We start from the raw sequence: 72,089 nt of genomic DNA, 5'->3' as shown, positions 1-72,089 counted from the left end.
CCCACACCTCGCATTGAGGTCACCACCCAGAAGGATACAATCAGAGTATATTCCCCACACCTCGCATTGAGGCTACTACCCAGCAGGATACAATCAGAGTATATTCCCCACACCTCGCATTGAGGCCACCACCTGAAGTATACAATCAGAGTATATTCCCCACACCTCGCATTGAGGTCACCACTCGGAAGGATACAATCAGAGTATATTCCCCACACCTCGCATTGAGGTCACCACCCGGAAGTATACAATCAGAGTATATTCCCCACACCTCGCATTGAGGTCACCACCCAGAAGTATACAATCAGAGTATATTCCCCACACCTCGCATTGAGGTCACCACCCGGAAGTATACAATCAGAGTATATTCTCCACACCTCGCATTGAGGACACTACCCGGAAGTATACAATCAGAGTATATTCCTCACACCTCGAATTGAGGTCACCACCCGGAAGTGTACAGAATATATTTCCCACACCTCGCATTGAGGCCACTACCCAGAAGGATACAATCAGAATATATTCTCCACACCTCGCATTGAGGTCACCACCCGGAAGTATAGAATCAGAGTATATTCCCCACACCTTGCATTGAGGTCACCACCTGGAAGTATACAATCAGAGTATATTCCCCACACCTCGCATTGAGGTCACCACCCGGAAGTGTACAGAGTATATTCCCCACACCTCGCATTGAGGTCACCACCCAGAAGTATACAATCAGAGTATATTCACCACACCTCGCATTGAGGTCACCACCCAGAAGTATAGAATCAGAGTATATTCCCCACACCTCGCATTGAGGTCACCACCCGGAAGTATACAATCAGAGTATATTCCCCACACCTCGCATTGAGGTCACCACCCAGAAGTATACAATCAGAGTATATTCTCCACACCTCGCATTGAGGTCACCACCCGGAAGTATAGAATCAGAGTATGTTCCGCACACCTCGCATTGAGGACACCACCCAGAAGTATACAGAGTATATTCCCCACACCTCGCATTGAGGTCACCACCCAGAAGGATCCAATCAGAGTATATTCCCCACACCTCGCATTGAAGCCACTACCCAGAAGGATACAATCAGAGTATATTCCCGACACCTCGCATTGAGGTAACCACCCGGAAGTATACATTCAGAGTATATTACCCACACCTCGCATTGAGGCCACCACCCAGAAGGATACAATCAGAGTATATTCACCACACCTCGCATTGAGTCCACCACCCAGAAGGATACAATCAGAGTATATTCCCCAAACCTCGCATTGAGGTCACCACCCAGAAGAATACAATCAGAGTATATTCCCCACACCTCGCATTGAGGCCATCACCCAGAAGGATACAATCAGAGTATATTCACCACTCCTCGCATTGAGGCCACCACCCAGAAGGATACAATCAGAGTATATTCACCAAACCTCACATTGAGGTCACCACCCAGAAGTATACAATCAGAGTATATTCCCCACACCTCGCATTGAGGCCACCACCCAGAAGGATACAATCATAGTATATTCACCACACCTCGTATTGAGGCCAGTACCCAGAAGGATACAATCAGAGTATATTCCCCACTCATCGCAATGAGGCCACTACCCAGAAGTATACAATCAGAGTATATTCCCCACACGTCGCATTGAGGCCACCACCCAGAAGGATACAATCCGAGTATATTCACCACACCTCGCATTGAGGCCACTACCCAGAAGTATACAATCAGAGTATATTCCCCACAACTCGCATTGAAGCCACTACCCAGAAGGTTACAATCAGAGTATATTCCTGACACCTCGCATTGAGGTCACCACCCGGAAGTATACATTCAGAGTAAATTCCCCACACCTCGCATTGAGGCCACTACCCAGAAGGATACAATCAGAGTATATTCCCCACACCTCGCATTGAGGTCACCACCCAGAAGTATACAATCAGAGTATATTCCCCACACCTCGCATTGAAGCAACTACCCAGAAGGATACAATCAGAGTATATTCCCCACACCTCGCATTGAGGTCACCACCCGGCAGTATACAATCAGAGTATATTCCCGACACCTCGCATTGAGGTCACTACCCAGAAGGATACAATCAGAGTATATTCCTGACACCTCGCATTGAAGCCTCTACCCAGAAGGATACAATCAGAGTATATTCCCGACACCTCGCATTGAGGCCACCACCCAGAAGGATACAATCAGAGTATATTCCCCACACCTCGCATTGAGGTCACCACCCAGAAGTATAGAATCAGAGTATATTCCCCACACCTCGCATTGAGGTCACCACCCAGAAGTATACAATCAGAGTATATTCCCGACACCTCGCATTGAAGCCACTACCCAGAAGGATACAATCAGAGTATATTCCCCACACCTCGCCTTAAGGTCACCACCCGGCAGTATACAATCAGAGTATATTCCCGACACCTCGCATTGAGGTCACCACCCAGAAGTATACATTCAGAGTATATTCCCCACACCTCGCATTGAGGCCACCACCCAGAAGGATACAATAAGAGTATATTCCCCACACCTCGCATTGAGGTCACCACCCAGAAGTATACAATCAGAGTATATTCCCGACACCTCGCATTGAAGCCAATACCCAGAAGGATACAATCAGAGTATATTCCCCACACCTCGCATTGAGGTCACCACCCGGCAGTATACAATCAGAGTATATTCCCGACACCTCGCATTGAGGTCACTACCCAGAAGGATACAATCAGAGTATATTCCTGACACCTCGCATTGAAGCCACTACCCAGAAGGATACAATCAGAGTATATTCCCGACACTTCGCATTGAGGCCACCGCCCAGAAGGATACAATCAGAGTATATTCCCCACACATCGCATTGAGGTCACTATCCAGAAGGATACAATCAGAGTATATTCCCCACACCTCGCATTGAGGCTACTACCCAGAAGGATACAATCAGAGTATATTCCCCACACCTCGCATTGATTTTCACCACCCAGAAGTATAGAATCAGAGTATATTCCCCACACCTCGCATTGAGGTCACCACCCAGAAGTATACAATCAGAGTATATTCCCGACACCTCGCATTGAAGCCACTACCCAGAAGGATACAATCAGAGTATATTCCCCACACCTCGCCTTGAGGTCACCACCCGGCAGTATACAATCAGAGTATATTCCCAACACCTCGCATTGAGGTCACCACCCGAAGTATACATTCAGAGTATATTCCCCACACCTCGCATTGAGGCCACCACCCAGAAGGATACAATAAGAGTATATTCCCCACACCTCGCATTGAGGTCACCACCCAGAAGAATACAATCAGAGTATATTCCCGACACCTCGCATTGAAGCCAATACCCAGAAGGATACAATCAGAGTATATTCCCCACACCTTGCATTGAGGCTACTACCCGGAAGGATACAATCAGAGTATATTCCCCACACCTCGCATTGAGGCCACCATCCGGAGTATACAATCAGAGTATATTCCCCACACCTCGCATTGAGGCCACTACCCAGAAGGATACAATCAGAGTATATTCCCCACACCTCGCATTGAGGTCACCACCCAGAAGTATACAGAGTATATTCCCCACACCTCGCATTGAGGTCACCACCCGGAAGTATAAAATCAGAGTATATTCCCCACACCTCGCATTGAGGTCACCACCCGGAAGTATACAATCAGAGTATATTCTCCACACCTCGCATTGAGATCACCACCCGGAAGTATAGAATCAGAGTATATTCCCCACACCTCGCATTGAGGTCACCACCCGGAAGTATACAATCAGAGTATATTCCCCACACCTCGCATTGAGGTCATCACCCAGAAGTATACAATCAGAGTATATTCCCCACACCTCGCACTGAGGTCACCACCCGGAAGTATACAATCAGAGTATATTCTCCACACCTCGCATTGAGGTCACCACCTGGAAGTATAGAATCAGAGTATATTCCCCACACCTCGCATTGAGGTCACCACCCGGAAGTATACAATCAGAGTATATTCCCCACACCTCGCATTGAGGTCACCACCCGGAAGTGTACAGAGTATATTCCCCACACCTCGCATTGAGGCCACTACCCAGAAGGATACAATCAGAGTATATTCTCCACACCTCGCATTGAGGTCACCACCCAGAAGTATAGAATCAGAGTATATTCCCCACACCTCGCATTGAGGTCACCACCCGGAAGTATACAATGAGAGTATATTCCCCACACCTCGCATTGAGGTCACCACCCGGAAGTGTAGAATCAGAGTATATTCCCCACACCTCGCATTGAGGTCACCACCCGGAAGTATACAGTCAGAGTATATTCCCCACACCTCGCATTGAGGTCACCACCCTGAAGTATACAATCAGAGTATATTCCCCACACCTCGCATTGAGGTCACCACCCGGAAGTATACAATCAGAGTATATTCCCTACACCTCGCATTGAGGTCACCACCCGGAAGTATACAATCAGAGTATATTCCCCACACCTTGCACTGAGGTCACCACCCAGAAGGATACAATCAGAGTATATTCCCCACACCTCGCATTGCGGTCACCACCCGGAAGTATACAATCAGAGTATATTCCCCACACCTCACATTGAGGCCACTACCCGGAAGGATACAATCAGAGTATATTCCCCACACCTCGAATTGAGGTCACCACCCGGAAGTATACAATCAGAGTATATTCCCCACACCTCGCATTGAGGCCACCACCCGGAAGGATACAATCAGAGTATATTCCCCCCACCTCGCATTGAGGTCACCACCCGGAAGTATACAATCAGAGTATATTCCCCACACCTCGCATTGAGGTCACCACCCAGAAGTATACAATCAGAGTATATTCCCCAGACCTCGCATTGAGGTCACCACCCAGAAGGATACAATCAGAGTATATTCCCCGCACTTCGCATTTAGGTCACCACCCAGAAGTATACAGAGTATATTCACCACACCTCGCATTGAAGCCACTACCCAGAAGGATACAATCAGAGGATATTCCCCACACCTCGCATTGAGGTCACCATCCAGAAGGATACAATCAGAGTATATTTCCCACACCTCGCATTGAGGCCACCACCCAGAAGGATACAATCAGAGTATATTCCCCACACCTCGAATTGAGGCCACCACCCAGAAGGATACAATCAGAGTATATTCACCACACCTCGCATTGAGGACACCACCCAGAAGGATACAATCAGAGTATATTCACCACACCTCACATTTAGGTCACCACCCAGAAGTATACAGAGTATATTCCCCACACCTCGCATTGAAGCCACTACCCAGAAGGATACAATCAGAGTATATTCCCACACCTCGCATTGAGGCCACCACCCAGAAGTATACAATCAGAGTATATTCCCCACACCTCGCATTGAAGCCACTACCCAGAAGGATACAATCAGAGTATATTCCCCACACCTCGCATTGAGGTCACCACCCAGAAGTATACAATCAGAGTATATTCCCGACACCTCGCATTGAAGCCAATACCCAGAAGGATACAATCAGAGTATATTCCCGACACCTCGCATTGAGGTCACCACCCGGCAGTATACAATCAGAGTATATTCCCGACACCTCGCATTGAGGTCACTACCCAGAAGGATACAATCAGAGTATATTCCTGACACCTCGCATTGAAGCCACTACCCAGAAGGATACAATCAGAGTATATTCCCGACACCTCGCATTGAGGCCACCACCCAGAAGGATACAATCAGAGTATATTCCCCACACATCGCATTGAGGTCACTATCCAGAAGGATACAATCAGAGTATATTCCCCACACCAAGCATTGAGGTCACCACCCAGAAGTATAGAATCAGAGTATATTCCCCACACCTCGCATTGAGGTCACCACCCAGAAGTATACAATCAGAGTATATTCCCGACACCTCGCATTGAAGCCACTACCCAGAAGGATACAATCAGAGTATATTCCCCACACCTCGCCTTGATGTCACCACCCGGCAGTATACAATCAGAGTATATTCCCAACACCTCGCATTGAGGTCATCACCCGAAGTATACATTCAGAGTATATTCCCCACACCTCGCATTGAGGCCACCACCCAGAAGGATACAATAAGAGTATATTCCCCACACCTCGCATTGAGGTCACCACCCAGAAGAATACAATCAGAGTATATTCCCGACACCTCGCATTGAAGCCAATACCCAGAAGGATACAATCAGAGTATATTCCCCACACCTTGCATTGAGGCTACTACCCGGAAGGATACAATCAGAGTATATTCCCCACACCTCGCATTGAGGCCACCATCCGGAGTATACAATCAGAGTATATTCCCCACACCTCGCATTGAGGCCACTACCCAGAAGTATACAATCAGAGTATATTCCCCACACCTCGCATTGAGGTCACCACCCAGAAGTATACAGAGTATATTCCCCACACCTCGCATTGAGGTCACCACCCGGAAGTATAAAATCAGAGTATATTCCCCACACCTCGCATTGAGGTAACCACCCGGAAGTATACAATCAGAGTATATTCTCCACACCTCGCATTGAGATCACCACGCGGAAGTATAGAATCAGAGTATATTCCCCACACCTCGCATTGAGGTCACCACCCGGAAGTATACAATCAGAGTATATTCCCCACACCTCGCATTGAGGTCATCACCCAGAAGTATACAATCAGAGTATATTCCCCACACCCCGCACTGAGGTCACCACCCGGAAGTATACAATCAGAGTATATTCTCCACACCTCGCATTGAGGTCACCACCCGGAAGTATAGAATCAGAGTATATTCCCCACACCTCGCATTGAGGTCACCACCCGGAAGTATACAATCAGAGTATATTCCCCACACCTCGCATTGAGGTCACCACCCGGAAGTGTACAGAGTATATTCCCCACACCTCGCATTGAGGCCACTACCCAGAAGGATACAATCAGAGTATATTCTCCACACCTCGCATTGAGGTCACCACCCGGAAGTATAGAATCAGAGTATATTCCCCACACCTCGCATTGAGGTCACCAACCGGAAGTATACAATGAGAGTATATTCCCCACACCTCGCATTGAGGTCACCACCCGGAAGTGTAGAATCAGAGTATATTCCCCACACCTCGCATTGAGGTCACCACCCGGAAGTATACAGTCAGAGTATATTCCCCACACCTCGCATTGAGGTCACCACCCGGAAGTATACAATCAGAGTATATTCCCCACACCTCGCATTGAGGTCACCACCCGGAAGTATACAATCAGAGTATATTCCCTACACCTCGCATTGAGGTCACCACCCGGAAGTATACAATCAGAGTATATTCCCCACACCTTGCACTGAGGTCACCACCCAGAAGGATACAATCAGAGTATATTCCCCACACCTCGCATTGCGGTCACCACCCGGAAGTATACAATCAGAGTATATTCCCCACACCTCACATTGAGGCCACTACCCGGAAGGATACAATCAGAGTATATTCCCCACACCTCGAATTGAGGTCACCACCCGGAAGTATACAATCAGAGTATATTCCCCACACCTCGCATTGAGGCCACCACCCGGAAGGATACAATCAGAGTATATTCCCCACACCTCGCATTGAGGTCACCACCCGGAAGTATACAATCAGAGTATATTCCCCACACCTCGCATTGAGGTCACCACCCAGAAGTATACAATCAGAGTATATTCCCCACACCTCGCATTGAGGTCACCACCCAGAAGGATACAATCAGAGTATATTGCCCGCACTTCGCATTTAGGTCACCACCCAGAAGTATACAGAGTATATTCACCACACCTCGCATTGAAGCCACTACCCAGAAGGATACAATCAGAGGATATTCCCCACACCTCGCATTGAGGTCACCATCCAGAAGGATACAATCAGAGTATATTTCCCACACCTCGCATTGAGGCCACCACCCAGAAGGATACAATCAGAGTATATTCCCCACACCTCGAATTGAGGCCACCACCCAGAAGGATACAATCAGAGTATATTCACCACACCTCGCATTGAGGACACCACCCAGAAGGATACAATCAGAGTATATTCACCACACCTCACATTTAGGTCACCACCCAGAAGTATACAGAGTATATTCCCCACACCTCGCATTGAAGCCACTACCCAGAAGGATACAATCAGAGTATATTCCCACACCTCGCATTGAGGCCACCACCCAGAAGTATACAATCAGAGTATATTCCCCACACCTCGCATTGAAGCCACTACCCAGAAGGATACAATCAGAGTATATTCCCCACACCTCGCATTGAGGTCACCACCCAGAAGTATACAATCAGAGTATATTCCCCACACCTCGCATTGAGGTCACCACCTAGAAGTATACAATCAGAGTATATTGACCACACCTCGCATTTAGGTCACCACCCAGAAGTATACAGAGTATATTCACCACACCTCGCATTGAGGTCACCACCCAGAAGGATACAATCAGAGTATATTCCCCACACCTTGCATTGAGGTCACCACCCAGAAGGATACAATCAGAGTATATTCCCCACACCTCGCATTGAAGCCACTACCCAGAAGGATACAATCAGAGTATATTCCCGACACCTCACATTGAGGTCACCACCCAGAAGGATACAATCAGAGTATATTCACCACACCTCGCATTAAGGTCACCACCCAGAAGGATACAATCAGAGTATATTCTACACACCTCGCATTGAGGTCACCACCCGGAAGTATACAATCAGAGTATATTCCCCACACCTCGCATTGAGGCCACCACCCAGAAGTATACAATCAGAGTATATTCCCCATACCTCGCATTGAGGTCACCACCCAGAAGTATACAATCAGAGTATATTCCCCACACCTCGCATTGAGGTCACCACCCAGAAGTATACAATCAGAGTATATTCCCCACACCTCGCATTGAGGTCACCACCCAGAAGGATACAATCAGAGTATATTCACCACACCTCGCATAGAGGCCACCACCCAGAAGGATACAATCAGAGTATATTCCCCACACCTCGCATTGAGGTCACCACCCAGAAGTATACAGAATATATTCCCCACACCTTGCATTGAGGTCACCACCCAGAAGTATACAGAGTATATTGACCACACCTGGCATTGAGGTCACCACCCAGAAATATACAGAGTATATTCCCCACTCCTCGCATTGAAGTCACCGCCGAGAAGTATAGAATCAGAGTATATTCCCACACCTCGCATTGAGGCCACCACCCAGAAGTATACATTCAGAGTATATTCTCCACACCTCGCATTGAGGTCACCGCCGAGAAGTATAGAATCAAAGAATATTCCCACACCTCGCATTTAGGTCACCACCCAGAAGTATACAGAGTATATTCACCACACCTCGCATTGAGGTCACCACCCAGAAGGATACAATCAGAGTATATTCCCCACACCTCGCATTGAGGTCACCACCCAGAAGGATACAATCAGAGTATATTCTCCACACCTCGCATTGAGGTCACCACCCGGAAGTATAGAATCAGAGTATATTCCCCACACCTCGCATTGAGGCCACCACCCAGAAGTATACAATCAGAGGATATTCCCCATACCTCGCATTGAGGTCACCACCCAGAAGTATACAGAATATATTCCCCACACCTTGCATTGAGGTCACCACCCAGAAGTATACAGAGTATATTCACCACACCTGGCATTGAGGTCACCACCCAGAAATATACAGAGTATATTCCCCACACCTCGCATTGAAGTCACCGCCGAGAAGTATAGAATCAGAGTATATTCCCAGACCTCGCATTGAGGCCACCACCCAGAAGTATACATTCAGAGTATATTCCCCACACCTTGCATTGAGGTCACCACCCAGAAGTATACAATCAGAGTATATTCCCGACACCTCGCATTGAAGCCACTACCCAGAAGGATACAATCAGAGTATATTCCCCACACCTCGCCTTGAGGTCACCACCCGGCAGTATACAATCAGAGTATATTCCCGACACCTCGCATTGAGGTCACCACCCGGAAGTATACATTCAGAGTATATTCCCCACACCTCGCATTGAGGCCACCACCCAGAAGGATACAATAAGAGTATATTCCCCACACCTCGCATTGAGGTCACCACCCAGAAGTATACAATCAGAGTATATTTCCGACACCTCGCATTGAAGCCAATACCCAGAAGGATACAATCAGAGTATATTCCCCACACCTTGCATTGAGGCTACTACCCGGAAGGATACAATCAGAGTATATTCCCCACACCTTGCATTGAGGCCACCATCCGGAGTATACAATCAGAGTATATTCCCCACACCTCGCATTGAGGCCACTACCCAGAAGGATACAATCAGAGTATATTCCCCACACCTCGCATTGAGGTCACCACCCAGAAGTATACAGAGTATATTCCCCACACCTCGCATTGAGGTCACCACCCGGAAGTATAAAATCAGAGTATATTCCCCACACCTCGCATTGAGGTCACCACCCGTAAGTATACAATCAGAGTATATTCCCCACACCTCGCATTGAGGTCACCACCCGGAAGTATACAATCAGAGTATATTCCCCACACCTCGCATTGAGGTCATCACCCGGAAGTATACAATCAGAGTATATTCCCCACACCTCGCATTGAGGTCACCACCCGGAAGTATACAATCAGAGTATATTCTCCACACCTCGCATTGAGATCACCACCCGGAAGTATAGAATCAGAGTATATTCCCCACACCTCGCATTGAGGTCACCACCCGGAAGTATACAATCAGAGTATATTCCCCACACCTCGCATTGAGGTCATCACCCAGAAGTATACAATCAGAGTATATTTCCCACACCTCGCATTGAGGTCACCACCCAGAAGTATACAATCAGAGTATATTCCCCACACCTCGCATTGAGGTCACCACCCGGAAGTATACAATCAGAGTATATTCTCCACACCTCGCATTGAGGACACTACCCGGAAGTATACAATCAGAGTATATTCCTCACACCTCGAATTGAGGTCACCACCCGGAAGTGTACAGAGTATATTTCCCACACCTCGCATTGAGGCCACTACCCAGAAGGATACAATCAGAATATATTCTCCACACCTCGCATTGAGGTCACCACCCGGAAGTATAGAATCAGAGTATATTCCCCACACCTTGCATTGAGGTCACCACCTGGAAGTATACAATCAGAGTATATTCCCCACACCTCGCATTGAGGTCACCACCCGGAAGTGTACAGAGTATATTCCCTACACCTCGCATTGAGGTCACCACCCAGAAGTATACAATCAGAGTATATTCACCACACCTCGCATTGAGGTCACCACCCAGAAGTATAGAATCAGAGTATATTCCCCACACCTCGCATTGAGGTCACCACCCGGAAGTATACAATCAGAGTATATTCCCCACACCTCGCATTGAGGTCACCACCCAGAAGTATACAATCAGAGTATATTCTCCACACCTCGCATTGAGGTCACCACCCGTAAGTATAGAATCAGAGTATGTTCCGCACACCTCGCATTGAGGACACCACCCAGAAGTATACAGAGTATATTCACCACACCTCGCATTGAGGTCACCACCCAGAAGGATCCAATCAGAGTATATTCCCCACACCTCGCATTGAAGCCACTACCCAGAAGGATACAATCAGAGTATATTCCCGACACCTCGCATTGAGGTAACCACCCGGAAGTATACATTCAGAGTATATTACCCACACCTCGCATTGAGGCCACCACCCAGAAGGATACAATCAGAGTATATTCACCACACCTCGCATTGAGTCCACCACCCAGAAGGATACAATCAGAGTATATTCCCCAAACCTCGCATTGAGGTCACCACCCAGAAGAATACAATCAGAGTATATTCCCCACACCTCGCATTGAGGCCATCACCCAGAAGGATACAATCAGAGTATATTCACCACTCCTCGCATTGAGGCCACCACCCAGAAGGATACAATCAGAGTATATTCACCAAACCTCACATTGAGGTCACCACCCAGAAGTATACAATCAGAGTATATTCCCCACACCTCGCATTGAGGCCACCACCCAGAAGGATACAATCATAGTATATTCACCACACCTCGTATTGAGGCCAGTACCCAGAAGGATACAATCAGAGTATATTCCCCACTCATCGCAATGAGGCCACTACCCAGAAGTATACAATCAGAGTATATTCCCCACACGTCGCATTGAGGCCACCACCCAGAAGGATACAATCCGAGTATATTCACCACACCTCGCATTGAGGCCACTACCCAGAAGTATACAATCAGAGTATATTCCCCACACCTCGCATTGAAGCCACTACCCAGAAGGTTACAATCAGAGTATATTCCTGACACCTCGCATTGAGGTCACCACCCGGAAGTATACATTCAGAGTAAATTCCCCACACCTCGCATTGAGGCCACTACCCAGAAGGATACAATCAGAGTATATTCCCCACACCTCGCATTGAGGTCACCACCCAGAAGTATACAATCAGAGTATATTCCCCACACCTCGCATTGAAGCAACTACCCAGAAGGATACAATCAGAGTATATTCCCCACACCTCGCATTGAGGTCACCACCCGGCAGTATACAATCAGAGTATATTCCCGACACCTCGCATTGAGGTCACTACCCAGAAGGATACAATCAGAGTATATTCCTGACACCTCGCATTGAAGCCTCTACCCAGAAGAATACAATCAGAGTATATTCCCGACACCTCGCATTGAGGCCACCACCCAGAAGGATACAATCAGAGTATATTCCCCACACCTCGCATTGAGGTCACCACCCAGAAGTATAGAATCAGAGTATATTCCCCACACCTCGCATTGAGGTCACCACCCAGAAGTATACAATCAGAGTATATTCCCGACACCTCGCATTGAAGCCACTACCCAGAAGGATACAATCAGAGTATATTCCCCACACCTCGCCTTAAGGTCACCACCCGGCAGTATACAATCAGAGTATATTCCCGACACCTCGCATTGAGGTCACCACCCAGAAGTATACATTCAGAGTATATTCCCCACACCTCGCATTGAGGCCACCACCCAGAAGGATACAATAAGAGTATGTTCCGCACACCTCGCATTGAGGACACCACCCAGAAGTATACAGAGTATATTCACCACACCTCGCATTGAGGTCACCACCCAGAAGGATCCAATCAGAGTATATTCCCCACACCTCGCATTGAAGCCACTACCCAGAAGGATACAATCAGAGTATATTCCCGACACCTCGCATTGAGGTAACCACCCGGAAGTATACATTCAGAGTATATTACCCACACCTCGCATTGAGGCCACCACCCAGAAGGATACAATCAGAGTATATTCACCACACCTCGCATTGAGTCCACCACCCAGAAGGATACAATCAGAGTATATTCCCCAAACCTCGCATTGAGGTCACCACCCAGAAGAATACAATCAGAGTATATTCCCCACACCTCGCATTGAGGCCATCACCCAGAAGGATACAATCAGAGTATATTCACCACTCCTCGCATTGAGGCCACCACCCAGAAGGATACAATCAGAGTATATTCACCAAACCTCACATTGAGGTCACCACCCAGAAGTATACAATCAGAGTATATTCCCCACACCTCGCATTGAGGCCACCACCCAGAAGGATACAATCATAGTATATTCACCACACCTCGTATTGAGGCCAGTACCCAGAAGGATACAATCAGAGTATATTCCCCACTCATCGCAATGAGGCCACTACCCAGAAGTATACAATCAGAGTATATTCCCCACACGTCGCATTGAGGCCACCACCCAGAAGGATACAATCCGAGTATATTCACCACACCTCGCATTGAGGCCACTACCCAGAAGTATACAATCAGAGTATATTCCCCACACCTCGCATTGAAGCCACTACCCAGAAGGTTACAATCAGAGTATATTCCTGACACCTCGCATTGAGGTCACCACCCGGAAGTATACATTCAGAGTAAATTCCCCACACCTCGCATTGAGGCCACTACCCAGAAGGATACAATCAGAGTATATTCCCCACACCTCGCATTGAGGTCACCACCCAGAAGTATACAATCAGAGTATATTCCCCACACCTCGCATTGAAGCAACTACCCAGAAGGATACAATCAGAGTATATTCCCCACACCTCGCATTGAGGTCACCACCCGGCAGTATACAATCAGAGTATATTCCCGACACCTCGCATTGAGGTCACTACCCAGAAGGATACAATCAGAGTATATTCCTGACACCTCGCATTGAAGCCTCTACCCAGAAGAATACAATCAGAGTATATTCCCGACACCTCGCATTGAGGCCACCACCCAGAAGGATACAATCAGAGTATATTCCCCACACCTCGCATTGAGGTCACCACCCAGAAGTATAGAATCAGAGTATATTCCCCACACCTCGCATTGAGGTCACCACCCAGAAGTATACAATCAGAGTATATTCCCGACACCTCGCATTGAAGCCACTACCCAGAAGGATACAATCAGAGTATATTCCCCACACCTCGCCTTAAGGTCACCACCCGGCAGTATACAATCAGAGTATATTCCCGACACCTCGCATTGAGGTCACCACCCAGAAGTATACATTCAGAGTATATTCCCCACACCTCGCATTGAGGCCACCACCCAGAAGGATACAATAAGAGTATATTCCCCACACCTCGCATTGAGGTCACCACCCAGAAGTATACAATCAGAGTATATTCCCGACACCTCGCATTGAAGCCAATACCCAGAAGGATACAATCAGAGTATATTCCCCACACCTCGCATTGAGGTCACCACCCGGCAGTATACAATCAGAGTATATTCCCGACACCTCGCATTGAGGTCACTACCCAGAAGGATACAATCAGAGTATATTCCTGACACCTCGCATTGAGGCTACTACCCAGAAGGATACAATCAGAGTATATTCCCCACACCTCGCATTGAGGTCACCACCCAGAAGTATAGAATCAGAGTATATTCCCCACACCTCGCATTGAGGTCACCACCCAGAAGTATACAATCAGAGTATATTCCCGACACCTCGCATTGAAGCCACTACCCAGAAGGATACAATCAGAGTATATTCCCCACACCTCGCCTTGAGGTCACCACCCGGCAGTATACAATCAGAGTATATTCCCAACACCTCGCATTGAGGTCACCACCCTAAGTATACATTCAGAGTATATTCCCCACACCTCGCATTGAGGCCACCACCCAGAAGGATACAATAAGAGTATATTCCCCACACCTCGCATTGAGGTCACCACCCAGAAGAATACAATCAGAGTATATTCCCGACACCTCGCATTGAAGCCAATACCCAGAAGGATACAATCAGAGTATATTCCCCACACCTTGCATTGAGGCTACTACCCGGAAGGATACAATCAGAGTATATTCCCCACACCTCGCATTGAGGCCACCATCCGGAGTATACAATCAGAGTATATTCCCCACACCTCGCATTGAGGCCACTACCCAGAAGGATACAATCAGAGTATATTCCCCACACCTCGCATTGAGGTCACCACCCAGAAGTATACAGAGTATATTCCCCACACCTCGCATTGAGGTCACCACCCGGAAGTATAAAATCAGAGTATATTCCCCACACCTCGCATTGAGGTCACCACCCGGAAGTATACAATCAGAGTATATTCTCCACACCTCGCATTGAGATCACCACCCGGAAGTATAGAATCAGAGTATATTCCCCACACCTCGCATTGAGGTCACCACCCGGAAGTATACAATCAGAGTATATTCCCCACACCTCGCATTGAGGTCATCACACAGAAGTATACAATCAGAGTATATTCCCCACACCTCGCACTGAGGTCACCACCCGGAAGTATACAATCAGAGTATATTCTCCACACCTCGCATTGAGGTCACCACCCGGAGGTATAGAATCAGAGTATATTCCCCACACCTCGCATTGAGGTCACCACCCGGAAGTATACAATCAGAGTATATTCCCCACACTTCGCATTGAGGTCACCACCCGGAAGTGTACAGAGTATATTCCCCACACCTTGCATTGAGGTCACCACCCGGAAGTATACAATCAGAGTATATTCCCCACACCTCGCATTGAGGTCATCACACAGAAGTATACAATCAGAATATATTCCCCACACCTCGCACTGAGGTCACCACCCGGAAGTATACAATCAGAGTATATTCTCCACACCTCGCATTGAGGTCACCACCCGGAAGTATAGAATCAGAGTATATTCCCCACACCTCGCATTGAGGTCACCACCCGGAAGTATACAATCAGAGTATATTCCCCACACCTCGCATTGAGGTCACCACCCGGAAGTGTACAGAGTATATTCTCCACACCTCGCATTGAGGTCACCACCCGGAAGTATAGAATCAGAGTATATTCCCCACACCTCGCATTGAGGTCACCACCCGGAAGTATACAATGAGAGTATATTCCCCACACCTCGCATTGAGGTCACCACCCGGAAGTGTAGAATCAGAGTATATTCCCCACACCTCGCATTGAGGTCACCACCCGGAAGTATACAGTCAGAGTATATTCCCCACACCTCGCATTGAGGTCACCACCCGGAAGTATACAATCAGAGTATATTCCCCACACCTCGCATTGAGGTCACCACCCGGAAGTATACAATCAGAGTATATTCCCTACACCTCGCATTGAGGTCACCACCCGGAAGTATACAATCAGAGTATATTCCCCACACCTTGCACTGAGGTCACCACCCAGAAGGATACAATCAGAGTATATTCCCCACACCTCGCATTGCGGTCACCACCCGGAAGTATACAATCAGAGTATATTCCCCATACCTCACATTGAGGCCACTACCCGGAAGGATACAATCAGAGTATATTCCCCACACCTCGAATTGAGGTCACCACCCGGAAGTATACAATCAGAGTATATTCCCCACACCTCGCATTGAGGCCACCACCCGGAAGGATACAATCAGAGTATATTCCCCACACCTCGCATTGAGGTCACCACCCGGAAGTATACAATCAGAGTATATTCCCCACACCTCGCATTGAGGTCACCACCCAGAAGTATACAATCAGAGTATATTCCCCACACCTCGCATTGAGGTCACTACCCAGAAGGATACAATCAGAGTATATTCCCCGCACTTCGCATTTAGGTCACCACCCAGAAGTATACAGAGTATATTCACCACACCTCGCATTGAAGCCACTACCCAGAAGGATACAATCAGAGGATATTCCCCACACCTCGCATTGAGGTCACCATCCAGAAGGATACAATCAGAGTATATTTCCCACACCTCACATTGAGGCCACCACCCAGAAGGATACAATCAGAGTATATTCCCCACACCTCGAATTGAGGCCACCACCCAGAAGGATACAATCAGAGTATATTCACCACACCTCGCATTGAGGACACCACCCAGAAGGATACAATCAGAGTATATTCACCACACCTCACATTTAGGTCACCACCCAGAAGTATACAGAGTATATTCCCCACACCTCGCATTGAAGCCACTACCCAGAAGGATACAATCAGAGTATATTCCCACACCTCGCATTGAGGCCACCACCCAGAAGTATACAATCAGAGTATATTCCCCACACCTCGCATTGAAGCCACTACCCAGAAGGATACAATCAGAGTATATTCCCCACACCTCGCATTGAGGTCACCACCCAGAAGTATACAATCAGAGTATATTCCCGACACCTCGCATTGAAGCCAATACCCAGAAGGATACAATCAGAGTATATTCCCCACACCTCGCATTGAGGTCACCACCCGGCAGTATACAATCAGAGTATATTCCCGACACCTCGCATTGAGGTCACTACCCAGAAGGATACAATCAGAGTATATTCCTGACACCTCGCATTGAAGCCACTACCCAGAAGGATACAATCAGAGTATATTCCCGACACCTCGCATTGAGGCCACCACCCAGAAGGATACAATCAGAGTATATTCCCACACCTCGCATTGAGGCCACCACCCAGAAGTATACAATCAGAGTATATTCCCCACACCTCGCATTGAGGCCACCACCCAGAAGGATACAATAAGAGTATATTCCCCACACCTCGCATTGAGGTCACCACCCAGAAGTATACAATCAGAGTATATTTCCGACACCTCGCATTGAAGCCAATACCCAGAAGGATACAATCAGAGTATATTCCCCACACCTTGCATTGAGGCTACTACCCGGAAGGATACAATCAGAGTATATTCCCCACACCTTGCATTGAGGCCACCATCCGGAGTATACAATCAGAGTATATTCCCCACACCTCGCATTGAGGCCACTACCCAGAAGGATACAATCAGAGTATATTCCCCACACCTCGCATTGAGGTCACCACCCAGAAGTATACAGAGTATATTCCCCACACCTCGCATTGAGGTCACCACCCGGAAGTATAAAATCAGAGTATATTCCCCACACCTCGCATTGAGGTCACCACCCGTAAGTATACAATCAGAGTATATTCCCCACACCTCGCATTGAGGTCACCACCCGGAAGTATACAATCAGAGTATATTCCCCACACCTCGCATTGAGGACATCACCCGGAAGTATACAATCAGAGTATATTCCCCACACCTCGCATTGAGGTCACCACCCGGAAGTATACAATCAGAGTATATTCCCCACACCTCGCATTGAGGTCACCACCCGGAAGTATACAATCAGAGTATATTCCCCACACCTCGCATTGAGGTCATCACCCAGAAGTATACAATCAGAGTATATTTCCCACACCTCGCATTGAGGTCACCACCCAGAAATATACAATCAGAGTATATTCCCCACACCTCGCATTGAGGTCACCACCCGGAAGTATACAATCAGAGTATATTCTCCACACCTCGCATTGAGGACACTACCCGGAAGTATACAATCAGAGTATATTCCTCACACCTCGAATTGAGGTCACCACCCGGAAGTGTACAGAGTATATTTCCCACACCTCGCATTGAGGCCACTACCCAGAAGGATACAATCAGAATATATTCTCCACACCTCGCATTGAGGTCACCACCCGGAAGTATAGAATCAGAGTATATTCCCCACACCTTGCATTGAGGTCACCACCTGGAAGTATACAATCAGAGTATATTCCCCACACCTCGCATTGAGGTCACCACCCGGAAGTGTACAGAGTATATTCCCCACACCTCGCATTGAGGTCACCACCCAGAAGTATACAATCAGAGTATATTCACCACACCTCGCATTGAGGTCACCACCCAGAAGTATAGAATCAGAGTATATTCCCCACACCTCGCATTGAGGTCACCACCCGGAAGTATACAATCAGAGTATATTCCCCACACCTCGCATTGAGGTCACCACCCAGAAGTATACAATCAGAGTATATTCTCCACACCTCGCATTGAGGTCACCACCCGGAAGTATAGAATCAGAGTATGTTCCGCACACCTCGCATTGAGGACACCACCCAGAAGTATACAGAGTATATTCACCACACCTCGCATTGAGGTCACCACCCAGAAGGATCCAATCAGAGTATATTCCCCACACCTCGCATTGAAGCCACTACCCAGAAGGATACAATCAGAGTATATTCCCGATACCTCGCATTGAGGTAACCACCCGGAAGTATACATTCAGAGTATATTACCCACACCTCGCATTGAGGCCACCACCCAGAAGGATACAATCAGAGTATATTCACCACACCTCGCATTGAGTCCACCACCCAGAAGGATACAATCAGAGTATATTCCCCAAACCTCGCATTGAGGTCACCACCCAGAAGAATACAATCAGAGTATATTCCCCACACCTCGCATTGAGGCCATCACCCAGAAGGATACAATCAGAGTATATTCACCACTCCTCGCATTGAGGCCACCACCCAGAAGGATACAATCAGAGTATATTCACCAAACCTCACATTGAGGTCACCACCCAGAAGTATACAATCAGAGTACATTCCCCACACCTCGCATTGAGGCCACCACCCAGAAGGATACAATCATAGTATATTCACCACACCTCGTATTGAGGCCAGTACCCAGAAGGATACAATCAGAGTATATTCCCCACTCATCGCAATGAGGCCACTACCCAGAAGTATACAATCAGAGTATATTCCCCACACGTCGCATTGAGGCCACCACCCAGAAGGATACAATCCGAGTATATTCACCACACCTCGCATTGAGGCCACTACCCAGAAGTATACAATCAGAGTATATTCCCCACACCTCGCATTGAAGCCACTACCCAGAAGGTTACAATCAGAGTATATTCCTGACACCTCGCATTGAGGTCACCACCCGGAAGTATACATTCAGAGTAAATTCCCCACACCTCGCATTGAGGCCACTACCCAGAAGGATACAATCAGAGTATATTCCCCACACCTCGCATTGAGGTCACCACCCAGAAGTATACAATCAGAGTATATTCCCCACACCTCGCATTGAAGCAACTACCCAGAAGGATACAATCAGAGTATATTCCCCACACCTCGCATTGAGGTCACCACCCGGCAGTATACAATCAGAGTATATTCCCGACACCTCGCATTGAGGTCACTACCCAGAAGGATACAATCAGAGTATATTCCTGACACCTCGCATTGAAGCCTCTACCCAGAAGGATACAATCAGAGTATATTCCCGACACCTCGCATTGAGGCCACCACCCAGAAGGATACAATCAGAGTATATTCCCCACACCTCGCATTGAGGTCACCACCCAGAAGTATAGAATCAGAGTATATTCCCCACACCTCGCATTGAGGTCACCACCCAGAAGTATACAATCAGAGTATATTCCCGACACCTCGCATTGAAGCCACTACCCAGAAGGATACAATCAGAGTATATTCCCCACACCTCGCCTTAAGGTCACCACCCGGCAGTATACAATCAGAGTATATTCCCGACACCTCGCATTGAGGTCACCAACCAGAAGTATACATTCAGAGTATATTCCCCACACCTCGCATTGAGGCCACCACCCAGAAGGATACAATAAGAGTATATTCCCCACACCTCGCATTGAGGTCACCACCCAGAAGTATACAATCAGAGTATATTCCCGACACCTCGCATTGAAGCCAATACCCAGAAGGATACAATCAGAGCATATTCCCCACACCTCGCATTGAGGTCACCACCCGGCAGTATACAATCAGAGTATATTCCCGACACCTCGCATTGAGGTCACTACCCAGAAGGATACAATCAGAGTATATTCCTGACACCTCGCATTGAGGCTACTACCCAGAAGGATACAATCAGAGTATATTCCCCACACCTCGCATTGAGGTCACCACCCAGAAGTATAGAATCAGAGTATATTCCCCACACCTCGCATTGAGGTCACCACCCAGAAGTATACAATCAGAGTATATTCCCGACACCTCGCATTGAAGCCACTACCCAGAAGGATACAATCAGAGTATATTCCCGACACCTCGCCTTGAGGTCACCACCCGGCAGTATACAATCAGAGTATATTCCCAACACCTCGCATTGAGGTCACCACCCTAAGTATACATTCAGAGTATATTCCCCACACCTCGCATTGAGGCCACCACCCAGAAGGATACAATAAGAGTATATTCCCCACACCTCGCATTGAGGTCACCACCCAGAAGAATACAATCAGAGTATATTCCCGACACCTCGCATTGAAGCCAATACCCAGAAGGATACAATCAGAGTATATTCCCCACACCTTGCATTGAGGCTACTACCCGGAAGGATACAATCAGAGTATATTCCCCACACCTCGCATTGAGGCCACCATCCGGAGTATACAATCAGAGTATATTCCCCACACCTCGCATTGAGGCCACTACCCAGAAGGATACAATCAGAGTATATTCCCCACACCTCGCATTGAGGTCACCACCCAGAAGTATACAGAGTATATTCCCCACACCTCGCATTGAGGTCACCACCCGGAAGTATAAAATCAGAGTATATTCCCCACACCTCGCATTGAGGTCACCACCCGGAAGTATACAATCAGAGTATATTCTCCACACCTCGCATTGAGATCACCACCCGGAAGTATAGAATCAGAGTATATTCCCCACACCTCGCATTGAGGTCACCACCCGGAAGTATACAATCAGAGTATATTCCCCACACCTCGCATTGAGGTCATCACACAGAAGTATACAATCAGAGTATATTCCCCACACCTCGCACTGAGGTCACCACCCGGAAGTATACAATCAGAGTATATTCTCCACACCTCGCATTGAGGTCACCACCCGGAAGTATAGAATCAGAGTATATTCCCCACACCTCGCATTGAGGTCACCACCCGGAAGTATACAATCAGAGTATATTCCCCACACCTCGCATTGAGGTCACCACCCGGAAGTGTACAGAGTATATTCCCCACACCTCGCATTGAGGCCACTACCCAGAAGGATACAATCAGAGTATATTCTCCACACCTCGCATTGAGGTCACCACCCGGAAGTATAGAATCAGAGTATATTCCCCACACCTCGCATTGAGGTCACCACCCGGAAGTATACAATGAGAGTATATTCCCCACACCTCGCATTGAGGTCACCACCCGGAAGTGTAGAATCAGAGTATATTCCCCACACCTCGCATTGAGGTCACCACCCGGAAGTATACAGTCAGAGTATATTCCCCACACCTCGCATTGAGGTCACCACCCGGAAGTATACAATCAGAGTATATTCCCCACACCTCGCATTGAGGTCACCACCTGGAAGTATACAATCAGAGTATATTCCCCACACCTTGCACTGAGGTCACCACCCAGAAGGATACAATCAGAGTATATTCCCCACAACTCGCATTGCGGTCACCACCCGGACGTATACAATCAGAGTATATTCCCCATACCTCACATTGAGGCCACTACCCGGAAGGATACAATCAGAGTATATTCCCCACACCTCGAATTGAGGTCACCACCCGGAAGTATACAATCAGAGTATATTCCCCACACCTCGCATTGAGGCCACCACCCGGAAGGATACAATCAGAGTATATTCCCCACACCTCGCATTGAGGTCACCACCCGGAAGTATACAATCAGAGTATATTCCCCACACCTCGCATTGAGGTCACCACCCAGAAGTATACAATCAGAGTATATTCCCCACACCTCGCATTGAGGTCACCACCCAGAAGGATACAATCAGAGTATATTCCCCGCACTTCGCATTTAGGTCACCACCCAGAAGTATACAGAGTATATTCACCACACCTCGCATTGAAGCCACTACCCAGAAGGATACAATCAGAGGATATTCCCCACACCTCGCATTGAGGTCACCATCCAGAAGGATACAATCAGAGTATATTTCCCACACCTCACATTGAGGCCACCACCCAGAAGGATACAATCAGAGTATATTCCCCACACCTCGAATTGAGGCCACCACCCAGAAGGATACAATCAGAGTATATTCACCACACCTCGCATTGAGGACACCACCCAGAAGGATACAATCAGAGTATATTCACCACACCTCACATTTAGGTCACCACCCAGAAGTATACAGAGTATATTCCCCACACCTCGCATTGAAGCCACTACCCAGAAGGATACAATCAGAGTATATTCCCACACCTCGCATTGAGGCCACCACCCAGAAGTATACAATCAGAGTATATTCCCCACACCTCGCATTGAAGCCACTACCCAGAAGGATACAATCAGAGTATATTCCCCACACCTCGCATTGAGGTCACCACCCAGAAGTATACAATCAGAGTATATTCCCGACACCTCGCATTGAAGCCAATACCCAGAAGGATACAATCAGAGTATATTCCCCACACCTCGCATTGAGGTCACCACCCGGCAGTATACAATCAGAGTATATTCCCGACACCTCGCATTGAGGTCACTACCCAGAAGGATACAATCAGAGTATATTCCTGACACCTCGCATTGAAGCCACTACCCAGAAGGATACAATCAGAGTATATTCCCGACACCTCGCATTGAGGCCACCACCCAGAAGGATACAATCAGAGTATATTCCCCACACATCGCATTGAGGTCACTATCCAGAAGGATACAATCAGAGTATATTCCCCACACCTCGCATTGAGGTCACCACCCGGAAGTATACATTCAGAGTATATTCCCCACACCTCGCATTGAGGCCACCACCCAGAAGGATACAATCAGAGTATATTCCCCACACCTCGCATTGAGGTCACCACCCGGCAGTATACAATCAGAGTATATTCCCGACACCTCGCATTGAGGTCACTACCCAGAAGGATACAATCAGAGTATATTCCTGACACCTCGCATTGAAGCCTCTACCCAGAAGGATACAATCAGAGTATATTCCCGACACCTCGCATTGAGGCCACCACCCAGAAGGATACAATCAGAGTATATTCCCCACACCTCGCATTGAGGTCACCACCCAGAAGTATAGAATCAGAGTATATTCCCCACACCTCGCATTGAGGTCACCACCCAGAAGTATACAATCAGAGTATATTCCCGACACCTCGCATTGAAGCCACTACCCAGAAGGATACAATCAGAGTATATTCCCCACACCTCGCCTTAAGGTCACCACCCGGCAGTATACAATCAGAGTATATTCCCGACACCTCGCATTGAGGTCACCACCCAGAAGTATACATTCAGAGTATATTCCCCACACCTCGCATTGAGGCCACCACCCAGAAGGATACAATAAGAGTATATTCCCCACACCTCGCATTGAGGTCACCACCCAGAAGTATACAATCAGAGTATATTCCCGACACCTCGCATTGAAGCCAATACCCAGAAGGATACAATCAGAGTATATTCCCCACACCTCGCATTGAGGTCACCACCCGGCAGTATACAATCAGAGTATATTCCCGACACCTCGCATTGAGGTCACTACCCAGAAGGATACAATCAGAGTATATTCCTGACACCTCGCATTGAGGCTACTACCCAGAAGGATACAATCAGAGTATATTCCCCACACCTCGCATTGAGGTCACCACCCAGAAGTATAGAATCAGAGTATATTCCCCACACCTCGCATTGAGGTCACCACCCAGAAGTATACAATCAGAGTATATTCCCGACACCTCGCATTGAAGCCACTACCCAGAAGGATACAATCAGAGTATATTCCCCACACCTCGCCTTGAGGTCACCACCCGGCAGTATACAATCAGAGTATATTCCCAACACCTCGCATTGAGGTCACCACCCTAAGTATACATTCAGAGTATATTCCCCACACCTCGCATTGAGGCCACCACCCAGAAGGATACAATAAGAGTATATTCCCCACACCTCGCATTGAGGTCACCACCCAGAAGAATACAATCAGAGTATATTCCCGACACCTCGCATTGAAGCCAATACCCAGAAGGATACAATCAGAGTATATTCCCCACACCTTGCATTGAGGCTACTACCCGGAAGGATACAATCAGAGTATATTCCCCACACCTCGCATTGAGGCCACCATCCGGAGTATACAATCAGAGTATATTCCCCACACCTCGCATTGAGGCCACTACCCAGAAGGATACAATCAGAGTATATTCCCCACACCTCGCATTGAGGTCACCACCCAGAAGTATACAGAGTATATTCCCCACACCTCGCATTGAGGTCACCACCCGGAAGTATAAAATCAGAGTATATTCCCCACACCTCGCATTGAGGTCACCACCCGGAAGTATACAATCAGAGTATATTCTCCACACCTCGCATTGAGATCACCACCCGGAAGTATAGAATCAGAGTATATTCCCCACACCTCGCATTGAGGTCACCACCCGGAAGTATACAATCAGAGTATATTCCCCACACCTCGCATTGAGGTCATCACACAGAAGTATACAATCAGAGTATATTCCCCACACCTCGCACTGAGGTCACCACCCGGAAGTATACAATCAGAGTATATTCTCCACACCTCGCATTGAGGTCACCACCCGGAGGTATAGAATCAGAGTATATTCCCCACACCTCGCATTGAGGTCACCACCCGGAAGTATACAATCAGAGTATATTCCCCACACCTCGCATTGAGGTCACCACCCGGAAGTGTACAGAGTATATTCCCCACACCTCGCATTGAGGTCACCACCCGGAAGTATACAATCAGAGTATATTCCCCACACCTCGCATTGAGGTCATCACACAGAAGTATACAATCAGAATATATTCCCCACACCTCGCACTGAGGTCACCACCCGGAAGTATACAATCAGAGTATATTCTCCACACCTCGCATTGAGGTCACCACCCGGAAGTATAGAATCAGAGTATATTCCCCACACCTCGCATTGAGGTCTTCACCCGGAAGTATACAATCAGAGTATATTCCCCACACCTCGCATTGAGGTCACCACCCGGAAGTGTACAGAGTATATTCTCCACACCTCGCATTGAGGTCACCACCCGGAAGTATAGAATCAGAGTATATTCCCCACACCTCGCATTGAGGTCACCACCCGGAAGTATACAATGAGAGTATATTCCCCACACCTCGCATTGAGGTCACCACCCGGAAGTGTAGAATCAGAGTATATTCCCCACACCTCGCATTGAGGTCACCACCCGGAAGTATACAGTCAGAGTATATTCCCCACACCTCGCATTGAGGTCACCACCCGGAAGTATACAATCAGAGTATATTCCCCACACCTCGCATTGAGGTCACCACCCGGAAGTATACAATCAGAGTATATTCCCTACACCTCGCATTGAGGTCACCACCCGGAAGTATACAATCAGAGTATATTCCCCACACCTTGCACTGAGGTCACCACCCAGAAGGATACAATCAGAGTATATTCCCCACACCTCGCATTGCGGTCACCACCCGGAAGTATACAATCAGAGTATATTCCCCATACCTCACATTGAGGCCACTACCCGGAAGGATACAATCAGAGTATATTCCCCACACCTCGAATTGAGGTCACCACCCGGAAGTATACAATCAGAGTATATTCCCCACACCTCGCATTGAGGCCACCACCCGGAAGGATACAATCAGAGTATATTCCCCACACCTCGCATTGAGGTCACCACCCGGAAGTATACAATCAGAGTATATTCCCCACACCTCGCATTGAGGTCACCACCCAGAAGTATACAATCAGAGTATATTCCCCACACCTCGCATTGAGGTCACTACCCAGAAGGATACAATCAGAGTATATTCCCCGCACTTCGCATTTAGGTCACCACCCAGAAGTATACAGAGTATATTCACCACACCTCGCATTGAAGCCACTACCCAGAAGGATACAATCAGAGGATATTCCCCACACCTCGCATTGAGGTCACCATCCAGAAGGATACAATCAGAGTATATTTCCCACACCTCACATTGAGGCCACCACCCAGAAGGATACAATCAGAGTATATTCCCCACACCTCGAATTGAGGCCACCACCCAGAAGGATACAATCAGAGTATATTCACCACACCTCGCATTGAGGACACCACCCAGAAGGATACAATCAGAGTATATTCACCACACCTCACATTTAGGTCACCACCCAGAAGTATACAGAGTATATTCCCCACACCTCGCATTGAAGCCACTACCCAGAAGGATACAATCAGAGTATATTCCCACACCTCGCATTGAGGCCACCACCCAGAAGTATACAATCAGAGTATATTCCCCACACCTCGCATTGAAGCCACTACCCAGAAGGATACAATCAGAGTATATTCCCCACACCTCGCATTGAGGTCACCACCCAGAAGTATACAATCAGAGTATATTCCCGACACCTCGCATTGAAGCCAATACCCAGAAGGATACAATCAGAGTATATTCCCCACACCTCGCATTGAGGTCACCACCCGGCAGTATACAATCAGAGTATATTCCCGACACCTCGCATTGAGGTCACTACCCAGAAGGATACAATCAGAGTATATTCCTGACACCTCGCATTGAAGCCACTACCCAGAAGGATACAATCAGAGTATATTCCCGACACCTCGCATTGAGGCCACCACCCAGAAGGATACAATCAGAGTATATTCCCACACCTCGCATTGAGGCCACCACCCAGAAGTATACAATCAGAGTATATTCCCCACACCTCGCATTGAGGCCACCACCCAGAAGGATACAATAAGAGTATATTCCCCACACCTCGCATTGAGGTCACCACCCAGAAGTATACAATCAGAGTATATTTCCGACACCTCGCATTGAAGCCAATACCCAGAAGGATACAATCAGAGTATATTCCCCACACCTTGCATTGAGGCTACTACCCGGAAGGATACAATCAGAGTATATTCCCCACACCTTGCATTGAGGCCACCATCCGGAGTATACAATCAGAGTATATTCCCCACACCTCGCATTGAGGCCACTACCCAGAAGGATACAATCAGAGTATATTCCCCACACCTCGCATTGAGGTCACCACCCAGAAGTATACAGAGTATATTCCCCACACCTCGCATTGAGGTCACCACCCGGAAGTATAAAATCAGAGTATATTCCCCACACCTCGCATTGAGGTCACCACCCGTAAGTATACAATCAGAGTATATTCCCCACACCTCGCATTGAGGTCACCACCCGGAAGTATACAATCAGAGTATATTCCCCACACCTCGCATTGAGGTCATCACCCGGAAGTATACAATCAGAGTATATTCCCCACACCTCGCATTGAGGTCACCACCCGGAAGTATACAATCAGAGTATATTCCCCACACCTCGCATTGAGGTCACCACCCGGAAGTATACAATCAGAGTATATTCCCCACACCTCGCATTGAGGTCATCACCCAGAAGTATACAATCAGAGTATATTTCCCACACCTCGCATTGAGGTCACCACCCAGAAATATACAATCAGAGTATATTCCCCACACCTCGCATTGAGGTCACCACCCGGAAGTATACAATCAGAGTATATTCTCCACACCTCGCATTGAGGACACTACCCGGAAGTATACAATCAGAGTATATTCCTCACACCTCGAATTGAGGTCACCACCCGGAAGTGTACAGAGTATATTTCCCACACCTCGCATTGAGGCCACTACCCAGAAGGATACAATCAGAATATATTCTCCACACCTCGCATTGAGGTCACCACCCGGAAGTATAGAATCAGAGTATATTCCCCACACCTTGCATTGAGGTCACCACCTGGAAGTATACAATCAGAGTATATTCCCCACACCTCGCATTGAGGTCACCACCCGGAAGTGTACAGAGTATATTCCCCACACCTCGCATTGAGGTCACCACCCAGAAGTATACAATCAGAGTATATTCACCACACCTCGCATTGAGGTCACCACCCAGAAGTATAGAATCAGAGTATATTCCCCACACCTCGCATTGAGGTCACCACCCGGAAGTATACAATCAGAGTATATTCCCCACACCTCGCATTGAGGTCACCACCCAGAAGTATACAATCAGAGTATATTCTCCACACCTCGCATTGAGGTCACCACCCGGAAGTATAGAATCAGAGTATGTTCCGCACACCTCGCATTGAGGACACCACCCAGAAGTATACAGAGTATATTCACCACACCTCGCATTGAGGTCACCACCCAGAAGGATCCAATCAGAGTATATTCCCCACACCTCGCATTGAAGCCACTACCCAGAAGGATACAATCAGAGTATATTCCCGATACCTCGCATTGAGGTAACCACCCGGAAGTATACATTCAGAGTATATTACCCACACCTCGCATTGAGGCCACCACCCAGAAGGATACAATCAGAGTATATTCACCACACCTCGCATTGAGTCCACCACCCAGAAGGATACAATCAGAGTATATTCCCCAAACCTCGCATTGAGGTCACCACCCAGAAGAATACAATCAGAGTATATTCCCCACACCTCGCATTGAGGCCATCACCCAGAAGGATACAATCAGAGTATATTCACCACTCCTCGCATTGAGGCCACCACCCAGAAGGATACAATCAGAGTATATTCACCAAACCTCACATTGAGGTCACCACCCAGAAGTATACAATCAGAGTATATTCCCCACACCTCGCATTGAGGCCACCACCCAGAAGGATACAATCATAGTATATTCACCACACCTCGTATTGAGGCCAGTACCCAGAAGGATACAATCAGAGTATATTCCCCACTCATCGCAATGAGGCCACTACCCAGAAGTATACAATCAGAGTATATTCCCCACACGTCGCATTGAGGCCACCACCCAGAAGGATACAATCCGAGTATATTCACCACACCTCGCATTGAGGCCACTACCCAGAAGTATACAATCAGAGTATATTCCCCACACCTCGCATTGAAGCCACTACCCAGAAGGTTACAATCAGAGTATATTCCTGACACCTCGCATTGAGGTCACCACCCGGAAGTATACATTCAGAGTAAATTCCCCACACCTCGCATTGAGGCCACTACCCAGAAGGATACAATCAGAGTATATTCCCCACACCTCGCATTGAGGTCACCACCCAGAAGTATACAATCAGAGTATATTCCCCACACCTCGCATTGAAGCAACTACCCAGAAGGATACAATCAGAGTATATTCCCCACACCTCGCATTGAGGTCACCACCCGGCAGTATACAATCAGAGTATATTCCCGACACCTCGCATTGAGGTCACTACCCAGAAGGATACAATCAGAGTATATTCCTGACACCTCGCATTGAAGCCTCTACCCAGAAGGATACAATCAGAGTATATTCCCGACACCTCGCATTGAGGCCACCACCCAGAAGGATACAATCAGAGTATATTCCCCACACCTCGCATTGAGGTCACCACCCAGAAGTATAGAATCAGAGTATATTCCCCACACCTCGCATTGAGGTCACCACCCAGAAGTATACAATCAGAGTATATTCCCGACACCTCGCATTGAAGCCACTACCCAGAAGGATACAATCAGAGTATATTCCCCACACCTCGCCTTAAGGTCACCACCCGGCAGTATACAATCAGAGTATATTCCCGACACCTCGCATTGAGGTCACCACCCAGAAGTATACATTCAGAGTATATTCCCCACACCTCGCATTGAGGCCACCACCCAGAAGGATACAATAAGAGTATATTCCCCACACCTCGCATTGAGGTCACCACCCAGAAGTATACAATCAGAGTATATTCCCGACACCTCGCATTGAAGCCAATACCCAGAAGGATACAATCAGAGCATATTCCCCACACCTCGCATTGAGGTCACCACCCGGCAGTATACAATCAGAGTATATTCCCGACACCTCGCATTGAGGTCACTACCCAGAAGGATACAATCAGAGTATATTCCTGACACCTCGCATTGAGGCTACTACCCAGAAGGATACAATCAGAGTATATTCCCCACACCTCGCATTGAGGTCACCACCCAGAAGTATAGAATCAGAGTATATTCCCCACACCTCGCATTGAGGTCACCACCCAGAAGTATACAATCAGAGTATATTCCCGACACCTCGCATTGAAGCCACTACCCAGAAGGATACAATCAGAGTATATTCCCCACACCTCGCCTTGAGGTCACCACCCGGCAGTATACAATCAGAGTATATTCCCAACACCTCGCATTGAGGTCACCACCCTAAGTATACATTCAGAGTATATTCCCCACACCTCGCATTGAGGCCACCACCCAGAAGGATACAATAAGAGTATATTCCCCACACCTCGCATTGAGGTCACCACCCAGAAGAATACAATCAGAGTATATTCCCGACACCTCGCATTGAAGCCAATACCCAGAAGGATACAATCAGAGTATATTCCCCACACCTTGCATTGAGGCTACTACCCGGAAGGATACAATCAGAGTATATTCCCCACACCTCGCATTGAGGCCACCATCCGGAGTATACAATCAGAGTATATTCCCCACACCTCGCATTGAGGCCACTACCCAGAAGGATACAATCAGAGTATATTCCCCACACCTCGCATTGAGGTCACCACCCAGAAGTATACAGAGTATATTCCCCACACCTCGCATTGAGGTCACCACCCGGAAGTATACAATCAGAGTATATTCCCCACACCTCGCATTGAGGTCACCACCCGGAAGTATACAATCAGAGTATATTCTCCACACCTCGCATTGAGATCACCACCCGGAAGTATAGAATCAGAGTATATTCCCCACACCTCGCATTGAGGTCACCACCCGGAAGTATACAATCAGAGTATATTCCCCACACCTCGCATTGAGGTCATCACACAGAAGTATACAATCAGAGTATATTCCCCACACCTCGCACTGAGGTCACCACCCGGAAGTATACAATCAGAGTATATTCTCCACACCTCGCATTGAGGTCACCACCCGGAAGTATAGAATCAGAGTATATTCCCCACACCTCGCATTGAGGTCACCACCCGGAAGTATACAATCAGAGTATATTCCCCACACCTCGCATTGAGGTCACCACCCGGAAGTGTACAGAGTATATTCCCCACACCTCGCATTGAGGCCACTACCCAGAAGGATACAATCAGAGTATATTCTCCACACCTCGCATTGAGGTCACCACCCGGAAGTATAGAATCAGAGTATATTCCCCACACCTCGCATTGAGGTCACCACCCGGAAGTATACAATGAGAGTATATTCCCCACACCTCGCATTGAGGTCACCACCCGGAAGTGTAGAATCAGAGTATATTCCCCACACCTCGCATTGAGGTCACCACCCGGAAGTATACAGTCAGAGTATATTCCCCACACCTCGCATTGAGGTCACCACCCGGAAGTATACAATCAGAGTATATTCCCCACACCTCGCATTGAGGTCACCACACGGAAGTATACAATCAGAGTATATTCCCCACACCTTGCACTGAGGTCACCACCCAGAAGGATACAATCAGAGTATATTCCCCACAACTCGCATTGCGGTCACCACCCGGACGTATACAATCAGAGTATATTCCCCATACCTCACATTGAGGCCACTACCCGGAAGGATACAATCAGAGTATATTCCCCACACCTCGAATTGAGGTCACCACCCGGAAGTATACAATCAGAGTATATTCCCCACACCTCGCATTGAGGCCACCACCCGGAAGGATACAATCAAAGTATATTCCCCACACCTCGCATTGAGGTCACCACCCGGAAGTATACAATCAGAGTATATTCCCCACACCTCGCATTGAGGTCACCACCCAGAAGTATACAATCAGAGTATATTCCCCACACCTCGCATTGAGGTCACCACCCAGAAGGATACAATCAGAGTATATTCCCCGCACTTCGCATTTAGGTCACCACCCAGAAGTATACAGAGTATATTCACCACACCTCGCATTGAAGCCACTACCCAGAAGGATACAATCAGAGGATATTCCCCACACCTCGCATTGAGGTCACCATCCAGAAGGATACAATCAGAGTATATTTCCCACACCTCACATTGAGGCCACCACCCAGAAGGATACAATCAGAGTATATTCCCCACACCTCGAATTGAGGCCACCACCCAGAAGGATACAATCAGAGTATATTCACCACACCTCGCATTGAGGACACCACCCAGAAGGATACAATCAGAGTATATTCACCACACCTCACATTTAGGTCACCACCCAGAAGTATACAGAGTATATTCCCCACACCTCGCATTGAAGCCACTACCCAGAAGGATACAATCAGAGTATATTCCCACACCTCGCATTGAGGCCACCACCCAGAAGTATACAATCAGAGTATATTCCCCACACCTCGCATTGAAGCCACTACCCAGAAGGATACAATCAGAGTATATTCCCCACACCTCGCATTGAGGTCACCACCCAGAAGTATACAATCAGAGTATATTCCCGACACCTCGCATTGAAGCCAATACCCAGAAGGATACAATCAGAGTATATTCCCCACACCTCGCATTGAGGTCACCACCCGGCAGTATACAATCAGAGTATATTCCCGACACCTCGCATTGAGGTCACTACCCAGAAGGATACAATCAGAGTATATTCCTGACACCTCGCATTGAAGCCACTACCCAGAAGGATACAATCAGAGTATATTCCCGACACCTCGCATTGAGGCCACCACCCAGAAGGATACAATCAGAGTATATTCCCCACACATCGCATTGAGGTCACTATCCAGAAGGATACAATCAGAGTATATTCCCCACACCTCGCATTGAGGTCACCACCCGGAAGTATACATTCAGAGTATATTCCCCACACCTCGCATTGAGGCCACCACCCAGAAGGATACAATAAGAGTATATTCCCCACACCTCGCATTGAGGTCACCACCCAGAAGTATACAATCAGAGTATATTTCCGACACCTCGCATTGAAGCCAATACCCAGAAGGATACAATCAGAGTATATTCCCCACACCTTGCATTGAGGCTACTACCCGGAAGGATACAATCAGAGTATATTCCCCACACCTTGCATTGAGGCCACCATCCGGAGTATACAATCAGAGTATATTCCCCACACCTCGCATTGAGGCCACTACCCAGAAGGATACAATCAGAGTATATTCCCCACACCTCGCATTGAGGTCACCACCCAGAAGTATACAGAGTATATTCCCCACACCTCGCATTGAGGACACCACCCGGAAGTATAAAATCAGAGTATATTCCCCACACCTCGCATTGAGGTCACCACCCGTAAGTATACAATCAGAGTATATTCCCCACACCTCGCATTGAGGTCACCACCCGGAAGTATACAATCAGAGTATATTCCCCACACCTCGCATTGAGGTCATCACCCGGAAGTATACAATCAGAGTATATTCCCCACACCTTGCATTGAGGTCACCACCCGGAAGTATACAATCAGAGTATATTCTCCACACCTCGCATTGAGATCACCACCCGGAAGTATAGAATCAGAGTATATTCCCCACACCTCGCATTGAGGTCACCACCCGGAAGTATACAATCAGAGTATATTCCCCACACCTCGCATTGAGGTCATCACCCAGAAGTATACAATCAGAGTATATTTCCCACACCTCGCATTGAGGTCACCACCCAGAAGTATACAATCAGAGTATATTCCCCACACCTCGCATTGAGGTCACCACCCGGAAGTATACAATCAGAGTATATTCTCCACACCTCGCATTGAGGACACTACCCGGAAGTATACAATCAGAGTATATTCCTCACACCTCGAATTGAGGTCACCACCCGGAAGTGTACAGAGTATATTTCCCACACCTCGCATTGAGGCCACTACCCAGAAGGATACAATCAGAATATATTCTCCACACCTCGCATTGAGGTCACCACCCGGAAGTATAGAATCAGAGTATATTCCCCACACCTTGCATTGAGGTCACCACCTGGAAGTATACAATCAGAGTATATTCCCCACACCTCGCATTGAGGTCACCACCCGGAAGTGTACAGAGTATATTCCCCACACCTCGCATTGAGGTCACCACCCAGAAGTATACAATCAGAGTATATTCACCACACCTCGCATTGAGGTCACCACCCAGAAGTATAGAATCAGAGTATATTCCCCACATCTCGCATTGAGGTCACCACCCGGAAGTATACAATCAGAGTATATTCCCCACACCTCGCATTGAGGTCACCACCCAGAAGTATACAATCAGAGTATATTCTCCACACCTCGCATTGAGGTCACCACCCGGAAGTATAGAATCAGAGTATGTTCCGCACACCTCGCATTGAGGACACCACCCAGAAGTATACAGAGTATATTCACCACACCTCGCATTGAGGTCACCACCCAGAAGGATCCAATCAGAGTATATTCCCCACACCTCGCATTGAAGCCACTACCCAGAAGGATACAATCAGAGTATATTCCCGACACCTCGCATTGAGGTAACCACCCGGAAGTATACATTCAGAGTATATTACCCACACCTCGCATTGAGGCCACCACCCAGAAGGATACAATCAGAGTATATTCACCACACCTCGCATTGAGTCCACCACCCAGAAGGATACAATCAGAGTATATTCCCCAAACCTCGCATTGAGGTCACCACCCAGAAGAATACAATCAGAGTATATTCCCCACACCTCGCATTGAGGCCATCACCCAGAAGGATACAATCAGAGTATATTCACCACTACTCGCATTGAGGCCACCACCCAGAAGGATACAATCAGAGTATATTCACCAAACCTCACATTGAGGTCACCACCCAGAAGTATACAATCAGAGTATATTCCCCACACCTCGCATTGAGGCCACCACCCAGAAGGATACAATCATAGTATATTCACCACACCTCGTATTGAGGCCAGTACCCAGAAGGATACAATCAGAGTATATTCCCCACTCATCGCAATGAGGCCACTACCCAGAAGTATACAATCAGAGTATATTCCCCACACGTCGCATTGAGGCCACCACCCAGAAGGATACAATCCGAGTATATTCACCACACCTCGCATTGAGGCCACTACCCAGAAGTATACAATCAGAGTATATTCCCCACACCTCGCATTGAAGCCACTACCCAGAAGGTTACAATCAGAGTATATTCCTGACACCTCGCATTGAGGTCACCACCCGGAAGTATACATTCAGAGTAAATTCCCCACACCTCGCATTGAGGCCACTACCCAGAAGGATACAATCAGAGTATATTCCCCACACCTCGCATTGAGGTCACCACCCAGAAGTATACAATCAGAGTATATTCCCCACACCTCGCATTGAAGCAACTACCCAGAAGGATACAATCAGAGTATATTCCCCACACCTCGCATTGAGGTCACCACCCGGCAGTATACAATCAGAGTATATTCCCGACACCTCGCATTGAGGTCACTACCCAGAAGGATACAATCAGAGTATATTCCTGACACCTCGCATTGAAGCCTCTACCCAGAAGGATACAATCAGAGTATATTCCCGACACCTCGCATTGAGGCCACCACCCAGAAGGATACAATCAGAGTATATTCCCCACACCTCGCATTGAGGTCACCATCCAGAAGTATAGAATCAGAGTATATTCCCCACACCTCGCATTGAGGTCACCACCCAGAAGTATACAATCAGAGTATATTCCCGACACCTCGCATTGAAGCCACTACCCAGAAGGATACAATCAGAGTATATTCCCCACACCTCGCCTTAAGGTCACCACCCGGCAGTATACAATCAGAGTATATTCCCGACACCTCGCATTGAGGTCACCACCCAGAAGTATACATTCAGAGTATATTCCCCACACCTCGCATTGAGGCCACCACCCAGAAGGATACAATAAGAGTATATTCCCCACACCTCGCATTGAGGTCACTACCCAGAAGTATACAATCAGAGTATATTCCCGACACCTCGCATTGAAGCCAATACCCAGAAGGATACAATCAGAGTATATTCCCCACACCTCGCATTGAGGTCACCACCCGGCAGTATACAATCAGAGTATATTCCCGACACCTCGCATTGAGGTCACTACCCAGAAGGATACAATCAGAGTATATTCCTGACACCTCGCATTGAGGCTACTACCCAGAAGGATACAATCAGAGTATATTCCCCACACCTCGCATTGAGGTCACCACCCAGAAGTATAGAATCAGAGTATATTCCCCACACCTCGCATTGAGGTCACCACCCAGAAGTATACAAACAGAGTATATTCCCGACACCTCGCATTGAAGCCACTACCCAGAAGGATACAATCAGAGTATATTCCCCACACCTCGCCTTGAGGTCACCACCCGGCAGTATACAATCAGAGTATATTCCCAACACCTCGCATTGAGGTCACCACCCTAAGTATACATTCAGAGTATATTCCCCACACCTCGCATTGAGGCCACCACCCAGAAGGATACAATAAGAGTATATTCCCCACACCTCGCATTGAGGTCACCACCCAGAAGAATACAATCAGAGTATATTCCCGACACCTCGCATTGAAGCCAATACCCAGAAGGATACAATCAGAGTATATTCCCCACACCTTGCATTGAGGCTACTACCCGGAAGGATACAATCAGAGTATATTCCCCACACCTCGCATTGAGGCCACCATCTGGAGTATACAATCAGAGTATATTCCCCACACCTCGCATTGAGGCCACTACCCAGAAGGATACAATCAGAGTATATTCCCCACACCTCGCATTGAGGTCACCACCCAGAAGTATACAGAGTATATTCCCCACACCTCGCATTGAAGCCACTACCCAGAAGGATACAATCAGAGTATATTCCCCACACCTCGCCTTAAGGTCACCACCCGGCAGTATACAATCAGAGTATATTCCCGACACCTCGCATTGAGGTCACCACCCAGAAGTATACATTCAGAGTATATTCCCCACACCTCGCATTGAGGCCACCACCCAGAAGGATACAATAAGAGTATATTCCCCACACCTCGCATTGAGGTCACCACCCAGAAGTATACAATCAGAGTATATTCCCGACACCTCGCATTGAAGCCAATACCCAGAAGGATACAATCAGAGTATATTCCCCACACCTCGCATTGAGGTCACCACCCGGCAGTATACAATCAGAGTATATTCCCGACACCTCGCATTGAGGTCACTACCCAGAAGGATACAATCAGAGTATATTCCTGACACCTCGCATTGAGGCTACTACCCAGAAGGATACAATCAGAGTATATTCCCCACACCTCGCATTGAGGTCAACACCCAGAAGTATAGAATCAGAGTATATTCCCCACACCTCGCATTGAGGTCACCACCCAGAAGTATACAATCAGAGTATATTCCCGACACCTCGCATTGAAGCCACTACCCAGAAGGATACAATCAGAGTATATTCCCCACACCTCGCCTTGAGGTCACCACCCGGCAGTATACAATCAGAGTATATTCCCAACACCTCGCATTGAGGTCACCACCCTAAGTATACATTCAGAGTATATTCCCCACACCTCGCATTGAGGCCACCACCCAGAAGGATACAATAAGAGTATATTCCCCACACCTCGCATTGAGGTCACCACCCAGAAGAATACAATCAGAGTATATTCCCGACACCTCGCATTGAAGCCAATACCCAGAAGGATACAATCAGAGTATATTCCCCACACCTTGCATTGAGGCTACTACCCGGAAGGATACAATCAGAGTATATTCCCCACACCTCGCATTGAGGCCACCATCTGGAGTATACAATCAGAGTATATTCCCCACACCTCGCATTGAGGCCACTACCCAGAAGGATACAATCAGAGTATATTCCCCACACCTCGCATTGAGGTCACCACCCAGAAGTATACAGAGTATATTCCCCACACCTCGCATTGAGGTCACCACCCGGAAGTATAAAATCAGAGTATATTCCCGACACCTCGCATTGAGGTCACCACCCGGAAGTATACAATCAGAGTATATTCTCCACACCTCGCATTGAGATCACCACCCGGAAGTATAGAATCAGAGTATATTCCCCACACCTCGCATTGAGGTCACCACCCGGAAGTATACAATCAGAGTATATTCCCCACACCTCGCATTGAGGTCATCACACAGAAGTATACAATCAGAGTATATTCCCCACACCTCGCACTGAGGTCACCACCCAGAAGTATACAATCAGAGTATATTCTCCACACCTCGCATTGAGGTCACCACCCGGAAGTATAGAATCAGAGTATATTCCCCACACCTCGCATTGAGGTCACCACCCGGAAGTATACAATCAGAGTATATTCCCCACACCTCGCATTGAGGTCACCACCCGGAAGTGTACAGAGTATATTCCCCACACCTCGCATTGAGGCCACTACCCAGAAGGATACAATCAGAGTATATTCTCCACACCTCGCATTGAGGTCACCACCCGGAAGTATAGAATCAGAGTATATTCCCCACACCTCGCATTGAGGTCACCACCCGGAAGTATACAATGAGAGTATATTCCCCACACCTCGCATTGAGGTCACCACCCGGAAGTGTAGAATCAGTGTATATTCCCCACACCTCGCATTGAGGTCACCACCCGGAAGTATACAGTCAGAGTATATTCCGCACACCTCGCATTGAGGTCACCACCCGGTAGTATACAATCAGAGTATATTCCCCACACCTCGCATTGAGGTCACCACCCGGAAGTATACAATCAGAGTATATTCCCTACACCTCGCATTGAGGTCACCACCCGGAAGTATACAATCAGAGTATATTCCCCACACCTTGCACTGAGGTCACCACCCAGAAGGATACAATCAGAGTATATTCCCCACACCTCGCATTGCGGTCACCACCCGGAAGTATACAATCAGAGTATATTCCCCACACCTCACATTGAGGCCACTACCCGGAAGGATACAATCAGAGTATATTCCCCACACCTCGAATTGAGGTCACCACCCGGAAGTATACAATCAGAGTATATTCCCCACACCTCGCATTGAGGCCACCACCCGGAAGGATACAATCAGAGTATATTCCCCACACCTCGCATTGAGGTCACCACCCGGAAGTATACAATCAGAGTATATTCCCCACACCTCGCATTGAGGTCACCACCCAGAAGTATACAATCAGAGTATATTCCCCACACCTCGCATTGAGGTCACCACCCAGAAGGATACAATCAGAGTATATTCCCCGCACTTCGCATTTAGGTCACCACCCAGAAGTATACAGAGTATATTCACCACACCTCGCATTGAAGCCACTACCCAGAAGGATACAATCAGAGGATATTCCCCACACCTCGCATTGAGGTCACCATCCAGAAGGATACAATCAGAGTATATTTCCCACACCTCACATTGAGGCCACCACCCAGAAGGATACAATCAGAGTATATTCCCCACACCTCGAATTGAGGCCACCACCCAGAAGGATACAATCAGAGTATATTCACCACACCTCGCATTGAGGACACCACCCAGAAGGATACAATCAGAGTATATTCACCACACCTCACATTTAGGTCACCACCCAGAAGTATACAGAGTATATTCCCCACACCTCGCATTGAAGCCACTACCCAGAAGGATACAATCAGAGTATATTCCCACACCTCGCATTGAGGCCACCACCCAGAAGTATACAATCAGAGTATATTCCCCACACCTCGCATTGAAGCCACTACCCAGAAGGATACAATCAGAGTATATTCCCGACACCTCGCATTGAAGCCAATACCCAGAAGGATACAATCAGAGTATATTCCCCACACCTCGCATTGAGGTCACCACCCGGCAGTATACAATCAGAGTATATTCCCGACACCTCGCATTGAGGTCACTACCCAGAAGGATACAATCAGAGTATATTCCTGACACCTCGCATTGAAGCCACTACCCAGAAGGATACAATCAGAGTATATTCCCGACACCTCGCATTGAGGCCACCACCCAGAAGGATACAATCAGAGTATATTCCCCACACATCGCATTGAGGTCACTATCCAGAAGGATACAATCAGAGTATATTCCCCACACCTCGCATTGAGGCTACTACCCAGAAGGATACAATCAGAGTATATTCCCCACACCTCGCATTGAGGTCACCACCCAGAAGTATAGAATCAGAGTATATTCCCCACACCTCGCATTGAGGTCACCACCCAGAAGTATACAATCAGAGTATATTCCCGACACCTCGCATTGAAGCCACTACCCAGAAGGATACAATCAGAGTATATTCCCCACACCTCGCCTTGAGGTCACCACCCGGCAGTATACAATCAGAGTATATTCCCAACACCTCGCATTGAGGTCACCACCCGAAGTATACATTCAGAGTATATTCCCCACACCTCGCATTGAGGCCACCACCCAGAAGGATACAATAAGAGTATATTCCCCACACCTCGCATTGAGGTCACCACCCAGAAGAATACAATCAGAGTATATTCCCCACACCTTGCATTGAGGCTACTACCCGGAAGGATACAATCAGAGTATATTCCCCACACCTCGCATTGAGGCCACTACCCAGAAGTATACAATCAGAGTATATTCCCCACACCTCGCATTGAGGTCACCACCCAGAAGTATACAGAGTATATTCCCCACACCTCGCGTTGAGGTCACCACCCGGAAGTATAAAATCAGAGTATATTCCCCACACCTCGCATTGAGGTCACCACCCGGAAGTATACAATCAGAGGATATTCTCCACACCTCGCATTGAGATCACCACCCGGAAGTATAGAATCAGAGTATATTCCCCACACCTCGCATTGAGGTCACCACCCGGAAGTATACAATCAGAGTATATTCCCCACACCTCGCATTGAGGTCATCACCCAGAAGTATACAATCAGAGTATATTCCCCACACCTCGCACTGAGGTCACCACCCGGAAGTATACAATCAGAGTATATTCTCCACACCTCGCATTGAGGTCACCACCCGGAAGTATAGAATCAGAGTATATTCCCCACACCTCGCATTGAGGTCACCACCCGGAAGTATACAATCAGAGTATATTCCCCACACCTCGCATTGAGGTCACCACCCGGAAGTGTACAGAGTATATTCCCCACACCTCGCATTGAGGCCACTACCCAGAAGGATACAATCAGAGTATATTCTCCACACCTCGCATTGAGGTCACCACCCGGAAGTATAGAATCAGAGTATATTCCCCACACCTCGCATTGAGGTCACCACCCGGAAGTATACAATGAGAGTATATTAACCACACCTCGCATTGAGGTCACCACCCGGAAGTGTAGAATCAGAGTATATTCCCCACACCTCGCATTGAGGTCACCACCCGGAAGTATACAGTCAGAGTATATTCCCCACACCTCGCATTGAGGTCACCACCCGGAAGTATACAATCAGAGTATATTCCCCACACCTCGCATTGAGGTCACCACCCGGAAGTATACAATCAGAGTATATTCCCTACACCTCGCATTGAGGTCACCACCCGGAAGTATACAATCAGAGTATATTCCCCACACCTTGCACTGAGGTCACCACCCAGAAGGATACAATCAGAGTATATTCCCCACACCTCGCATTGCGGTCACCACCCGGAAGTATACAATCAGAGTATATTCCCCACACCTCACATTGAGGCCACTACCCGGAAGGATACAATCAGAGTATATTCCCCACACCTCGAATTGAGGTCACCACCCGGAAGGATACAATCAGAGTATATTCCCCACACCTCGCATTGAGGTCACCACCCGGAAGTATACAATCAGAGTATATTCCCCACACCTCGCATTGAGGTCACCACCCAGAAGTATACAATCAGAGTATATTCCCCACACCTCGCATTGAGGTCACCACCCAGAAGGATACAATCAGAGTATATTTTCCGCACTTCGCATTTAGGTCACCACCCAGAAGTATACATAGTATATTCACCACACCTCGCATTGAAGCCACTACCCAGAAGGATACAATCAGAGGATATTCCCCACACCTCGCATTGAGGTCACCATCCAGAAGGATACAATCAGAGTATATTTCCCACACCTCGCATTGAGGCCACCACCCAGAAGGATACAATCAGAGTATATTCCCCACACCTCGAATTGAGGCCACCACCCAGAAGGATACAATCAGAGTATATTCACCACACCTCGCATTGAGGACACCACCCAGAAGGATACAATCAGAGTATATTCACCACACCTCACATTTAGGTCACCACCCAGAAGTATACAGAGTATATTCCCCACACCTCGCATTGAAGCCACTACCCAGAAGGATACAATCAGAGTATATTCCCACACCTCGCATTGAGGCCACCACCCAGAAGTATACAATCAGAGTATATTCCCCACACCTCGCATTGAAGCCACTACCCAGAAGGATACAATCAGAGTATATTCCCCACACCTCGCATTGAGGTCACCACCCATAAGTATACAATCAGAGTATATTCCCCACACCTCGCATTGACGCCACCACAAGGAAGTATACAGAGTATATTCCCCACACCTCGCATTGAGGTCACCACCTAGAAGTATACAATCAGAGTATATTGACCACACCTCGCATTTAGGTCACCACCCAGAAGTATACAGAGTATATTCACCACACCTCGCATTGAGGTCACCACCCAGAAGGATACAATCAGAGTATATTCCCCACACCTTGCATTGAGGTCACCACCCAGAAGGATACAATCAGAGTATATTCCCCACACCTCGCATTGAAGCCACTACCCAGAAGGATACAATCAGAGTATATTCCCGACACCTCACATTGAGGTCACCACCCAGAAGGATACAATCAGAGTATATTCACCACACCTCGCATTAAGGTCACCACCCAGAAGGATACAATCAGAGTATATTCTACACACCTCACATTGAGGTCACCACCCGGAAGTATACAATCAGAGTATATTCCCCACACCTCGCATTGAGGCCACCACCCAGAAGTATACAATCAGAGTATATTCCCCATACCTCGCATTGAGGTCACCACCCAGAAGTATACAATCAGAGTATATTCCCCACACCTCGCATTGAGGTCATCACCCAGAAGTATACAATCAGAGTATATTCCCCACACCTCGCATTGAGGTCACCACCCAGAAGGATACAATCAGAGTATATTCACCACACCTCGCATAGAGGCCACCACCCAGAAGGATACAATCAGAGTATATTCCCCACACCTCGCATTGAGGTCACCACCCAGAAGTATACAGAATATATTCCCCACACCTTGCATTGAGGTCACCACCCAGAAGTATACAGAGTATATTGACCACACCTGGCATTGAGGTCACCACCCAGAAATATACAGAGTATATTCCCCACTCCTCGCATTGAAGTCACCGCCGAGAAGTATAGAATCAGAGTATATTCCCACACCTCGCATTGAGGCCACCACCCAGAAGTATACATTCAGAGTATATTCTCCACACCTCGCATTGAGGTCACCGCCGAGAAGTATAGAATCAAAGAATATTCCCACACCTCGCATTTAGGTCACCACCCAGAAGTATACAGAGTATATTCACCACACCTCGCATTGAGGTCACCACCCAGAAGGATACAATCAGAGTATATTCCCCACACCTCGCATTGAGGTCACCACCCAGAAGGATACAATCAGAGTATATTCTCCACACCTCGCATTGAGGTCACCACCCGGAAGTATAGAATCAGAGTATATTCCCCACACCTCGCATTGAGGCCACCACCCAGAAGTATACAATCAGAGGATATTCCCCATACCTCGCATTGAGGTCACCACCCAGAAGTATACAGAATATATTCCCCACACCTTGCATTGAGGTCACCACCCAGAAGTATACAGAGTATATTCACCACACCTGGCATTGAGGTCACCACCCAGAAATATACAGAGTATATTCCCCACACCTCGCATTGAAGTCACCGCCGAGAAGTATAGAATCAGAGTATATTCCCAGACCTCGCATTGAGGCCACCACCCAGAAGTATACATTCAGAGTATATTCCCCACACCTCGCATTGAGGTCACCACCCAGAAGTATACAATCAGAGTATATTCCTGACACCTCGCATTGAAGCCACTACCCAGAAGGATACAATCAGAGTATATTCCCCACACCTCGCCTTGAGGTCACCACCCGGCAGTATACAATCAGAGTATATTCCCGACACCTCGCATTGAGGTCACCACCCGGAAGTATACATTCAGAGTATATTCCCCACACCTCGCATTGAGGCCACCACCCAGAAGGATACAATAAGAGTATATTCCCCACACCTCGCATTGAGGTCACCACCCAGAAGTATACAATCAGAGTATATTTCCGACACCTCGCATTGAAGCCAATACCCAGAAGGATACAATCAGAGTACATTCCCCACACCTTGCATTGAGGCTACTACCCGGAAGGATACAATCAGAGTATATTCCCCACACCTTGCATTGAGGCCACCATCCGGAGTATACAATCAGAGTATATTCCCCACACCTCGCATTGAGGCCACTACCCAGAAGGATACAATCAGAGTATATTCCCCACACCTCGCATTGAGGTCACCACCCAGAAGTATACAGAGTATATTCCCCACACCTCGCATTGAGGTCACCACCCGGAAGTATAAAATCAGAGTATATTCCCCACACCTTGCATTGAGGTCACCACCCGGAAGTATACAATCAGAGTATATTCCCCACACCTCGCATTGAGGTCATCACCCGGAAGTATACAATCAGAGTATATTCCCCACACCTTGCATTGAGGTCACCACCCGGAAGTATACAATCAGAGTATATTCTCCACACCTCGCATTGAGATCACCACCCGGAAGTATAGAATCAGAGTATATTCCCCACACCTCGCATTGAGGTCACCACCCGGAAGTATACAATCAGAGTATATTCCCCACACCTCGCATTGAGGTCATCACCCAGAAGTATACAATCAGAGTATATTTCCCACACCTCGCATTGAGGTCACCACCCGGAAGTATACAATCAGAGTATATTCTCCACACCTCGCATTGAGGTCACCACCCGGAAGTATAGAATCAGAGTATATTCCCCACACCTCGCATTGAAGTCACCACCCAGAAGTATACAATCAGAGTATATTCCCCACACCTCGCATTGAGGTCACCACCCGGAAGTGTACAGAGTATATTCCCCACACCTCGCATTGAGGCCACTACCCAGAAGGATACAATCAGAGTATATTCTCCACACCTCGCATTGAGGTCACCACCCGGAAGTATAGAATCAGAGAATATTCCCCACACCTCGCATTGAGGTCACCACCCGGAAGTATACAATCAGAGTATATTCCCCACACCTCGCATTGAGGTCTCCACCCGGAAGTGTAGAATCAGAGTATATTCCCCACACCTCGCATTGAGGTCACCACCCGGAAGTATACAGTCAGAGTATATTCCCCACACCTCGCATTGAGGTCACCACCCGGAAGTATACAATCAGAGTATATTCCCCACACCTCGCATTGAGGTCACCAGCCGGAAGTATACAATCAGAGTATATTCCCTACACCTCGCATTGAGGTCACCACCCGGAAGTATACAATCAGAGTATATTCACCACACCTTGCACTGAGGTCACCACCCAGAAGGATACAATCAGAGTATATTCCCCACACCTCGCATTGCGGTCACCACCCGGAAGTATACAATCAGAGTATATTCCCCACACCTCGCATTGAGGTCATCACCCAGAAGTATACAATCAGAGTATATTTCCCACACCTCGCATTGAGGTCACCACCCGGAAGTATACAATCAGAGTATATTCTCCACATCTCGCATTGAGGTCACCACCCGGAAGTATAGAATCAGAGTATATTCCCCACACCTCGCATTGAAGTCACCACCCAGAAGTATACAATCAGAGTATATTCCCCACACCTCGCATTGAGGTCACCACCCGGAAGTGTACAGAGTATATTCCCCACACCTCGCATTGAGGCCACTACCCAGAAGTATACAATCAGAGTATATTCCCCACACCTCGCATTGAGGTCACCACCCGGAAGTGTAGAATCAGAGTATATTCCCCACACCTCGCATTGAAGCCACTACCCAGAAGGATACAATCAGAGTATATTCCCACACCTCGCATTGAGGCCACCACCCAGAAGTATACAATCAGAGTATATTCCCCACACCTCGCATTGAAGCCACTACCCAGAAGGATACAATCAGAGTATATTCCCCACACCTCGCATTGAGGTCACCACCCATAAGTATACAATCAGAGTATATTCCCCACACCTCGCATTGACGCCACCACAAGGAAGTATACAGAGTATATTCCCCACACCTCACATTGAGGTCACCACCTAGAAGTATACAATCAGAGTATATTGACCACACCTCGCATTTAGGTCACCACCCAGAAGTATACAGAGTATATTCACCACACCTCGCATTGAGGTCACCACCCAGAAGGATACAATCAGAGTATATTCCCCACACCTTGCATTGAGGTCACCACCCAGAAGGATACAATCAGAGTATATTCCCCACACCTCGCATTGAAGCCACTACCCAGAAGGATACAATCAGAGTATATTCCCGACACCTCACATTGAGGTCACCACCCAGAAGGATACAATCAGAGTATATTCACCACACCTCGCATTAAGGTCACCACCCAGAAGGATACAATCAGAGTATATTCTACACACCTCACATTGAGGTCACCACCCGGAAGTATACAATCAGAGTATATTCCCCACACCTCGCATTGAGGCCACCACCCAGAAGTATACAATCAGAGTATATTCCCCATACCTCGCATTGAGGTCACCACCCAGAAGTATACAATCAGAGTATATTCCCCACACCTCGCATTGAGGTCATCACCCAGAAGTATACAATCAGAGTATATTCCCCACACCTCGCATTGAGGTCACCACCCAGAAGGATACAATCAGAGTATATTCACCACACCTCGCATAGAGGCCACCACCCAGAAGGATACAATCAGAGTATATTCCCCACACCTCGCATTGAGGTCACCACCCAGAAGTATACAGAATATATTCCCCACACCTTGCATTGAGGTCACCACCCAGAAGTATACAGAGTATATTGACCACACCTGGCATTGAGGTCACCACCCAGAAATATACAGAGTATATTCCCCACTCCTCGCATTGAAGTCACCGCCGAGAAGTATAGAATCAGAGTATATTCCCACACCTCGCATTGAGGCCACCACCCAGAAGTATACATTCAGAGTATATTCTCCACACCTCGCATTGAGGTCACCGCCGAGAAGTATAGAATCAAAGAATATTCCCACACCTCGCATTTAGGTCACCACCCAGAAGTATACAGAGTATATTCACCACACCTCGCATTGAGGTCACCACCCAGAAGGATACAATCAGAGTATATTCCCCACACCTCGCATTGAGGTCACCACCCAGAAGGATACAATCAGAGTATATTCTCCACACCTCGCATTGAGGTCACCACCCGGAAGTATAGAATCAGAGTATATTCCCCACACCTCGCATTGAGGCCACCACCCAGAAGTATACAATCAGAGGATATTCCCCATACCTCGCATTGAGGTCACCACCCAGAAGTATACAGAATATATTCCCCACACCTTGCATTGAGGTCACCACCCAGAAGTATACAGAGTATATTCACCACACCTGGCATTGAGGTCACCACCCAGAAATATACAGAGTATATTCCCCACACCTCGCATTGAAGTCACCGCCGAGAAGTATAGAATCAGAGTATATTCCCAGACCTCGCATTGAGGCCACCACCCAGAAGTATACATTCAGAGTATATTCCCCACACCTCGCATTGAGGTCACCACCCAGAAGTATACAATCAGAGTATATTCCCGACACCTCGCATTGAAGCCACTACCCAGAAGGATACAATCAGAGTATATTCCCCACACCTCGCCTTGAGGTCACCACCCGGCAGTATACAATCAGAGTATATTCCCGACACCTCGCATTGAGGTCACCACCCGGAAGTATACATTCAGAGTATATTCCCCACACCTCGCATTGAGGCCACCACCCAGAAGGATACAATAAGAGTATATTCCCCACACCTCGCATTGAGGTCACCACCCAGAAGTATACAATCAGAGTATATTTCCGACACCTCGCATTGAAGCCAATACCCAGAAGGATACAATCAGAGTACATTCCCCACACCTTGCATTGAGGCTACTACCCGGAAGGATACAATCAGAGTATATTCCCCACACCTTGCATTGAGGCCACCATCCGGAGTATACAATCAGAGTATATTCCCCACACCTCGCATTGAGGCCACTACCCAGAAGGATACAATCAGAGTATATTCCCCACACCTCGCATTGAGGTCACCACCCAGAAGTATACAGAGTATATTCCCCACACCTCGCATTGAGGTCACCACCCGGAAGTATAAAATCAGAGTATATTCCCCACACCTTGCATTGAGGTCACCACCCGGAAGTATACAATCAGAGTATATTCCCCACACCTCGCATTGAGGTCATCACCCGGAAGTATACAATCAGAGTATATTCCCCACACCTTGCATTGAGGTCACCACCCGGAAGTATACAATCAGAGTATATTCTCCACACCTCGCATTGAGATCACCACCCGGAAGTATAGAATCAGAGTATATTCCCCACACCTCGCATTGAGGTCACCACCCGGAAGTATACAATCAGAGTATATTCCCCACACCTCGCATTGAGGTCATCACCCGGAAGTATACAATCAGAGTATATTTCCCACACCTCGCATTGAGGTCACCACCCGGAAGTATACAATCAGAGTATATTCTCCACACCTCGCATTGAGGTCACCACCCGGAAGTATAGAATCAGAGTATATTCCCCACACCTCGCATTGAAGTCACCACCCAGAAGTATACAATCAGAGTATATTCCCCACACCTCGCATTGAGGTCACCACCCGGAAGTGTACAGAGTATATTCCCCACACCTCGCATTGAGGCCACTACCCAGAAGGATACAATCAGAGTATATTCTCCACACCTCGCATTGAGGTCACCACCCGGAAGTATAGAATCAGAGAATATTCCCCACACCTCGCATTGAGGTCACCACCCGGAAGTATACAATCAGAGTATATTCCCCACACCTCGCATTGAGGTCTCCACCCGGAAGTGTAGAATCAGAGTATATTCCCCACACCTCGCATTGAGGTCACCACCCGGAAGTATACAGTCAGAGTATATTCCCCACACCTCGCATTGAGGTCACCACCCGGAAGTATACAATCAGAGTATATTCCCCACACCTCGCATTGAGGTCACCAGCCGGAAGTATACAATCAGAGTATATTCCCTACACCTCGCATTGAGGTCACCACCCGGAAGTATACAATCAGAGTATATTCACCACACCTCGCACTGAGGTCACCACCCAGAAGGATACAATCAGAGTATATTCCCCACACCTCGCATTGCGGTCACCACCCGGAAGTATACAATCAGAGTATATTCCCCACACCTCGCATTGAGGTCATCACCCAGAAGTATACAATCAGAGTATATTTCCCACACCTCGCATTGAGGTCACCACCCGGAAGTATACAATCAGAGTATATTCTCCACATCTCGCATTGAGGTCACCACCCGGAAGTATAGAATCAGAGTATATTCCCCACACCTCGCATTGAAGTCACCACCCAGAAGTATACAATCAGAGTATATTCCCCACACCTCGCATTGAGGTCACCACCCGGAAGTGTACAGAGTATATTCCCCACACCTCGCATTGAGGCCACTACCCAGAAGTATACAATCAGAGTATATTCCCCACACCTCGCATTGAGGTCACCACCCGGAAGTGTAGAATCAGAGTATATTCCCCACACCTCGCATTGAGGTCACCACCCGGAAGTATACAGTCAGAGTATATTCCCCACACCTCGCATTGAGGTCACCACCCGGAAGTATACAATCAGAGTATATTCCCCACACCTCGCATTGAAGCCACCCCAGAAGGATACAATCAGAGGATATTCCCCACACCTTGCATTGAGGTCACCATCCAGAAGGATACAATCAGAGTATATTCCCCACACCTCGAATTGAGGCCACCACCCAGAAGGATACAATCAGAGTATATTCACCACACCTCGCATTGAGGACACCACCCAGAAGGATACAATCAGAGTATATTCACCACACCTCACATTTAGGTCACCACCCAGAAGTATACAGAGTATATTCCCCACACCTTGCATTGAAGCCACTACCCAGAAGGATACAATCAGAGTATATTCCCACACCTCGCATTGAGGCCACCACACAGAAGTATACAATCAGAGTATATTCCCCACACCTCGCATTGAAGCCACTACCCAGAAGGATACAATCAGGGTATATTCCCCACACCTCGCATTGAGGTCACCACCCAGAAGTATACAATCAGAGTATATTCTCCACACCTCGCATTGAGGTCACCACCCGGAAGTATAGAATCAGAGTATATTCCCTACACCTCGCATTGAAGTCACCACCCAATAGTATACAATCAGAGTATCTTCCCCACACCTCGCATTGAGGTCACCACCCAGAAGTGTACAGAGTATATTCCCCACACCTCGCATTGAGGCCACTACCCAGAAGGATACAATCAGAGTATATTCTCCACACCTCGCATTGAGGTCACCACCCGGAAGTATAGAATCAGAGTATATTCCCCACACCTCGCATTGAGGTCACCACCCTGAAGTATACAATCAGAGTATATTCCCCACACCTCGCATTGAGGTCACCACCCGGAAGTGTAGAATCAGAGTATATTCCCCACACCTCGCATTGAGGTCACCACCCGGAAGTATACAGTCAGAGTATATTCCCCACACCTCGCATTGAGGTCACCACCCGGAAGTATACAATCAGAGTATATTCCCCACACCTCGCATTGAGGTCACCAGCCGGAAGTATACAATCAGAGTATATTCCCTACACCTCGCATTGAGGTCACCACCCGGAAGTATACAATCAGAGTATATTCCCCACACCTTGCACTGAGGTCACCACCCAGAAGGATACAATCAGAGTATATTCCCCACACCTCGCATTGCGGTCACCACCCGGAAGTATACAATCAGAGTATATTCCCCACACCTCGCATTGAGGTCATCACCCAGAAGTATACAATCAGAGTATATTTCCCACACCTCGCATTGAGGTCACCACCCGGAAGTATACAATCAGAGTATATTCTCCACACCTCGCATTGAAGTCACCACCCAGAAGTATACAATCAGAGTATATTCCCCACACCTCGCATTGAGGTCACCACCCGGAAGTGTACAGAGTATATTCCCCACACCTCGCATTGAGGCCACTACCCAGAAGGATACAATCAGAGTATATTCTCCACACCTCGCATTGAGGTCACCACCAGGAAGTATAGAATCAGAGTATATTCCCCACACCTCGCATTGAGGTCACCACCCGGAAGTATACAATCAGAGTATATTCCCCACACCTCGCATTGAGGTCACCACCCGGAAGTGTAGAATCAGAGTATATTCCCCACACCTCGCATTGAGGTCACCACCCGGAAGTATACAGTCAGAGTATATTCCCCACACCTCGCATTGAGGTCACCACCCGGAAGTATACAATCAGAGTATATTCCCCACACCTCGCATTGAGGTCACCACCCGGAAGTATACAATCAGAGTATATTCCCTACACCTCGCATTGAGGTCACCACCCGGAAGTATACAATCAGAGTATATTCCCCACACCTTGCACTGAGGTCACCACCCAGAAGGATACAATCAGAGTATATTCCCCACACCTCGCATTGCGGTCACCACCCGGAAGTATACAATCAGAGTATATTCCCCACACCTCACATTGAGGCCACTACCCGGAAGGATACAATCAGAGTATATTCCCCACACCTCGAATTGAGGTCACCACCCGGAAGTATACAATCAGAGTATATTCCCCACACCTCGCATTGAGGCCACCACCCGGAAGGATACAATCAGAGTATATTCCCCACACCTCGCATTGAGGTCACCACCCGGAAGTATACAATCAGAGTATATTCCCCACACCTCGCATTGAGGTCACCACCCAGAAGTATGCAATCAGAGTATATTCCCCACACCTCGCATTGAGGTCACCACCCAGAAGGATACAAACAGAGTATATTCCCCGCACTTCGCATTTATGGCACCACCCAGAAGTATACAGAGTATATTCACCACACCTCGCATTGAAGCCACCCCAGAAGGATACAATCAGAGGATATTCCCCACACCTCGCATTGAGGTCACCATCCAGAAGGATACAATCAGAGTATATTTCCCACACCTCGCATTGAGGCCACCACCCAGAAGGATACAATCAGAGTATATTCCCCACACCTCGAATTGAGGCCACCACCCAGAAGGATACAATCAGAGTATATTCACCACACCTCGCATTGAGGACACCACCCAGAAGGATACAATCAGAGTATATTCACCACACCTCACATTTAGGTCACCACCCAGAAGTATACAGAGTATATTCCCCACACCTCGCATTGAAGCCACTACCCAGAAGGATACAATCAGAGTATATTCCCACACCTCGCATTGAGGCCACCACACAGAAGTATACAATCAGAGTATATTCCCCACACCTCGCATTGAAGCCACTACCCAGAAGGATACAATCAGAGTATATTCCCCACACCTCGCATTGAGGTCACCACCCAGAAGTATACAATCAGAGTATATTCCCCACACCTCGCATTGACGCCACCACAAGGAAGTATACAGAGTATATCCCCCACACCTCGCATTGAGGTCACCACATTAGAAGTATACGATCAGAGTATATTCCCCACACCTCGCATTGAGGTCACAACCCAGAAGTATACATTCAGAGTATATTGACCACACCTCGCATTTAGGTCACCACCCAGAAGTATACAGAGTATATTCACCACACCTCGCATTGAGGTCACCACCCAGAAGGATACAATCAGAGTATATTCCCCACACCTCGCATTGAGGTCATCACCCAGAAGGATACAATCAGAGTATATTCCCCACACCTCGCATTGAAGCCACTACCCAGAAGGATACAATCAGAGTATATTCCCGACACCTCACATTGAGGTCACCACCCAGAAGGATACAATCAGAGTATATTCACCACACCTCGCATTAAGGTCACCACCCAGAAGGATACAATCAGAGTATATTCTACACACCTCGCATTGAGGTCACCACCCGGAAGTATAGAATCAGAGTATATTCCCCACACCTCGCATTGAGGCCACCACCCAGAAGTATACAATCAGAGTATATTCCCCATATCTCGCATTGAGGTCACCACCCAGAAGTATACAATCAGAGTATATTCCCCACACCTCGCATTGAGCTCACCACCCAGAAGTATACAATCAGAGTATATTCCCCACACCTCGCATTGAGGTCACCACCCAGAAGGATACAATCAGAGTATATTCACCACACCTCGCATTGAGGCCACCACCCAGAAGGATACAATCAGAGTATATTCCCCACACCTCGCATTGAGGTCACCATCCAGAAGTATACAGAATATATTCCCCACACCTTGCATTGAGGTCACCACCCAGAAGTATACAGAGTATATTCACCACACCTGGCATTGAGGTCACCACCCAGAAATATACAGAGTATATTCCCCACTCCTCGCATTGAAGTCACCGCAGAGAAGTATAGAATCAGAGTATATTCCCACACCTCGCATTGAGGCCACTACCCAGAAGTATACATTCAGAGTATATTCTCCACACCTCGCATTGAGGTCACCGCCGAGAAGTATAGAATCAAAGAATATTCCCACACCTCGCATTTAGGTCACCACCCAGAAGTATACAGAGTATATTCACCACACCTCGCATTGAGGTCACCACCCAGAAGGATACAATCAGAGTATATTCCCCACACCTCGCATTGAGGTCACCACCCAGAAGGATACAATCAGAGTATATTCTCCACACCTCGCATTGAGGTCACCACCCGGAAGTATAGAATCAGAGTATATTCCCCACACCTCGCATTGAGGCCACCACCCAGAAGTATACAATCAGAGTATATTCCCCATACCTCGCATTGAGGTCACCACCCAGAAGTATACAGAATATATTCCCCACACCTTGCATTGAGGTCACCACCCAGAAGTATACAGAGTATATTCCCCACACCTTGCATTGAGGTCACCACCCAGAAGTATACAGAGTATATTCCCCACACCTCGCATTGAAGTCACCGCCGAGAAGTATAGAATCAGAGTATATTCCCACACCTCGCATTGAGGCCACCACCCAGAAGTATACATTCAGAGTATATTCCCCACACCTCGCATTGAGGTCACCACCCAGAAGTATACAATCAGAGTATATTCCCGACACCTCGCATTGAAGCCACTACCCAGAAGGATACAATCAGAGTATATTCCCCACACCTCGCCTTGAGGTCACCACCCGGCAGTATACAATCAGAGTATATTCCCGACACCTCACATTGAGGTCACCACCCGGAAGTATACATTCCGAGTATATTCCCCACACCTCGCATTGAGGCCACCACCCAGAAGGATACAATAAGAGTATATTCCCCACACCTCGCATTGAGGTCACCACCCAGAAGTATACAATCAGAGTATATTCCCGACATCTAGCATATAAGCCAATACCCAGAAGGATACAATCAGAGTATATTCCCCACACCTTGCATTGAGGCTACTACCCGGAAGGATACAATCAGAGTATATTCCCCACACCTCGCATTGAGGCCACCATCCGGAGTATACAATCAGAGTATATTCACCACACCTCGCATTGAGGCCACTACCCAGAAGGATACAATCAGAGTATATTCCCCACACCTCGCATTGAGGTCACCACCCAGAAGTATACAGAGTATATTCCCCACACCTCGCATTGAGGTCACCACCCGTAAGTATAAAATCAGAGTATATTCCCCACACCTCGCATTGAGGTCACCACCCGGAAGTATACAATCAGAGTATATTCCCCACACCTCGCATTGAGGTCACCACCCAGAAGTATACAATCAGAGTATATTCCCCACACCTCGCATTGAGGTCATCACCCGGAAGTATACAATCAGAGTATATTCCCCACACCTTGCATTGAGGTCACCGCCGGAAGTATACAATCAGAGTATATTCTCCACACCTCGCATTGAGATCACCACCGGAAGTATAGAATCAGAGTATATTCCCCACACCTCGCATTGAGGTCACCACCCGGAAGTATACAATCAGAGTATATTCCCCACACCTCGCATTGAGGTCATCACCCAGAAGTATACAATCAGAGTATATTTCCCACACCTCGCATTGAGGTCACCACCCGGAAGTATACAATCAGAGTATATTCTCCACACCTCGCATTGAGGTCACCACCCGGAAGTATAGGATCAGAGTATATTCCCCACACCTCGCATTGAAGTCACCACCCAGAAGTATACAATCAGAGTATATTCCCCACACCTCGCATTGAGGTCACCACCCGGAAGTGTACAGAGTATATTCCCCACACCTCGCATTGAGGCCACCACCCAGAAGGATACAATCAGAGTATATTCTCCACACCTCGCATTGAGGACACCACCCGGAAGTATAGAATCAGAGTATATTCCCCACACCTCGCATTGAGGTCACCACCCGGAAGTATACAATCAGAGTATATTCCCCACACCTCGCATTGAGGTCACCACCCGGAAGTGTAGAATCAGAGTATATTCCCCACACCTCGCATTGAGGTCACCACCCGGAAGTATACAATCAGAGTATATTCCCTACACCTCGCATTGAGGTCACCACCTGGAAGTATACAATCAGAGTATATTCCCCTCACCTTGCACTGAGGTCACCACCCGGAAGTATACAGTCAGAGTATATTCCCCACACCTCGCATTGAGGTCACCACCCGGAAGTATACAATCAGAGTATATTCCCCACACCTCGCATTGAGGTCACCACCCGGAAGTATACAATCAGAGTATATTCCCTACACCTCGCATTGAGGTCACCACCTGGAAGTATACAATCAGAGTATATTCCCCTCACCTTGCACTGAGGTCACCACCCAGAAGGATACAATCAGAGTATATTCCCCACACCTCGCATTGCGGTCACCACCCGGAAGTATACAATCACACTATATTCCCCACACCTCGCATTGAGGTCATCACCCGGAAGTATACAATCAGAGTATATTTCCCACACCTCGCATTGAGGTCACCACCCGGAAGTATACAATCAGAGTATATTCTCCACACCTCGCATTGAGGTCACCACCCGGAAGTATAGAATCAGAGTATATTCCCCACACCTCGCATTGAAGTCACCGCCCAGAAGTATACAATCAGAGTATATTCCCCACACCTCACATTGAGGTCACCAACCGGAAGTGTACAGAGTATATTCCCCACACCTCGCATTGAGGCCACTACCCAGAAGGATACAATCAGAGTATATTCTCCACACCTCGCATTGAGGTCACCACCAGGAAGTATAGAATCAGAGTATATTCCCCACACCTCGCATTGAGGTCACCACCCGGAAGTATACAATCAGAGCATATTCCCCACACCTCGCATTGAGGTCACCACCCGGAAGTGTAGAATCAGAGTATATTCCCCACACCTCGCATTGAGGTCACCACCCTGAAGTATACAGTCAGAGTATATTCCCCACACCTCGCATTGAGGTCACCACCCGGAAGTATACAATCAGAGTATATTCCCCACACCTCGCATTGAGGTCACCACCCGGAAGTATACAATCAGAGTATATTCCCCACACCTCGCATTGAGGTCACCACCCGGAAGTATACAATCAGAGTATATTCCCCACACCTTGCACTGAGGTCACCACCCAGAAGGATACAATCAGAGTATATTCCCCACACCTCGCATTGCGGTCACCACCCGGAAGTATACAATCAGAGTATATTACCCACACCTCACATTGAGGCCACTACCCGGAAGGATACAATCAGAGTATATTCCCCACACCTCGAATTGAGGTCACCACCCGGAAGTATACAATCAGAGTACATTCCCCACACCTCGCATTGAGGCCACCACCCGGAAGGATACAATCAGAGTATATTCCCCACACCTCGCATTGAGGTCACCACCCGGAAGTATACAATCAGAGTATATTCCCCACACCTCGCATTGAGGTCACCACCCAGAAGTATGCAATCAGAGTATATTCCCCACACCTCGCATTGAGGTCACCACCCAGAAGGATACAATCAGAGTATATTCCCCGCACTTCGCATTTAGGTCACCACCCAGAAGTATACAGAGTATATTCACCACACCTCGCATTGAAGCCACTACCCAGAAGGATACAATCAGAGTATATTCCCACACCTCGCATTGAGGCCACCACCCAGAAGTATACAATCAGAGTATATTCCCCACACCTCGCATTGAAGCCACTACCCAGAAGGATACAATCAGAGTATATTCCCCACACCTCGCATTGAGGTCACCATCCAGAAGGATACAATCAGAGTATATTTCCCACACCTCGCATTGAGGCCACCACCCAGAAGGATACAGTCAGAGTATATTCCCCACACCTCGAATTGAGGCCACCACCCAGAAGGATACAATCAGAGTATATTCACCACACCTCGCATTGAGTACACCACCCAGAAGGAAACAATCAGAGTATATTCACCACACCTCACATTTAGGTCACCACCCAGAAGTATACAGAGTATATTCCCCACACCTCGCATTGAAGCCACTACCCAGAAGGATACAATCAGAGTATATTCCCACACCTCGCATTGAGGCCACCACCCAGAAGTAAACAATCAGAGTATATTCCCCACACCTCGCATTGAAGCCACTACCCAGAAGGATACAATCAGAGTATATTCCCCACACCTCGCATTGAGGTCACCACCCAGAAGTATACAATCAGAGTATATTCCCCACACCTCGCATTGACTCCACCACAAGGAAGTATACAGAGTATATTCCCCACACCTCGCATTGAGGCCACCACCCAGAAGTATACAATCAGAGTATATTCCCCACACCTCGCATTGAAGCCACTACCCAGAAGGATACAATCAGAGTATATTCCCCACACCTCTCATTTAGGTCACCACCCAGAAGTATACAGAGTATATTCACCACACCTCGCATTGAGGTCACCACCCAGAAGGATACAATCAGAGTATATTCCCCACACCTCGCATTGAGGTCACCACCCAGAAGGATACAATCAGAGTATATTCCCCACACCTCGCATTGAAGCCACTACCCAGAAGGATACAATCAGAGTATATTCCCGACACCTCACATTGAGGTCACCACCCAGAAGGATACAATCAGAGTATATTCTACACACCTCGCATTGAGTTCACCACCCGGAAGTATAGAATCAGAGTATATTCCCCACACCTCGCATTGAGGCCACCACCCAGAAGTATACAATCAGAGTATATTCCCCATACCTCGCATTGAGGTCACCACCCAGAAGTATACAATCAGAGTATATTCACCACACCTGGCATTGAGGTCACCACCCAGAAATATACAGAGTATATTCCCCACACCTCGCATTGAAGTCACCGCCGAGAAGTATAGAATCAGAGTATATTCCCACACCTCGCATTGAGGCCACCACCCAGAAGTATACATTCAGAGTATATTCCCCACACCTCGCATTGAGGTCACCACCCAGAAGTATACAATCAGAGTATATTCCCGACACCTCGCATTGAAGCCACTACCCAGAAGGATACAATCAGAGTATATTCCCCACACCTCGCCTTGAGGTCACCACCCGGCAGTATACAATCAGAGTATATTCCCGACACCTCGCATTGAGGTCACCACCCGGAAGTATACATTCAGAGTATATTCCCCACACCTCGCATTGAGGCCACCACCCAGAAGGATACAATAAGAGTATATTCCCCACACCTCGCATTGAGGTCACCACCCAGAAGTATACAATCAGAGTATATTCCCGACACCTCGCATATAAGCCAATACCCAGAAGGATACAATCAGAGTATATTCACCACACCTTGCATTGAGGCTACTACCCGGAAGGATACAATCAGAGTATATTCCCCACACCTCGCATTGAGGCCACCATCCGGAGTATACAATCAGAGTATATTCCCCACACCTCGCATTGAGGCCACTACCCAGAAGGATACAATCAGAGTATATTCCCCACACCTCGCATTGAGGCCACCACCCAGAAGTATACAATCAGAGTATATTCCCCATACATCGCATTGAGGTCACCACCCAGAAGTATACAATCAGAGTATATTCACCACACCTGGCATTGAGGTCACCACCCAGAAATATACAGAGTATATTCCCCACACCTCGCATTGAAGTCACCGCCGAGAAGTATAGAATCAGAGTATATTCCCACACCTTGCATTGAGGCCACCACCCAGAAGTATACATTCAGAGTATATTCCCCACACCTCGCATTGAGGTCACCACCCAGAAGTATACAATCAGAGTATATTCCCGACACCTCGCATTGAAGCCACTACCCAGAAGGATACAATCAGAGTATATTCCCCACACCTCGCCTTGAGGTCACCACCCGGCAGTATACAATCAGAGTATATTCCCGACACCTCGCATTGAGGTCACCACCCGGAAGTATACATTCAGAGTATATTCCCCACACCTCGCATTGAGGCCACCACCCAGAAGGATACAATAAGAGTATATTCCCCACACCTCGCATTGAGGTCACCACCCAGAAGTATACAATCAGAGTATATTCCCGACACCTCGCATATAAGCCAATACCCAGAAGGATACAATCAGAGTATATTCACCACACCTTGCATTGAGGCTACTACCCGGAAGGATACAATCAGAGTATATTCCCCACACCTCGCATTGAGGCCACCATCCGGAGTATACAATCAGAGTATATTCCCCACACCTCGCATTGAGGCCACTACCCAGAAGGATACAATCAGAGTATATTCCCCACACCTCGCATTGAGGTCACCACCCAGAAGTATACAGAGTATATTCCCCACACCTCGCATTGAGGTCACCACCCGGAAGTATAAAATCAGAGTATATTCCCCACACCTCGCATTGAGGTCACCACCCGGAAGTATACAATCAGAGTATATTCCCCACACCTCGCATTGAGGTCACCACCCAGAAGTATACAATCAGAGTATATTCCCCACACCTCGCATTGAGGTCATCACCCGGAAGTATACAATCAGAGTATATTCCCCACACCTCGCATTGAGGTCACCACCCGGAAGTATACAATCAGAGTATATTCTCCACACCTCGCATTGAGATCACCACCCGGAAGTATAGAATCAGAGTATATTCCCCACACCTCGCATTGAGGTCACCACCCGGAAGTATACAATCAGAGTATATTCCCCACACCTCGCATTGAGGTCATCACCCAGAAGTATACAATCAGAGTATATTTCCCACACCTCGCACTGAGGTCACCACCCGGAAGTATACAATCAGAGTATATTCTCCACACCTCGCATTGAGGTCACCACCCGGAAGTATAGAATCAGAGTATATTCCCCACACCTCGCATTGAAGTCACCACCCGGAAGTATAGAATCAGAGTATATTCCCCACACCTCGCATTGAAGTCACCACCCAGAAGTATACAATCAGAGTATATTCTCCACACCTCGCATTGAGGACACCACCCGGAAGTATAGAATCAGAGTATATTCCCCACACCTCGCATTGAGGTCACCACCCGGAAGTATACAATCAGAGTATATTCCCCACACCTCGCATTGAGGTCACCACCCGGAAGTGTAGAATCAGAGTATATTCCCCACACCTCGCATTGAGGTCACCACCCGGAAGTATACAGTCAGAGTAAATTCCCCACACCTCGCATTGAGGTCACCACCCGGAAGTATACAGTCAGAGTATATTCCCCACACCTCGCATTGAGGTCACCACCCGGAAGTATACAATCAGAGTATATTCCCTACACCTCGCATTGAGGTCACCACCTGGAAGTATACAATCAGAGTATATTCCCCTCACCTTGCACTGAGGTCACCACCCAGAAGGATACAATCAGAGTATATTCCCCACACCTCGCATTGCGGTCACCACCCGGAAGTATACAATCAGAGTATATTCCCCACACCTCGCATTGAGGTCATCACCCGGAAGTATACAATCAGAGTATATTTCCCACACCTCGCATTGAGGTCACCACCCGGAAGTATACAATCAGAGTATATTCTCCACACCTCGCATTGAGGTCACCACCCGGAAGTATAGAATCAGAGTATATTCCCCACACCTCGCATTGAAGTCACCACCCAGAAGTATACAATCAGAGTATATTCCCCACACCTCGCATTGAGGTCACCACCCGGAAGTGTACAGAGTATATTCCCCACACCTCGCATTGAGGCCACTACCCAGAAGGATACAATCAGAGTATATTCTCCACACCTCGCATTGAGGTCACCACCAGGAAGTATAGAATCAGAGTATATTCCCCACACCTCGCATTGAGGTCACCACCCGGAAGTATACAATCAGAGTATATTCCCCACACCTTGCATTGAGGTCACCACCCGGAAGTGTAGAATCAGAGTATATTCCCCACACCTCGCATTGAGGTCACCACCCTGAAGTATACAGTCAGAGTATATTCCCCACACCTCGCATTGAGGTCACCACCCGGAAGTATACAATCAGAGTATATTCCCCATACCTCGCATTGAGGTCACCACCCGGAAGTATACAATCAGAGTATATTCCCTACACCTCGCATTGAGGTCACCACCCGGAAGTATACAATCAGAGTATATTCCCCACACCTTGCACTGAGGTCACCACCCAGAAGGATACAATCAGAGTATATTCCCCACACCTCGCATTGCGGTCACCACCCGGAAGTATACAATCAGAGTATATTACCCACACCTCACATTGAGGCCACTACCCGGAAGGATACAATCAGAGTATATTCCCCACACCTCGAATTGAGGTCACCACCCGGAAGTATACAATCAGAGTATATTCCCCACACCTCGCATTGAGGCCACCACCCGGAAGGATACAATCAGAGTATATTCCCCACACCTCGCATTGAGGTCACCACCGGGAAGTATACAATCAGAGTATATTCCCCACACCTCGCATTGAGGTCACCACCCAGAAGTATGCAATCAGAGTATATTCCCCACACCTCGCATTGAGGTCACCACCCAGAAGGATACAATCAGAGTATATTCCCCGCACTTCGCATTTAGGTCACCACCCAGAAGTATACAGAGTATATTCACCACACCTCGCATTGAAGCCACTACCCAGAAGGATACAATCAGAGTATATTCCCACACCTCGCATTGAGGCCACCACCCAGAAGTATACAATCAGAGTATATTCCCCACACCTCGCATTGAAGCCACTACCCAGAAGGATACAATCAGAGTATATTCCCCACACCTCGCATTGAGGTCACCATCCAGAAGGATACAATCAGAGTATATTTCCCACACCTGGCATTGAGGCCCCCACCCAGAAGGATACAGTCAGAGTATATTCCCCACACCTCGAATTGAGGCCACCACCCAGAAGGATACAATCAGAGTATATTCACCACACCTCGCATTGTGGACACCACCCAGAAGGAAACAATCAGAGTATATTCACCACACCTCACATTTAGGTCACCACCCAGAAGTATACAGAGTATATTCACCACACCTCGCATTGAAGCCACTACCCAGAAGGATACAATCAGAGTATATTCCCACACCTCGCATTGAGGCCACCACCCAGAAGTATACAATCAGAGTATATTCCCCACACCTCGCATTGAAGCCACTACCCAGAAGGATACAATCAGAGTATATTCCCCACACCTCGCATTGAGGTCACCACCCAGAAGTATACAATCAGAGTATATTCCCCACACCTCGCATTGACTCCACCACAAGGAAGTATACAGAGTATATTCCCCACAATTCGCATTGAGGCCACCACCCAGAAGTATACAATCAGAGTATATTCCCCACACCTCGCATTGAAGCCACTACCCAGAAGGATACAATCAGAGTATATTCCCCACACCTCGCATTGAGGTCACCACCCAGAAGGATACAATCAGAGTATGTTCCCCACACCTCGCATTGAAGCCACTACCCAGAAGGATACAATCAGAGTATATTCCCCACACCTCGCATTGAGGTCACCACCCAGAAGTATACAATCAGAGTATATTCCCCACACCTCGCATTGACTCCACCACAAGGAAGTATACAGAGTATATTCCCCACAATTCGCATTTAGGTCACCACCCAGAAGTATACAGAGTATATTCACCACACCTCGCATTGAGGTCACCACCCAGAAGGATACAATCAGAGTATATTCCCCACACCTCGCATTGAGGTCACCACCCAGAAGGATACAATCAGAGTATGTTCCCCACACCTCGCATTGAAGCCACTACCCAGAAGGATACAATCAGAGTATATTCCCGACACCTCACATTGAGGTCACCACCCAGAAGGATACAATCAGAGTATATTCTACACACCTCGCATTGAGTTCACCACCCGGAAGTATAGAATCAGAGTATATTCCCCACACCTCGCATTGAGGCCACCACCCAGAAGTATACAATCAGAGTATATTCCCCATACCTCGCATTGAGGTCACCACCCAGAAGTATACAATCAGAGTATATTCCCCACACCTCCCATTGAGGTCACCACCCAGAAGTATACAATCAGAGTATATTCCCCACACCTCGCATTGAGGTCACCACCCAGAAGGATACAATCAGAGTATATTCACCACACCTCGCATTGAGGCCGCCACCCAGAAGGATACAATCAGAGTATATTCCCCACACCTCGCATTGAGGTCACCACCCAGAAGTATACAGAATATATTCCCCACACCTTGCATTGAGGTCACCACCCAGAAGTATACAGAGCATATTCACCACACCTGGCATTGAGGTCACCACCCAGAAACATACAGAGTATATTCCCCACTCCTTGCATTGAAGTCACCGCCGAGAAGTATAGAATCAGAGTATATTCCCACACCTCGCATTGAGGCCACCACCCAGAAGAATACATTCAGAGTATATTCTCCACACCTCGCATTGAGGTCACCGCCGAGAAGTATAGAATCAAAGAATATTCCCACACCTCGCATTTAGGTCAACACCCAGAAGTATACAGAGTATATTCACCACACCTCGCATTGAGGTCACCACCCAGAAGGATACAATCAGAGTATATTCCCAACACCTCGCATTGAGGTCACCACCTAGAAAGATACAATCAGAGTATATTCTCCACACCTCGCATTGAGGTCACCACCCGGAAGTATAGAATCAGAGTATATTCCCCACACCTCGCATTGAGGCCACCACCCAGAAGTATACAATCAGAGTATATTCCCCATACCTCGCATTGAGGTCACCACTCAGAAGTATACAGAATATATTCCCCACACCTTGCATTGAGGTCACCACCCAGAAGTATACAGAGTATATTCACCACACCTGGCATTGAGGTCACCACCCAGAAATATACAGAGTATATTCCCCACACCTCGCATTGAAGTCACCGCCGAGAAGTATAGAATCAGAGTATATTCCCACACCTCGCATTGAGGCCACCACCCAGAAGTATACATTCAGAGTATATTCCCCACACCTCGCATTGAGGTCACTGCCGAGAAGTATAGAATCAAAGAATATTCCCACACCTCGCATTGAGGTCACCACCCAGAAGTATACAATCAGAGTATATTCCCCACACCTCGCATTGAGGCCACCACCCAGAAGGATACAATCAGAGTATATTCACCACACCTCGCATTGAGGACACCACCCAGAAGGATACAATCAGAGTATATTCACCACACCTCACATTTAGGTCACCACCCAGAAGTATACAGAGTATATTCCCCACACCTCGCATTGAAGCCACTACCCAGAAGGATACAATCAGAGTATATTCCCCACACCTCGCATTGAGGCCACCACCCAGAAGTATACAATCAGAGTATATTCCCCACACCTCGCATTGAAGCCACTACCCAGAAGGATACAATCAGAGTATATTCCCCACACCTCGCATTGAGGTCACCACCCAGAAGTATACAATCAGAGTATATTCCCCACACCTCGCATTGAGGTCACCACCCAGAAGTATGCAATCAGAGTATATTCCCCACACCTCGCATTGAGGTCACCACCCAGAAGTATGCAATCAGAGTATATTCCCCACACCTCGCATTGAGGTCACCACCCAGAAGTATACATTCAAAGTATATTCACCACACCTCGCATTTAGGTCACCACCCAGAAGTATACAGAGTATATTCACCACACCTCGCATTGAGGTCACCACCCAGAAGGATACAATCAGAGTATATTCCCCACACCTCGCATTGAGGCCACCACCCAGAAGGATACAATCAGAGTATATTCACCACACCTTGCATTGAGGTCACCACACAGAAGGATACAATCAGAGTATATTACCCACACCTCGCATTGAGGTCACCACCCAGAAGGATACAATCAGAGTATATTCCCCACACCTCGCAATGTGGCTACTACCCAGAAGGATACAATCAGAGTATATTCCCCATACCTCGCATTGAGGCCACCACCCGGAGTATACAATCAGAGTATATTCCCCACACCTCGCATTGAGGCCACTACCCAGAAGGATACAATCAGAGTATATTCCCCACACCTCGCATTGAGGTCACCACCCAGAAGTATACAGAGTATATTCCCCACACCTCGCATTGAGGTCACCACCCGGAAGTATACAATCAGAGTATATTCCCGACACCTCGCATTGAGGTCACCACCCGGAAGTATACATTCAAAGTATATTCCCCACACCTCGCATTGAGGCCACCACCCAGAAGGATACAATCAGAGTATATTCCCGACACCTCGCATTGAAGCCACTACCCAGAAGGATACAATCAGAGTATATTCCCGACACCTCGCATTGAGGCCACCACCCAGAAGGATACAATCAGAGTATATTCACCACACCTCGCATTGAGGTCACCACCCAGAAGGATACAATCAGAGTATATTCCCCACACCTCGCATTGAGGTCACCACCCAGAAGGATACAATCAGAGAATATTCCCCACACCTCGCATTGAGGCTACTACCCAGCAGGATACAATCAGAGTGTATTCCCCACACCACGCATTGAGGCCACCACCCGAAGTATACAATCAGAGTATATTCCCCACACCTCGCATTGAGGTCACCACCCGGAAGTATACAATCAGAGTATTTTCCCCACACCTCGCATTGAGGTCACCACCCAGAAGTATACAATCAGAATATATTCCCCACACCTCGCATTGAGGTCACCACCCGGAAGTATACAATCAGAGTATATTCTCCACACCTCGCATTGAGGACACCACCCGGAAGTATACAATCAGAGTATATTCCTCACACCTCGAATTGAGGTCACCACCCGAAAGTGTACAGAGTATATTCCCCACACCTCGTATTGAGGCCACTACCCAGAAGGATACAATCAGAATATATTCTCCACACCTCGCATTGAGGTCACCACCCGGAAGTATAGAATCAGAGTATATTCTCCACACCTCGCATTGAGGTCACCACCTGGAAGTATACAATCAGAGTATATTCCCCACACCTCGCATTGAGGTCACCACCCGGAAGTGTACAGAGTATATTCCCCACACCTCGCATTGAGGTCACCACCCAGAAGTATACAATCAGAGTATATTCACCACACCTCGCATTGAGGTCACCACCCGGAAGTATAGAATCAGAGTATATTCCCCACACCTCGCATTGAGGCCACCACCCAGAAGGATACAATCAGAGTATATTCCCGACACCTCGCATTGAAGCCACTACCCAGAAGGATACAATCAGAGTATATTCCCGACACCTCGCATTGAGGCCACCACCCAGAAGGATACAATCAGAGTATATTCACCACACCTCGCATTGAGGTCACCACCCAGAAGGATACAATCAGAGTATATTCCCCACACCTCGCATTGAGGTCACCACCCAGAAGGATACAATCAGAGTATATTCCCCACACCTCGCATTGAGGCTACTACCCAGCAGGATACAATCAGAGTGTATTCCCCACACCACGCATTGAGGCCACCACCCGAAGTATACAATCAGAGTATATTCCCCACACCTCGCATTGAGGTCACCACCCGGAAGTATACAATCAGAGTATTTTCCCCACACCTCGCATTGAGGTCACCACCCAGAAGTATACAATCAGAATATATTCCCCACACCTCGCATTGAGGTCACCACCCGGAAGTATACAATCAGAGTATATTCTCCACACCTCGCATTGAGGACACCACCCGGAAGTATACAATCAGAGTATATTCCTCACACCTCGAATTGAGGTCACCACCCGAAAGTGTACAGAGTATATTCCCCACACTCGTATTGAGGCCACTACCCAGAAGGATACAATCAGAATATATTCTCCACACCTCGCATTGAGGTCACCACCCGGAAGTATAGAATCAGAGTATATTCCCCACACCTCGCATTGAGGTCACCACCTGGAAGTATACAATCAGAGTATATTCCCCACACCTCGCATTGAGGTCACCACCCGGAAGTGTACAGAGTATATTCCCCACACCTCGCATTGAGGTCACCACCCAGAAGTATACAATCAGAGTATATTCACCACACCTCGCATTGAGGTCACCACCCGGAAGTATAGAATCAGAGTATATTCCCCACACCTCGCATTGAGGTCACCACCCAGAAGTATACAATCAGAGTATATTCTCCACTCCTCGCATTGAGGTCACCACCCGGAAGTATAGAATCAGAGTATATTCCGCACACCTCGCATTGAGGACACCACCCAGAAGTATACAGAGTATATTCACCACACCTCGCATTGAGGTCACCACCCAGAAGGATCCAATCAGAGTATATTCCCCACACCTCGCATTGAAGCCACTACCCAGAAGGATACAATCAGAGTATATTCCCGACACCTCGCATTGAGGTAACCACCCGGAAGTATACATTCAGAGTATATTCCCCACACCTCGCATTGAGGCCACCACCCAGAAGGATACAATCAGAGTATATTCACCACACCTCGCATTGAGTCCACCACCCAGAAGGATACAATCAGAGTATATTCCCCAAACCTCGCATTGAGGTCACCACCCAGAAGAATACAATCAGAGTATATTCCCCACACCTCGCATTGAGGCCATCACCCAGAAGGATACAATCAGAGTATATTCACCACTCCTTGCATTGAGGCCACCACCCAGAAGGATACAATCAGAGTATATTCACCACACCTCGCATTGAGGTCACCACCCAGAAGTATACAATCAGAGTATATTCCCCACACCTCGCATTGAGGCCACCACCCAGAAGGATACAATCATAGTATATTCACCACACCTCGCATTGAGGCCAGTACCCAGAAGGATACAATCAGAGTATATTCCCCACTCCTCGCATTGAGGCCACTACCCAGAAGTATACAATCAGAGTATATTCCCCACACGTCGCATTGAGGCCACCACCCAGAAGGATACAATCTGAGTATATTCACCACACCTCGCATTGAGGCCACTACCCAGAAGTATACAATCAGAGTATATTCCCCACACCTCGCATTGAAGCCACTACCCAGAAGGTTACAATCAGAGTATATTCCCGACACCTCGCATTGAGGTCACCACCCGGAAGTATACATTCAGAGTATATTCCCCACACCTCGCATTGAGGCCACTACCCAGAAGGATACAATCAGAGTATATTCCCCACACCTCGCATTGAGGTCACCACCCAGAAGTATACAATCAGAGTATATTCCCCACACCTCGCATTGAAGCAACTACCCAGAAGGATACAATCAGAGTATATTCCCCACACCTCGCATTGAGGTCACCACCCGGCAGTATACAATCAGAGTATATTCCCGACACCTCGTATTGAGGTCACTACCCAGAAGGATACAATCAGAGTATATTCCTGACACCTCGCATTGAAGCCACTACCCAGAAGGATACAATCAGAGTATATTCCCGACACCTCGCATTGAGGCCACCACCCAGAAGTATACAATCAGAGTATATTCACCACACCTTGCATTGAGGTCACTACCCATAAGGATACAATCAGAGTATATTCCCCACACCTCGCATTGAGGCTACTACCCAGAAGGATACAATCAGAGTATATTCCCCACACCTCGCATTGAGGTCACCACCCAGAAGTATAGAATCAGAGTATATTCCCCACACCTCGCATTGAGGCCACCACCCAGAAGTATAGAATCAGAGCATATTCCCCACACCTCGCATTGAGGCCACCACCCAGAAGTATGGAATCAGAGTATATTCCCCACACCTCGCATTGAGATCACCACCCAGAAGGATACAATCAGAGTATATTCCCCACACCTCGCATTGAGGTCACCACCCAGAAGTATAGTATCAGAGTATATTCCCCACACCTCGCATTGAGGCCACCACCCAGAAGTATAGAATCAGAGTATATTCCCCACACCTCGCATTGAGGTCACCACCCAGAAGTATAGAATCAGAGTATATTCCCCTCACCTCGCATTGAGGTCACCACCCAGAAGTATACATTCAGAGTATATTCCCCACACCTCGCATTGAGGTCACCACCCAGAAGTATACAGAATATTTTCCCCACACCTCGCATTGAGGTCACCACCCAGAAGTATACAATCAGAGTATATTCCCGACACCTCACATTGAAGCCAATACCCAGAAGGATACAATCAGAGTATATTCCCCACACCTCGCATTGAGGCTACTACCCGGAAGGATACAATCAGAGTATATTCCCCACACAACTCGCATTGAGGCCACCACCCGGAGTATACAATCAGAGTATATTCCCCACACCTCGCATTGAGGCCACTACCCAGAAGGATACAATCAGAGTATATTCCACACACCTCGCATTGAGGTCACCACCCAGAAGTATACAGAGTATATTCCCCACACCTCGCATTGAGGTCACTACCCGGAAGTATAAAATCAGAGTATATTCCCCACACCTCGCATTGAAGCCACTACCCAGAAGGTTACAATCAGAGTATATTCCCGACACCTCGCATTGAGGTCACCACCCGGAAGTATACATTCAGAGTATATTCCCCACACCTCGCATTGAGGCCACTACCCAGAAGGATACAATCAGAGTATATTCCCCACACCTCGCATTGAGGTCACCACCCAGAAGTATACAATCAGAGTATATTCCACACACCTCGCATTGAAGCAACTACCCAGAAGGATACAATCAGAGTATATTCCCCACACCACGCATTGAGGTCACCACCCGGCAGTATACAATCAGAGTATATTCCCGACACCTCGCATTGAGGTCACTACCCAGAAGGATACAATCAGAGTATATTCCTGACACCTCGCATTGAAGCCACTACCCAGAAGGATACAATCAGAGTATATTCCCGACACCTCGCATTGAGGCCACCACCCAGAAGGAAACAATCAGAGTATATTCCCCACACCTCGCATTGAGGTCACTACTCATA

This window comes from Ambystoma mexicanum, chromosome 4p (genome assembly GCF_040938575.1).
Source record: "Ambystoma mexicanum isolate Mex_15411 chromosome 4p, UKY_AmexF1_1, whole genome shotgun sequence".
NCBI lineage: Eukaryota > Metazoa > Chordata > Amphibia > Caudata > Ambystomatidae > Ambystoma > Ambystoma mexicanum.
The sequence above is the reverse complement of the archived record's forward strand: the minus strand, read 5'-3'. Positions refer to the sequence as shown.